The sequence below is a fragment of the Protomyctophum bolini genome, assembly GCF_963924005.1.
Source record: "Protomyctophum bolini genome assembly, chromosome: 17".
NCBI classification, from domain to species: Eukaryota; Metazoa; Chordata; class Actinopteri; order Myctophiformes; family Myctophidae; genus Protomyctophum; species Protomyctophum bolini.
Genome location: NC_137878.1, coordinates 35,132,818 through 35,194,075, shown reverse-complemented (window position 1 = coordinate 35,194,075; position 61,258 = coordinate 35,132,818). Strand labels below are relative to the sequence as shown.

Here is a 61,258-nt window from a genome sequence, read left to right as displayed (position 1 = left end):
ATCCCGAGTGTACCATTTGTACACTCACAGAAATAGGACACAATTAAATTAACACTGAAGAGTTAATATGTACCTACCTGGCAACAGTGCATGCAGGAGGGGACATTTTTTGGGGCCCCTAGTGGTCCCTCCTGTAAAATGCAACCTCAAGCACAGCAGGGGGGAACTTTGCACCATCATTCTAAAATCTGTGTGTGTGTGTGTGTGTGTGTGTGTGTGTGTGTGTGTGTGTGTGTGTGTGTGTGTGTGTGTGTGTGTGTGCATGTGTGTGTGTGTGTCGGTGTTGGGGGGGGGGGGGGGGGTGGCACGCTGCCAAATTGAAGTGTGTGAAATTAACTGTCTATCAAATTACAGTAACTGTCTATTCATCAATTTACTAGTAAGTTTAATTATACATGTGAAATAATTTCAGAAAGCAAAACTTATTTCTCCCACAAGCCCCCAGATGTTGGATGTGTTCACAAAGTGTGTCACACGTCTTACAGTTACGTAGAATTCAATATGGGGATTCTACGTAACTATAAGACGTGAATTATGTGCATTTCTAATGTACACATGCTAACTGTAGGCTACTGTACATACTGTACCCCAACTCAAGGTGTTTCTCTTTTCTAGCTCCAATAATTCCAGTAGGTGGCAGTCTTTCATCTGACCTCTCTCTCTCTCTCTCTCTCTCTCTCTCTCTCTCTCTCTCTCTCTCTCTCTCTGTGTGTGTGTGTGTGTGTGTGTGTGTGTGTGTGTGTGTGTGTGTGTGTGTGAGAGAGAGAGAGAGAGAGAGAGAGAGAGAGAGAGAGAGAGAGACATAGTTGGGTGTCTAGTTTCAGTGGAGTCCAATTAAGGGCTTTGCACTCAATGTGTGAACAGGGGTGGGATTTAACTGTGCATTAGATAATAATAGGATGGGTGCACAGTGCACAACCTCCCCAGTGCACTACCATGTCTCAATTCTCAGGGGAGCTAATAAGACATGCCTGGTATAATTACTGTCTCTGTTGATGACATTGCTTATCCGCTTTTACAAACTGACAGGATCAGACAGAAAGAGAGTTGCTATGATGACAGCAACGCTTTTTATTGTAACCCCTTGAACCCCAAGACCCCCTATTCTGGGGGGGAGCATTTGTCCAAAATAGCAGATAGGTGTTTTTGGAAACATCGAAACACAGAAGGGAACCAGGCTAATATCCATGCAGTGATATTAGTATAGCTACGCAAGGCTACGATATAGGCCTACATGCTCACATAGCAACACATCACATTCTGGCGTAGAGACCTGGTGTAGAACGAAACAATTAAGTGCAAAACCTGCAGGTCTGTTTCTGTCTGAATGACCATTTGGAGAAAATAGAAGATCTACAAGCTCACAAGCGTAGTGACATGTTGTGAACTTGTGATGCGTGTTTTCAGTGAAGAGGGGGGTCCAAGTATCGAACCCTGGGGGACCCGGGTCAAATTAGTAGGCTACATTTGGGTTAACCACTTTGTAATACTAGGCGAACATTGACCAAAAATTGTACGTCTACAATCTCTCAATTCATCGTGTTGTGATGCATTGTGCATCTGCTATTTTTGGCCAACAGATTGTAGAGGGGGAAAAATAGTGGGCCATGGGTAGAGCCCTGGGGGACCCCGCCGCCTGGTCAACTAAGTACATACAGGGTTTAAGTGGGTAAGTGGTTAATGCATTTTTCCAAAGGTACGGTATATAAACTAATTAGTGAGCCATGCAGGCTTCCAGTGATTAATCTCTCCCACATCTATGCCTTGGGCAAGGTATGGGCAGTGGTGGAAAGTAACAAAGTAGGCCTTGTATACAGTATACTCTGTACAATTGTGAGGTACTTTTACTTTCACTTGATTATTTAATTCAAAATACTCAATACTTGATACTTCTACTCCACTATAGGCTACATCTCAGAGGCAAATATTGTACTTTTTGAGGGACCAATGCATGGCTATTTGAAATGACGTCATATGGCAGCCAAGTCTATGGACTTTAAATGTTTGTTTAGCGCACTAAATAATGACGTGAGATGTCATGTGGCCAATATAAATACATCTTGTTTTGTTTTATACAATATTAACACACTGCATTCATGTCTCGTAAAGTCGTAATAGTGCAGTGAATCTGCAATTGTGTGGCAGCCACAGTTGGTGCCCCTCAGGCCCTCACTTCACAGTGTGATTGTTTTACTCCACTACAGTTAAGTACTAGATTTGAGTTACATCTTTTTTTATTTGAATTAAAAAAATATTATTGATTTTTGTTGTTGTTATTATGATTATTATTATGATTATTATTATTATTATTATTATTATTATTATTATCATCATTATTATTATTATTATTATTATCATTATTATTATTGTTTTATACACTGTATAAATGAACATTGTCATAAAACGATAATTGTAATATAAAGGCTAAACATGACCACAGAATCGCAAAATAAATGCAAGGTTTCCGTTTGATACAGACTGTGAGAAGCATGCAGTACTGTGTACTGTGTACTGGTCCTGGAGACCGTGGAGATGCTCGCTCCAAAAATTGATCCACGTGTTCCTCTGTGTTTACACTCCTACGTGCTGACGTCATACAGGACCCCACCCCAAACGGCGAGCATAGGGCATGTTTTTCCTTGAATATAACTTGTAAGGCATTTTTTCCTCCATGTTTGACATAACAGAAGATTAACAAAAAGAAAAACGTGTAGCGTTTCCGTGAATGTATCTTCAACATAGAAAAATATTTTTCTTATTCTTATTTATTAATATACGTTTTTAAATTGTACTTTGGAATGATGACGAGAATGATGGTGATGATGATGATGACGATGATGATGATGATGATGATGATACTGTTATTATATTATTATTATTATTATTATTATTATTATTTTTATTATTATTATTATTATTATTATTATTATTATTATTAGACTATTTCTTCAATTTCTTTTTTTCTTTTATGTCTTAGTTTCTTTCAAACGTGCCTACAAATAAAAGTAGGGCAAAAAAGTGTCCTATGCACATAGTCTGGCCATCAGTCAGCATGTGAGTAGAGAGAGCGTAGATCTGCAGCAGTACCAGTGCACACAAACTGCAAGCTTTGGACCTTTACAGAACCGCAGAACCGAGCCGGCCTCACAATGGACGATTCAGAACAAGGTAAACTATTTACACATACATGAAGCTTAGTATGAAACTTGACTGAAGATCTAGTTTTTCAACTTTGCCAACTTTATAAGACCAGCCTAATGAAACCATATGTTAACACTTGTGTGACACACTCGGCCAGACAAAACATCGTGACAAAAAATGAAATGCAAGTTATTTTCGCATCTTTATTTATTTATTGCATTGGGCTATGCATATCTTAGGAAAACGGGGAAGTTTAATTTATTTCACTGTAACTGTTTGATCACGAGTCAAACGAGGAAGTTGGTTAAAGTAACATCACCTATTAAAGGCCAAGGGAAATAAAGAAAAAAATACATGGAAAGATTACTCTGTATTGAATAATACCTGAATCGTTATTTTCTTAAATGTAACTGTTGTTACATGGATGTGAAGAACTTCACAGTCACACGTTTGTAGAGTGATTACACTGACAGTGACAGTTGAACTGTCAGATATGGAGAGAGTTGACTAGATCTACTGCTGATAGATGAAGATCTTAGTCTTACTGCTCAGTTTGCTGGACACGTATGTCCCAAGCTAAGAATGTCGGGTTACATGAAGGCCATTACAACTTTATTTTGGTTGACTTTTCAGACATATTTGGGCAACATCAAGTGTATTCCTATTTGTTATCCATGGCTATTGTGGGCTATTTGCCAAGTGCTTGGTGGTAGGAAATTAATCCCTAATTGCACCATTGCAACATGCAATACCAAAGTGCAAACCGAAAGTAGTAGCAAAATTGCCATGCCTACATCATAGTCCATGTGGTGGTGAAAATGGGTTTGGCCATGTGGTTTGGCCAGAGGCATAAAACACATGTCAGGTTCGGTGTGGGGGCCAAGCAACCTAAACTTGTAGGCCTATCCTCTTTGCGAGGAAAGGGAATGGGGGTGTGAGCTGTACGATGATGCATGACCCCGCAGGTAGCTGGGCCTCCTTCCTGTTAGCTGTGCTCTCCCCTACCTCGACTGTGTGTCGCACCTGCTGCAAAGCCATCTGTCTCGTAACACCCATCTGCCCATCGGCCCCCTCTCTCCTCAGCTTCTATGCTCGTTAACCTGCCTTCCCCTACAGCTGCTTTCAAGACTAGTTAGACCTGTGTGCCCTGCAAGTGAAAGGTCTGCACTTAACCTCTTAAGCTCTATATCTACGCATAGTTGTAGTTCGCCAGGGCTCCATACTAGGTCCACTAAGTATTTCCCTCTGCACCAAAAGTCTTTGCCTAAAATAGCCAATCTACAAGCCCACATTGTGAGCTTGTAGATCATCTAATTTCGCAGAATGTTTGTGAGTTCGTCCCAGATGCTATAGTGTCCTGCCTTTCTCTAGAGCTGCTTTCCAGGAGAGCGCTGTGGCATTTCAAGAATTTTACAAATGTGTTCATATTTATATTGTCATAAGTTGTTCGACCTTGTGCGCATAGAGCCAGTCCACCCCCCTGGGTCCGGAACTGCTGTTGTCTTGTGTTTGAATTCCCACATACTTGTAGCAAGGAGGACCTTGTGGGTCTTGCGGAACGAGGCAAAATAAAACACAGGCCGGTCTGTTCGCCTTGGGGGGGGGGGGGGGGTGCCAGGTAAACAAGTCCCTCAGCCCTGACCTCTTTTCACTGTAGCACGAAGTTCTGTACTTAGAACTACTTTGAGGAATTTCATGAGGGCTTGGTTTCCCCAAAACGTCTGCATCTTGTGTCGAAGCTTATAGTAGAAACGTTACTGCATGCTTCTCCCGCTCAACTTAGTGGCGAGTCATTCTCGGACACGAGTGTGTCTGAGAAGTTCGATAAAACCTCCACATTTGATTCCAACGGTTTATTTCAAGTTCTTGAGCTGTTGCCAAGGTTTTTCCTCAAAGTGTCATGGGATGTGTGTCCAACCTGTCTAGTGGTGTTTTTAATCTCTCTCTCTCTCTCTTTTTGTGTGACCGCAATGCAAGACTGAAGATCATTTCATTGACACTGCCACACACATTTCAGTACAGTAAGCTAGGCTAGACTACCTGTATATCCTATGACAGCACACCTAGCCGTTAATACAAGTTTTGAGAACCGATTAATCACATTAGAAATATCATCAGTTGTGCTGATTAGTGATTAGACTGAGTTTTGTCAGAGCATCAGCATTATTGGCTTAGGAATCGAACAAAAATATATGTGATAACTGTGCATAGCTGGGATGGGTCAGGTATACGCTCCTGTATTTTAACATCTGTTATTATGGTAATGTCTGAGGTGGTACTGTAACTTCGGTATAAAAAGGTTGAGAACCAATGCCCTATGGTATGCTTTGTTTGGTGGTATTACAGTGTCACATAAATCCTTTTTTTAATTATTATTTTAGCCTATTAGAAAAACTAGGGATGCCAATTTGAAAGTGGTTAAGTCTGGGTTTTATTCATATTTCAATATTTAAATCAAGCAATGATTCAATTAAAAGTTTTGGAGCTTGTGACTTTCATTAAGCTGTCAAATGTAGTATATAAATAAGCTATACTATAAGACACTTTACAAGAACAATTGGGCAATATGATTTCACACATAAAGGCATTATGTACTTGTACAGTACACTGAAGATAATGGCATACCCATACTGTATGCATGTACACACAGGGCAGGCAACAATAGAATACTTTCTTACCATAGTTACTGCTAGATCTGAAACCGAAGCACCCAAATATGATTGCTGTTTAGCCTCTTTTATAAGTCCCAGTATGTCAGTTTAATCAAGATAGTCTTATCAAGGTTCAGCTGATCTGTCCCTTCCTTCCCCCCCCCCTCTACTGTCTCGGGTGACGGACGCCATACAATAGAGGTGGAAAAGGGAGACGGGGGGGATAGCCTATTTTAGGGTTTAGAATCCAGTGTTTTCAGACTGCAAAGACGGGTGCTATAGTCAGCGGAATTATCAAAGGAATAAGGCCTTTAGTCTCCTCTCTTCTCTGTGTGCTTAGATGACCTTGTTGATAACAAAACACATCTTTCTTTGTGTTTAGTTTATCCCGCTGTGTGCTGTGGTTTCTAGCAGTTATTTGCTGTTGGCCCTACACAGGTCTGCTTTCACAGGAGGAGGGGGGGGGGGGGGGGGATGTCTTTCCCTCTGTAGTTATTGGTACAATGTGTGGAATGTTTGTGTGTGTGTGAAGATGATTCGGGTTTGTGTGATGTGACGTGAAGGACTTGGCTAGTCAAGTGTTTGTGGTGCATGGCCGCCGAGCAGACGTTTGTCTGTGTAGTACAGTGAAAGAGCGTTAAGCTACAGTTTGTACATTTTTATGTCACTCCCAACGGAGAGAGGCAATTGCCGCAATGTCTGAATCATAATAAAGATGGCATGTAGTGTCCAGTCCGGTGCACTGTCTGCTTCAAATAACTTTATTAAAATATTTCTCTCATCAATCAATCAATCAATGAATCAGATTTATTGTCCACAATATACACTGGGCATACAACTTGTGGATCCCTAGCCTTACTCATCTGCGAAGAGAAAAGCCTGGTCACAATATAAGGCAGAGATTGCATTGTGTCAGTCTGGAACATCTGTCAAATGTATAGAGGGTATGCACATGCATGATTTTCCCATCAGGACACGCCCCCCTCATCTAGACTGAGTGGCAAAACATTGAGCAGCATGGAGTGTTGGAGTTTGTTTCCGCCGTAGTCTGAAAACCCACCTCTTCAGACTCCATCATGGCCCGTAGCACTTACCCTAGCCCCCTTAGATAGAACTTTATGTAGACTTCGATAGCATTTTATACAGACTTATAGCATGTTACGTAGTCAGCACTAGAATTGCATAGTATATTTGTATAGTATGTATAGTTTCATTATATAGATATTCCACTGTTACGCTCTTAGCTTATGCATGTTTCATGATAACTACTTTTTATGTATGTGATGTATTGCCATGCTTTTTGTTTTTGCTTATTGTAAATCGCTCTGGATTAAGAGCGTCTGCCAAATGCCTAAATTCCGCCAAAATCCTGCTACTTCCGCCAAATTCTAGCAATGCACTCTGCAGCGTAGGTCTTGCCCAGCGACGCCAGCGTCCTGGATCCCAGGGACACTACTATATTTTCCAAATAGGGATCTCATATCAGTCTGTCTGTCTCCAGATGTCTAGCTGTCCTCCATCAGCTGTTTAATGTGGTTGATCAGCACTAAATGGGGGGTCATGGCCAAAGTTTCTTATTAGATTTGTTAGAGACACAAGCGGCTGTATTGTGCTGTGAGGGCACCGAGAGGGAATCAGTCCCAGACTGCTGTTTGCTGAAATGTCATCTTATATTACAAAAATGAGACAGGCGGAAGCGCTCGAAATGTGCGCAAGTTCAGGTTGCCAAGTCATAGACCGTGACGTATGCAACACTGCCGTTCTTGCCGTTTACGCCTGTGCTGTGCCTGGGCTCTGATGTCACTCACTTCACCTCTGCGTTTCCAACTGAGCTTTTGCAGCTTCCATTTCTCAAATTCAACCATTACTACCTCTGTCTGTCTCTACTGAAGTGTATTCCTCTTCAGAAGCATTAATATTGTACTGTAACCGCAACGCAGCATAACAACATAAATGAGCTAAGAACGTCCGTGTTTTTAACGGAACTGGATGGTTTGATTGAAATATGTATTAACAGAATTACAGTAGATTTCAAGCACAAACTCAATACAAAGACTGTTAACTGTGAGTGGACGACCCAATTAAGCATTACACTTGTTTACAAGAGGGTCCACCTTGTTCAATTCATCAAAACATTTAGAGACGTACAAATAGACACTTCTATATAGTCAAAGAACAGAACAGGAATTCATCATAAAGGAGGTAAAAAGGGAAAAGAAACATATACAGTGAGGGGAAAAAGGGGTGGGGAGATTCCTTCTTCAAATAAATGATGCGTCGCTTACAGAGTTAGTTCAGTCAGATATAATCGAGGGGTTTCATGCTGTGCTCAAGGGTGCATACATACAGTATACTCAAGGGGTTAATATGCTGCATTACTATGTGGGTCTATTCAGTGTGCAAGACCCACATGTCATTCGCTGATGTGGCAGTCAGCTGACCAATTGGGTGGGGTATTTAAGCTCTCTAGACTGCATGCTTCTTCCTGCCTTCCTTCTGCTTATGGTTCCTGGTTGTTGTTATGTGATGTTTGCTCCCACCACCACCAGCAGTTATTCTGTTCCCCATGGGAGGTTGTTATTGTATATCTATCTCCCTGCTCTTAATGTTTAATGATGGTGTTTAATTGTGCGAGCAAGGAGAAAAATGTAGCAGAGCCGAACGACAAGATAAAATATTATATGCACACTTGTATTCTCGTTCTATTTATTATAATTATAATTATTATTATATTATTATTATTTATCATAACTGACCGATGTGCAACTTTAGTTCACAAAGCCTAAAAGCCAAACAAATTTCTTTCATAATATTCTAATGTTCAACAGCAGAAACACAATTAAATCGTTAAATCGATATCGATATCGTTAAGTGCTCAGCGCAAACCTTTCAAAAGGGGCTCTTATCAACAAAGACTGATGGCAGCCAGCAAAACAGCTTCTTTCCACACACAATCAGATACATGAACAAACTGATAAGAAGAACCAGAGCAAAACAGGGCAAAGGAAAAAGCTACCCCCCCCCCCTCCCTCACACCTTCGTCCTGTTCTTGCGCTATTATGCTCGAATTACACCTGCTAAACTACATTTGTTGTGTATATTATATGGAACATAGCCTACTGTGAAGTTGTTCACACAAAGTTCACCTAACTTTGCTACTACAGGGAAAACATGCACATGTACATATGATGCTCTTTTTACTCTGTTTGCTCTTTTTTTCTACCTATCTATTTTTTGCTGTTTGACGTTAGCTGCATTGTCTGAAGTAAGCCAAACAAAATCAATTGTACCCGTACCTGTACACAAGTACAATGTTGACCTTGTCCTTGACCAAAGTAAATCTGATATTAGTCCACCATGGAACGTCGCCGCCATTGTCTTTGTCTCAGAGATTACACATTGTGGCTACAATTAATCTGACATTAAATTCATTTCAATTATGTTTTGTCAGGGTGTTGTAATTTGTCTGTCTGCCTGCCTGCAAAATAGCTAGCCTAACTTGTCATGGCACTTGGTTTTGGCACATGAGCATGTACAGTAGATTTTTGTTATTATTTGAACAGTTTGAAAAAAATCAAAATAGGGGTACCAGAGTTAAAAAAAAAAAAAAAAAAAAAGAATGGCCCTGCTTTTATACGATCAATTTCACATCAAATGTTACACAATCCTATTCAGTAGGGTGCGTCCTTTTTCTTTTTAAAGGAACAAATCAATCCGCTTCGGAGGCGACAGTACAAACAGTAGAGTTGACTCTGCGTCCACATCACCACTCTGACAGTCACACTACAGGTTGACCCACCCTACGGTGCAGGGACCATGGGGAATAGAAACAAATGATTGGAAATGTGAGGGTGAAGAAATGTGTTCTTCTCAGCTGAAAGCAGAAGTCGCCGTGTTGTTTGTGTGTGAACGAACACAACTACCAAATCATAGTAACCTGCTGTAACGTGGTAATTACTTCAGTCAACTCCATTGTCACATCACAGGTTTACAGGCGTAAAGGAGTGGATGTGATTTGTTTTCGTGCACGCTACATCGTTTTGTTTTCAGAAAACCTTAAATAGAAACATGTCAACATGTCACTGTATGTACGTATGTGTACATGAGGTTAGACACGAGATGCATATATTTAGGCAAAAATGCGGTAGCACTTAGGTAGGTGCACTAGTGTGCACAGATCTGTCTATATCTGTCGATCGACTCTGCACTATGCCATCAGGTTTCTAAGGTTTGGGAGGCTACAATGTGTGCAGTTTGTCATTGTTAATCATTGTTCAAATGAAGTGGGTTCAGTCATTAAAGGAGCTGGCTAAACAGGTTGTATTGTAGGCCTACATCACTTTTTGAGAATGAGGGGTGGCTAAGTAAGTAATATAATGAGTAACATAACTAATTATACTTTTTAACTAAATATGAACTATCGCAATGTTCTAAAATTAATATCAACATAATGTGCTGATGATGAAAATAAATAAACATTTGCATTATTAAAAAATAAAACAATGTGCTGATGATGTTAGGGCTCCAGACCAACTTTTCTTTTGTTTGGTGTGCCTAACTTGGCTGCTGTTTGGTAATGCCAAAAACGATTAAAAAAAAAAACAGGACCCAAATGCCTCCCTGCTTGGCACTCAACATCATGATTGCGAACCCACAGGGGTCCTGTGATGTGCTGAAAACGATATATTGGAAAACAAACGAAACATTGGAGACCAGGCACTGTGGATACAAAAAATTAAGTCTTCATTATTGAATGACTACGTTGTGCAGAAGCACATTGGAAACAAGTGTTTCATGGTGTGTTATCCTGGGTTTAAGTTACTGTATATTTTGATTATATATGCGTCTCGTCTGTTACAGTTACTGTTACCTTTTAGTTGGCTTGCTATCATCAACCACTTGAAGGATACTTTGTTTTGTATTGTTTTGCGTGGTTTCCGAGCGGTCTTGTTTTTATTTAGTTTACCCCAGTCGTTTATTCCTATACATTTCCATTACTTTGAAGGATCATCCAAAGCTAATATTGCTCTAGTCTTGAGGATTAGAGCTGCTGAGGCATGTGGTTGTCTGCACTCAGCCCAGACCCACAGTGACAGCCACCACTGTACCACACGTGGGCAGGAATTGGCGACGACTAGACGGAGAGAAAAATGAAAAACAAACAGCAAGGTTAACACAATCTCATGGTTTTCTCTAAATCAATGGTTCTTAAACTTTTTTAATATGAATCCATTAGGGCCACAGACCCATAAAGGGTCCATTTGGTTCCAATTATGCAGTCTCGGATTTACAGGCCTTTACGGTTCCTTTTGTTTTGACTATTTGTTTCATCTCAATTCCCTTTTGGAGCCAGTGTTTTGATTAACAACTGACATATGGAGGGACAAAGTGACACTACGTTCCGCTACATAATGCTGCACGCTATTTTGTCCAATCTGGTATGTAAATACAATCTAAAACAATTGGGGTGCTGCTCTTCTATTGAGACATTTAGATCCTAGCCTCTGGTTTGACATTGACTGAAGTTCTACTGCCTGAAAGTCAGTATTACATTTCTCCCCATAGCATACAGGCAGGCTCTATTGGCTCAAGTGACTAAAAGCCAATTGCACAGGATCCCCAGCTTCGAATACTTGGTGGGACAGGAAAGTTACAGACTGGGGTATAGCTTTTAAAGTAGCATGTTGTGTCCCTGTCCTACTGTCCACCTCGTGAGTCCAGTCCAGTGTCCCCACCTACAGAATACAGTAGAGTAAATACATAGAGAGTGTCTCCCAGCCTGACGAGCATCATGTGAGAGACATAACTGGCTTCAGTTCCTGTGAAGGTTGAGGCCTTAATTGAATTGTGATGATCCTGTAGCTGGTAGCAGCACAGGGCGAGGGCTCGGAGGAAAACATCATCTCCCACAACGTCCTATATAGGCTTCAGACTTTGCTAGATTGGGTAGATCAATTCTGCAGGGAAAATTCAATTTCCATCCAGCTGCATGGCTGATCAGATGAGGGGCTCAAGGGGTAAACGTAAACGGACCCCAGCGTGTGTGTCCGACTGTCCGTGTGTGTCCGTGTCCCATACAGAGGCAAATCCTAATACCTAAAGAAATATATTTTAAATATATTTAACAACTTACAACCTGGCATCAATATTTTGGCCATGTCATCAATAGGCGAAAACAATTTATTTCTTTAGTTGTTTATGCTTGCACAATTTGACAGTGACACCAACAATGGCAAAAACCAGTGGTTCTCAACCTGTTCAGAATGTCCCATTCCAAGTTTTCACAATGCGCATTGTGAGCTTGTAGATCGTCTTTTTCAAATGGCCAAATTGTATATACGGCTTAAGTAGTTGATGTACATTGTACAGTAATGTTAGTAACTAATGTTTTCAAGTAATTATAGTCGCTGTGCGACACATTGTGAGCTTGTAGATTGGCTGCTTTTGGATTTATTTTTTAATGTTCCCACCCAGAATAGGCATGCTGGGGTTCACATGGTTAATATTTCTGGGACGCCAATATACACACTGTGAACTCCTCAGTCTTAATTGAACTCTTCAGAGAGTGCGCAAACTGAACCAAATGGACAGAGTTACAGACCCGTATAAGTGTCCAGTTGGACCCCTGGCGGTCCCCTGACCAGAGGTTGAAAACCGGTGTCTTATCGCGACCTCAGAGATTTTTGCGGGCACAGGGTCATGGCGGCCTGCACACGGCTGACATCCACCGTCCGCATGATTCTGGTTTCGACCTCCTCATGTGACGCAGCACGCCACCAATAATCATTTAATTGATCCCATGCCGTGCTTCATTAAGCACTTTACAAAAAAATGACTATGCTCCCTGTGTGTGTGTGTGTGTGTGTGTGTGTGTGTGTGCATGCGTCCGTGCGTGTGTGAGTTTGCATTGTGGGGAGGGGTCCTGCTTCTGTTCCTACTGACGGATTACAGCTTAAATATAGGCGCAACTTACATTTTAAAATAGCCAATTATCTCTAGCCATTTTCTCCTTATTTTTTTAGGGGTTATGCCAGCTAACCCTCCCCACTTATTTCTGTGCCTTTTCACTGCCAATGTAAATCTCTCTCTCTCTCTCTCTCTCTCTCTCTCTCTCTCTCTCTCTCTCTCTTTTTGAGTGGTGCAACCATAGGGTGCAGCCACTCCAATGCCCAGCGTTGTCCGTCCCTGGCTGTGTCCCTGCGTCCCTATGTACAGTATACTGTTTGGGGTACGAACAGGGGGCACTGTTGCACCACTCACTTCAGAAAGGTCAGATTTTTTTTTTTACTTTATGGTGTACTATTCCAAATGCAAGAGAGAAAGGTCCATGTTTGTTACAGAACAATGTTTCGGTCCTTAATGGGATTTCACTTTCAAACATGTTTGGGGTCATTAGTTTTTTCTCTCACACAATCGGTTTATTGGTATTTTCCAGTTTACAAAAAGGACATGGAAAAGGTGAAAGTAATCAAGATATTATATAAGCAACAACATTAAGCTAAATACTGTAGACTGTATCTGGACAATACAAAAGTCCAAAGTCTATTGAGTCAGATATCATTTGTTGTTTAAAGGCGTCTCCGGACTGGTATACCTGTAAATGCTCCAGAAAGATACAGAAAGAATTGCATTGTTATATCACAATATATGTATGCGTTTAATAATGCATGAGTGTGGGTGTGTATATGGGCATGGGTAGCCCTGCCTGAAGCAAAGAAGCATAATAATTACATCCAAGTCCAGGCGGTCACATCGGGGGGGTTAGGGGGTGGGGTGCTTGTCCGGAACCTGCTTTCCGCGGCATGGTACAGTAGATATAGTTTCTATTAGACCCAGCTTCACATTCAGCTTGCATGCACGTACATACGCACACATGCGTGTGTCTGTGTGTGTGTGTGTGCTGTTACAGCGTGCCCTATACATGTCACATGACGGTGCGATACAATACATACATGTGCGTGTGAACGTCCCAGGGGGAACTCTATACATCGTAGCAGTGTGTGGCGTGCAACCTGACTCGTTTGGGTTAGACCATGACACACATGACATGACCCACACACACACACACACACACACACACACACACACACACACACACACACACACACACACTCATTGAATAGAGAGCTGTCACCACTGTAGTCTATTGTCTCTGGAGGAAGAATGGAGTATGTACCGTATATAGAGGAACTGCCACTGTAACATCCAAGTTAGCCGGGGCATTATGTTCCCACAATCACAATGCTCAAATAGTCTTCTTTCACAATGTGTGTGTGTGTGTGTGTGTGTGTACTGTATATATATGTGTACTGTATGTGTATGTGTATATATATCATTTCCTTTTCTTATCTCAATATTGATATTTCCAAACTATTGAACTATAGAAATGGACCACTTCCAACCTGGCATCCACATTTGGAGCATGTCAGTTATATGTACCGTAGGTTATATAACAGTTTTCAAACCAAAAAAGGCAAAAATAGCTTATTTTTTTTGTATACGTCACAGTTAAAAGGAGGTGTTAATTAATTAATTAATCTATAGCCTAAAACCATATATTTTAACATTGAACCAGAAAGATTTCTCTACAAATTATACTTTGAAAGGCTGTTGTGAATACAGAGCAAGGTTTATGATGTTGTGTACTAAACGTTAATGTGATTTCTGCCAGACACACAGTAGTAGCGATGTGAGCCTTACCACTTCTATTGATTTGCTAGGAATTAAATTCTCTTGATAATCTACTCATATGATGCAAATATAATAGTGCAAAAGTCTGTCTTACTCTAGATGAGCCAAATAGACATACATGTCATTTTCATTCAAGGTCACTCCTGTCCTGTAATTGAGTAACTCATGATTCCTGTTCTATTTTTACAGTCTGTATGCGTGCGTGCGTGCGTGCGTGTGTGTGTGTGTGTGTGTGTGTGTGTGTGTGCGTGTCTAGTCTACATCGTTGGTGGACGATAAAGACACACTTTAACTAATGTCTGCATGATGTGAGTGAGCAGCCTTTTGTAGTGTTCTTGAATATGCACGCACACACACACACACACGAGCATGCATTTGTATTACTCCATTTGTGAGGACATCAACCTTTTTAGGACGACATTGACAATACACGAAAAATAGCAGATCTACAAGCAGATTGCAGATCGGCTACGTTTTCTGTGCGTGACATCGTCACGGAAAGCTGTAACCCCAATCTAACCTTAGGTTAGAGGTTAGCTCTAACCTAACCTCTAAATCCCTAATCCTAACTACGGTATAACCCCAACCTTTCTTCTAATTGCAAGCCTAACTCTCTCTCTCTCTCTCTCTCTCTCTCTCACACTCTCGTATATATATATATATATATTGCTCTTGTGAGAACCTACAGTATTTCTCAAATTCTACTATACTTGTGGGGACGCTGACACTTGGCCGTTGTCCCTTGCAAGTACAGTAATGCTCGAGTGCGCAGACACACACACACACACACACACACACACACACACACACACACACACACACACACACACACACACACACACACACACACACACACAGAGAGTGGGTCGTGCAGCCCCCTGGCACTTTGCAGCTCCTCCACTCTTAACGGGCTAGCATCCCCAGCTGGCCCGGCCAGGCCCTCCCTGGATTACAGAGCAGTAATCTGGGGCAGGGCAGATTATACGCCTTTCATTCCAACAACCCTCCCTCCCTCTGTAACACGTGACCCCCTCCGCACAAATGGGACTCCATTTCTTTATTATTCGTTTTTTTTTCTTGAACACGAAAATAGGGAGAGAGAGAGAGAGAGAGAGAGAGAGACTCCCAGGAGGGATTGGAGCAGGGATATAGAGTGTCACTGGGCTGATCTGCAACCCAGTTGGCGTGTGAAGCCAAGCCCTGATTGTGGATACATAGACGTTGAGAGATGGACTGACCTTTGGGATTCCATGTTAGACGGAATGACTGAGAGCACGTGTGTGCGGCTGTGTGCGCGGGTGTGTGCGCGGGTGTGTGTGAGTGTGTGTGTGCGCAGGTGTGTGTGCGTCCGTGCTATAGCGGCGTCAGCACCCCGGCCCGGGACAGGTAACTCATTAACACCGCGGGAGGCGAACTGTGCGTGAAAGGTCTCGACCTCTCTCGGGTCACGTGAGGGAGAGAAACGCGAAGGGTGGCACATTGACGACACGCAGACGGGGACACATTACACACACACATACACACACACACACACACACACACACACACACACACACACACACACACACACACACATACAGACACATGCGAGCGCTCCTGCACTGTTCACACCCTCGCTGACCACAAATTTCAGTCACACTCCTGATATTGTGTGTCATACACACACGTGCGTACACACACACACACACACAGGGAAGTCTTGGGAGCGGTAAACAAGCGACCCAGACAGACAGTGTGTGTGTGTGTGTGTGTGTGTGTACGCACCAAGAGATCACATGCAGACAATCATCGCTGTGCGCAGCAGCGTTGGGCGGCGGTAGGACGGTGCGCAGGGCAGGCCAGGGAGGGAAGAGAGAGCGCGCTGCGGGACACGGCTTTGGGACCGGAGGAGGGAGCAGCCAGGCATGGACCCTCTGGAGGACTACCACTCTCCCTTCGACTTTGAGCAGGGAGTCAACACCAGCTACCTGTACCTCTCGCCCGCCTACGGCGAGACGCCACCGGGCTCCCCCGCCACCGCCGCCCGGGCGGCGGGTGGGGGACACCACCACCCACACCCCCACCACCCCCACCCCCAGCAGCAGCACGACAGAGCAGGGAGAGGTGAGGGGGTGTGTGGCGACGGGTCGTGTGTGTGTGTGTGGGTGAAATGAATGTTACGTCATCTCATATCAGCTGTGGGGATGGACTTTACAAGGTCTGTGTGTGTGTGTGTGTGTGTGTGTGTGTGTGTGTGTGTGTGTGTGTGTGTGTGTGTGTGTGTGTGTACAGTATGTAAAGTGAGTGATGTATGTGTGTCACAGTGTCAGGACTGGATTATAATGGCGCAGTTGTAAAACTTCTTAGGAATTGAACATTGTTTGTTCTTTATTCTTTCTACAAAAAATATGGTTCTGTTTCCATTTCAAGTTCATTTTTCATGTTTTGATGAGCAGTCCCCGAAGGCTGACCTGTGCATCTTTGTTTTCATGCTGCGCAGACAGAAAAACACTTTTTTTCCCCTTCGTTTCATGAAACGCTGATGCATACAGTAGATGTTTTTGTGTGGGTAATTTATCATTGTCTACTTTAAGAATTGGACCTTGGCATCTTTTAATCGTGTGACTGTTGTGTTGTCAGACAGACAACCACAAATGTTATTGTGGATTTACTATTTCAGCTCTTCAAGAAGCTGCTAGCCTGTTCACACGTGTATATCTTTAGTTATATAGTTTGTTTACAATCTGTCTAGAGCTGTCGAATAATGATGTCGGACTCTCCTGTAAGTTTCCCAACAACAATTTCCGTTGATTGGCTGAGACGTGCGTTGGGAGCGCTCATTCTTTTTTCATTCATGCGATAAACCTTTCCGCCCACTGCTGTGATTGGCAACTTGGACAGCACATTTGTTTACGTGATGTGTGAGAACCTGCATGGGGGCTTGAGGCACTCGCTCGCCGGGCGTGCACACCTGCCTTGTTCTTTCCAAAGTGATTTTAAAAAGTAATGCATTTGTTGTAAGATCTTGCCGTTGCATTGTGTGAACCAAAACGTTAGATGTTTTGTTGGGAATGGCATTCAGATAAATGGTCGTGATTACTTTGGCAGAGGTAGAATTAATACCAACCACAGTGTTTGGCGACAGTATCCCTGTGTTTGTGTGTATATGTATGCCCCAGTATTGTGCATGCGTGGTTGCCATTTTAGATCACGTGACATGCAGTGCAATGCATGTTGGGAAGAAGTGACGCTGTTGAACGTAAACGGTAAATTGGGGGAGACATGGTATAGCGTAATACTAAATACCGTAACAGGCTATGATCTGTCTTCGAACGGGTAAAGACTAATAATAATAAATAATAAGAATGGGTAAGGACTAGTTATAACAAAAACATGTTATATAACTATTATTTTGTACACTCTGAGAGTTGAAGTATATACCGTAATTCATTTTTTTCACGAAACTCTATATACCGGTAGTAATCATTGCTATAGACTAGTGTTTGTTCAGTAACGGGTCTCCCTGTCTCTCCAGCTCTTGTAAACAGGAAATAACTTAAGTGTTCAGGTCAGCAGGATACCAATTTTATTAAAACATGAGGAAGAACTGCTTAAATTGTTATAGTGTCTCAAAATTTGTATGCATTTTTTGTTTTGTTTCATCACTTCCAATTTCACTTTTTTTTTTATCCTGCATAAGTTCTCCTGATTTGATAAAATTGTATCCCGGCCCGGTACCCAACCTAGTGAAAATAGCAATCTACAATCTCCCAATGTGTTGTGTTAGTGCACTGCACAGTTCCCACAGGGGTCGCACAGGGGTCCGGGTGGTGGTCCTTGATGGAGTTCCAGGGGAGAGTGGAGGGAGAGTGTACAAATGGTTCCATTTGTACACTCTCAGAGTTAAATCAACATTGATTTTACAATATAAATTGAGGCTCCCAGCGATAGAAATAGCATTAAATGGGGGGTCCGTAGACTAATGCATGTCAAACTAGGGGTCCTTCAAATTAAACGGGTTGAGAATCTCTTCTCTGCTAGAGCCGTATAAATCGTAGAGTCAGTAGGATACCGGTAAGACGCCCTGAGTGTGAGAAGCGACCTCGCCTGAGGCACGGCAGCGTTATATGGAGCGTGTCTTGAGTGTACAGGGTTTGATGAGGTCAGATCAACATATGGAATGTCAGAACAGGTCAGCTCCATATATGAAGATCTAAGGGTTTGATGAGGTCAGGTCTGAATTAATTCTGTACTGCCATCTATGGAGTGTACAAGGTTTGATGAGGTCAGATCAACATATGGAATTAATTCTGAATTGGCCATATATGGAGCATGTCACGAGGAGTGATGAACGCGAGATGCAGGTTTTCATAGTAAACTGCGACCTGCAGTCGCAACAACAGCTGTAACAACACACACATGGGTGTGGGAGGAATTAACTGGCATAATGACTGAATTGGGGGGGGTGTTAAAAAGAAAGAGAATCATTGGTTTAGCCTGTCATTGCTAAAGGGGAGTTAATGATATGCGTTGTGTAATCATCATTAAGCTCTCTCCTGACATGGCTCATTACGTCCACATCCTTTTGTGTTCCTCACTGGATCATTATGGCCCCCACAGCCGTGCTCTATGTCACTTAATGCCACACAGTGTGACAGGGAATGGACGCAGCACAACAGACTGGTCATGTGAGGGGTCATAAATATACCTGAAGGCAAATACATGTATACTTGGAACTGAAAGCAATAAGCAATTTAATGGGACCACACTTTAAACCCACACCCCACCTGTTTTCTGCAGAAATATTTATCTATTTAGGTTATTGTTAAACTATACACAGTACACAGTGTTACTGTGTAATATACTATTATACTGCTGTTTCCATCCATCCATCTTCAACCGCATATCTGTAGTCTGGTCGGGGGAGCAACAGCTCCACCAGAGAGTCTGCCCCGGGGTCTCCTCCCAGTGGGACGTGCCCCGGGGTCTCCTCCCAGTGGGACGTGCCTCGTGGTCCTCCCTAGGGAGACGCCCGAGAGGCATCCTAACCAGATACCTGTCCCGAACCACCCACTGGCTACTGATATTTAGTATGTTGAATTTTACTTCACCACTGGTGGGTGGGTGGATGGATCTGTGTGCGTGTGAGCGAGAAACGGAGAGAGAGAGAGTGATGTAGACAGAAATGACAATGTCCCGTAGCGAGCATTAGTGAGGAATGAGCACTCATAATTACAGATGTTGAAAAATGTGAAATGTTCCTTTAAGTTGTCACAAGCCTCCCCCTCTCACAGACTCACCTATGGCTACAGTGTTCGCACGCACGCACACACGCATGCACACATGCACGCACACACGCATGCACACATGCACGCACACACACATGCACGCAGAGCTCACATTCTAGCCTACAGGAGGACATTTCCCAATGCTGACAGTACAGTGTCACCCTGCTGAACCTGTTCCTCTAGTGCTGAGTTGGACTTCCTGGTCATTGTGTGTGTGTATGTGCGTGCGCACGTGTGTGTGTGTGTGTGTGTGTGTGTGTGTGTGTGTGTGTGCGCGCACGGATGTCGTATCTGCCCTGTAACATTTGTTTTTACTTACTTATGCCTGACACCTTTACTATAGGCTGTGGTGTGGACAAGGTGCCTCCAGGACTCGGTCACTGGCGTTCCAAGCCTAAAAGCCAAACAAATTTGTATTATTATCCAAAATGCTGAAGCCACGTCAGATGTCAGTAAATAAAGATATTAATACTGGGGGTGAAATTTACACTCAGGAGTTTGTGTACAGGACATGATACTATAGTCTCTCTGACCGAGGTATCTGTTACTGCTATTGTGTGTGTGTGTGTGTGTGTGTGTGTGTGTGTGTGTGTGTGTGTGTGTGTGTGTGTGTGTGTGTGTGCAAGAGTAAGAGAGAGAGATAGAGATGAAAGAAAGGCAATATGTATGAGAATGATAGTTTTGCCAATGAAGCATGTTTGAATTTGAGAGAGAGACAGAGAGAAGGTTGTAGATAGAAATATTTCTAGTGATAGAGAAGATGGAACTGAGATACATTTTAAATTCTGGTCCAAGTGTGAGCGCTAGATTTACTACTTCCTGCACATTTGATTTCCACTTCCACAATTAACCGTAACAAAATCCTACCTCCGCTTCCCCTGTAGAACCTGTACAGAACCTGTACCTGTAGAACGATATTCACGCCACAGCAGCTCTTGTAGATCAGCTAATATTTATGGTGAAGAGATTTGGTGTAGGGCAGACCGGGTGTCTTTAAATCTTGGCCCCCTTAACTGAGAGCGAGATGAAGCAGGAAGAGCAACATTTTTGGCAAGTTTCTGACAGTGTGCGGGACCCTTCTTTGTTTTTCAAAGATAACCCTTTTAAAAATACGTCATTGGCAGTCAATAAGTTGACTATGGGTTGTCTCCAAGTGATGCTGCAGCTTTGACGGCTTCATGGATTCATTTGATAGCACTACCAGTTGTGCAAATTAAATTGTGGAATTGTTTTTGTTAGCTTTTGCTAATAACGGAATCTCACTTTCGCTCCAGTTGATCATCGTGTTTTGACATGCATATATTTTGCTCAGGAGACGTAGCCAATCAACACGTGCTGTTCCCTTACTTAGGCTTGTAATTACCGCTAAGCAAACCCCAAAACTGAATTGGATTTTATTAATGATAATATAACACGTTTGTTTTTTATTTAAAAGAAACACCCAAAAAAAAAACTTTTCATGAATTAAATTAATTCCAACATGTATTATTTATTATTTGTTCAATTAATCGAATGGTAATTGATAGAATAATCGCTATGCAGATAATGTATTTATTTTATTTTATTTGCATACATACTGTAATGTTTTTTCTCATTGTTATTTTGAGCACACACTGAATTCCTCTGTAGTCAAGTACTGTAGCATGTTGTTGATGGCAGGCCCGTGACAAAAAACCACTCCAACGGTGACAACCTCCCTCGCTGTAAAAATCCCCTCCCAGGGAGATGAGCTGAATGATTGAATGAATATTATAGTGTGGTCTCCAAATTTAAGTTGTGTGAAGATACACGACAATAGCATGATGTTTGTTTGGCCTTGTGCAATCAGTGTACCCTATGAGCAGTGGTTGTCAAACCTTTTCATGTCAAGGAGCCCCAAATTTATTAGCCCGCGGACCCCAATTTGACGTGCCCGAGTCACTGCGAGTCAGGCTCTGGCCTGACAGCGTGGCACGTGTTCGTGTCGCGTTCATGACGACCTTTGCAGCGTGTCTGACTCCCCTTCTCTCCCTCCCTTCACTTCAACTATCAATAAGGGCAGAAAAGCCAAAAAGTGACAATCGGTAGCCAATACGATCGGTACCATGGCACCATTTTGCCCTTTTCCCCCTGTACATGTCCGATAGTGGGCCTGTAGAGCTGCATGTTGTGCTGTGTATTGATGTTGAAGTCTGCTTTATTTCTATGCTTTCTATGTTATTTTGACCTTCTTGTCTTAAGATTCTGTACTGATGCGGTGGCATTAATTTCTCATAGATTTGTGTGGTTTCACAGTGCAGAATGACACCTCCACCACCACCAGCAGTGGTTCTTTTTAAACTTGACTAAATTATCAGTACTGCAATGTTATTAATCAAATTAAATACATGTACAAATCTTTTGAAAATACCAAATCTACAAGCTCAGGCGCGTTGTGAGCTTGTAGACTGGCTATTTCCGGGTGCAGTACTTAGTTTAGACAGTTTTTGGTTTAGACTAGTCATTGGTTAGACCAGTCATTAGTCCTACAACTACAACCTACTATCTCAAACCTTCACCCTAAACCTAACCTCCCACGGGGCAGCACGCCTAAACCTAACCTTAACCCATGTCTAACCAATGACTAGTCTAAACTAAGTATGCACCCCCTATTTTCAAGTATATAATTATGGGACTGAAGTGGTCAATGTCCGTTTTGAAAGAATAATCTAAATCTACAAAGTGACTTTGTAACTATAAAGAAAACAATCATTGTGGAATTAAAAAGTACATTTTCCTCTGAGATGCACTGGAGTAGAAGTACAAATATAGCTGCAAGCAGTGATAAGACGGGACCAAACAATAAGAAAAATCACACCCATGTGAACTGAGCGGTGCAGACTGCTCAATGACACCGCTGGCTGGCTGCAGTTATAGTTATGCTCAGTGTTAATGAATGGCCCTTTTAGGCTGCTCAACAGCGCCACTTTTAGGTCACAGAGTGGTATTGCAGCTGCTCGTACCTCAAACATACATAGGCCTACATACAATACAATATACAACAAAATAAGGGACCATAGGCCATTCGGTCTCGGAATGTTGATAAGTTGGAAATACCTCAAACCTATACTTCAGTACAGTACTTGAGTAAATATGTGTAGTTACTAAGCATGTAACGATATATCGTTTTCAAGTGTGATGTGTGATGTGTGTCATATTCCATCATATTCAAGTGCTTTTGGAGAGAAATGATAGTCACTTTCAGTAGTAGAGCACTGTAGAGGGGAGCTGTGTGTCTGTGACTGTGCCCAGGTGATGATAGTTGTTGATCCCCATCAAGGAAGGCAATTATGTTTCTGCACTGTCAAAAGTAATGATACTTCTTTTGCAATGTAGTTAAAATAAAAAATCTCAGGGGGGAAGATAAATTATATAAATTTTAAAAAATATATTCTTTTTAATATCGTGAAAAATCGTATCGTGAACCTCATATCGTGATGCGAATCGTATCGTGAGTTGAGTGAATCGTTACATGCCTACTGCCTAGTAGTTACTTTCCACCACTGACTACGGTCATGCTGACCATCGTTCTCACGTTTCTTTCAGCCCTAAAATCAATGAGAGTGTTTTACATCCAATGGAAAAACTAGATTCCGTTGCAGGTTAGCGGCGCAGGGTGTTGTAGCCGTGCGGGTGAACAGGTCAGACCGTTTGAGTGACAGCTCCTAATGACCCGAGATTCAGCGGACCCCCAGCGCTGTCAGAGCACCCACACACACACACACACACACACACACACACAGTCACACACACACACACACACACACACACACACACACACACACACACACACACACACACGTCTCCATCCACACTCTGCTTGTATTATTGATGTTCTGCTGCTGCTCATATTAGCTAGAGACTGCATCAAAGGGGTGTGTGTGTGTGTGTGTGTGTGTGTGTGTGTGTGTGTGTGTGTGTGTGTGTGTGGTTGTGTGCGACTGTGCGTGTGGGTGTGTGTGTGTGTGTGTGTGCGTGTGCGCGCATGTGCAATGTTTTTTGTGAGTGTGAGAGACAAATACAATCAAGTTTTAGTGTTGCTGTACAGTACGCTGTGGTGGAAGGTAACTAAGTAGATTTACTTTAATACTGTTCTTCTTGAGTACTATTTTGATGCATTTGTGCTATGAGTATTTCCAATACTTTTTACTTCGACTGCACTACATCTCGGATCCACATATTAATACTTTTACCCTACTACATTTATTTGAAAACTTTAGTTACTTTGTAGATTTAGATTAGTTTTACATAGTCAGCCCTGCCTACATACATTTCGGCCATTTTGAAAATAGCCAATAGCCATTTGAACTGGTGGACACCCCCCCCCCCCCCCCCCCCCGATTAGCACTTGGAATGTAGGAGTTGAGGAATTCAATATTAAAATGTGCTATCAAAATCAACACTGCATCGGTGGCTGTGGTTTCCTGGTGGAGGAGGAGGTCATGATGGAGGGAGTGTAGTGTGTAGTGTGTAGTGTGTAGTGTGTAGGGAGTGTAGTCGTGTCCTGAAAAGGTTGAGCAGCACTTGCAATTTCCCTATGCAATCAATTCATAGACGTGACATGAAGAATAACAAAAACTAATCTATATCATCAATGGCTAAAAAAAACCAAAATCAATATCATTACTGTAAAAAAATGTTGCTACAGTATATTGTGTATGTTTCAAAGGGCATCACTTGTGTTGTTGTTTACTATAGTGTTCTAGTTGTGTTACACCATGTATAGAGCAGTGGGTATGTGTACCAAAACGCTCTTAGAGTTACAGAACCGTAAGGGTCCATTAGGGTCACTGAACCAGAACCGTAAGGGTCCATTAGGGTCACTGGACCCCATTTGAGAAATGAGAACCACTGACTGACCTACTGTAGGGAAACCAATCAAATAATCCATTGGCTGTGTGACAGAATCACAGAAACGTTCCTTTTTTGGATAGTTTTTTTTGCAGGAACAAACTAAAGTAATCCTAGCACGCCGCTCACCCATAACGTTCACACAGCTGTAAGATCTCTCTCTCTCTCTCTCTCTCAGTGTCTCAGAAGCGTCCAGACAGCATTCCGGAGGTGGGGGAGGATGCGGTGACGGCGGTCAGCGGCCCCCCGTCGCCCCCCGCCCTGACAGACGAGGAGCGGGAGGAACTGCAAGCGGACCTCGTCAAGGTTAGCAGCACAGGATGATGAGGATGATGATGAGGATGATGATGATATAAACGTTTTCCTCAATTGAGATTATTGAACGATTATGAAAAGAACCACTGATTTCAATCAACGTACAGTACACAATGTGTACTCACACTGAACTCACAGAGACCGAATGATCATCAGGTATTTGCACGACTGCGATCTGGGCACACTCATTTATTTTCTACGTGTAACATCTGCATTGTGTGTGTGTGTGTGCGCGCGCTGTAAGGTGGAGGATGAGATTCAGACTCTATCCCAGGTGCTTGCACACAAGGAGAAGCACATGGCAGACATTAAGAGGAAACTGGGCATCACTCCACTCAACGAACTCAAACAGAACATCACCAAAAGCTGGCAGGAGGTCACTACATCCACAGCGTACGTACAGTAAGACCCAAAGTTATGTCGCATGTCTTGGTGTCCCTTGTTGAACATTGCCAATGTGTACAAGCTCACGAGGTTCGATATAAATAGTAAAAAATAGGGCATACAATCGGGCTTAACATTACATGTTCATGCTGTAGTGGTGGAAGAATGACTCTTTACTTAGCTGTTATACTTAAGCAATACCACAATATGAATAATTACGTTACAACAAGCCTACTCATGCATGCATTTGAAACTTTTAAAAGTACAAATGTATTGGCAACAAATTGTACTTTTCGTAGAGTAGAGTTTGTACCCAAACAAAGTATTTAAATTTTTTAAAGTTTCAGTTCTAGTTTCATCCAGCTCCACTACATGGCCATGCATGCAGACAAACCACTGACCTTCTGATTACCAGATGGCTTCTCTCTACCCACTCAGCCACGGTGGCCCCTGAGGCTGAGTGGGTGGTGCTCAGTTGCTATGTGACAACAGAGCTTGACAGTGGAATTGCGTTGCTAGGGAACAGCTTGGGCCAGGTACTGATACAGCTGCAACATGAAATACACTGGGACCCATTTGGAATAGCTCTGCTGTCGGGAAGAAACCACCTCCAACTCCAAAATGTTCATATTTCAGGAAATTAAATATATATACGTTTGAGCCAAAGTTTAAGCCTTCGTCAGGTATACTCTCACTCAGTATACCTGACGAAGGCCTGTGAGGCCGAAACGTTGCATTTTTTTGTCCGCTAGTCTGTTGTCAATAAATTATTTTGGGAGATTTTAAAACGGTGTGCCAGATCTCCTCTCTCCTCTCTCAGTTATTTTTTGGATCCTGCACCGTTGCAATTTGTGGATGTGCGTGCACCTCTTAACCATTGCATATTTGGGGGTACTTGGCATGAAAAGCGTCCGCTAACCTAGAGATTCTTAAACCTCTAGGTTAGCGGATGCCATAACTTCACGTGAATTTTGTAAGATTGGCATCTCTGTCGATGTGGTGCGTTGTTCAAAGTTCCTGTAGAAAGCATAAACTATTTAACATAACGGAACCTAGTGCTGTTAGAGAATCTCTTTGCATATTATGTTTTATTTGGTGCTTTCTGTAGAAAACCCCTTCATGTCTTTGTTAAAAGATAACGGCATTCCCTGCCATTGACGTCTTTTAAGTATTTTCTCCCAAGGCCCCTGGAGGGCCCTGTTCGCTAACGTACAGGTTATCCTTGGTTTCGGGGGTTCCCGGGAGCCCTAAGAAACTGAAATGTTTTCAGTAATGAAGCCCTATTTTATACTTTGTGAAACGATGGTGTCGTGCAGTGAAAAATTGAAAATCTACAAGTTCAAGAGCTTGTAGATCTGCTACTGTATTTCCCCTTATAATGACATGAAATAATACAGACTCTGTTGGAATTGTTCCCATAGTTGAACTCTAAATAGAAGACTTTCAGCCTGCAGTTATAAATGTACCGTGTTGTGTGTTCAAAGCAAACAGATGACTCTGACATTAAAGTTATATCATACTGTATCTCTCTCTCTCCGTCCGTCTGTCTGTCTGTCTGTCTGTCTGTCCCCTCTCGTCTCTGTGTCCCTCTCTGTCCTCCTCCCAGCTATAAGAAGACATCAGAGACGTTGTCCCAAGCGGGTCAGAAGGCCACGGCAGCACTGTCCAGCATGGGCTCTGCTATCAGCCGCAAGCTGGAAGACGTCAGGTGAGACACACATCCTGGACAGTGGACACACACACACACACACACACACACACACACACACACACACACACACACACACACACACACACACACACACACACCACAAATATGGATACAGCAATTGATTATCTTTAGAGATTATTCTATTGATGACCTTTTCGATTAGTGTTTTTTGGCTGAAAAATTGCAGAGATAGCTGATCTACAAGCTCAGAATGTACCGCAACAATCAAATGCGTTCAGTATTTAGGAAATTTTATTATTTTAATAAATTCAATCATTTTTGATTACTTGAATCAATTAGTTTGATTATCTGTTACAATACAACCGTAGTCACAAACCCACAAGTGTAAACATTCAAAACAAACAATTTGGGGTGTCTGCGTAGTACGTTTTCTCCTCCCTCTGGTGGACTGAGTGATATACTGTGTACATACTGTACAAACAGACCCGCCTCATCACAATCTTTCCATTAATAATTGTGTAATTGTTAATTATAGCTATTTAAAATACTAATTTGAACAACATTCCATCGGATAACTGTGCTTGACATTGACGGCATGATAGCCAAAGATTGACAGTCACCCAATAGTGTGTCTTGCATGTATCCGTTTGTTTGTCTGTCACATCCAACTTTGAAGCGTTTTAATCTAAACATCTAACCCAGTGGTTCTCAAAGTGGGTTGAGGGTACACCCAGGGTTCCTTGAGTGGGTTCCACGAGGCCCCCAGCAAAATGACAACCTCACTCATTTTCTACCTATCTTCTTATAATTGGTCCTCAGTCACTAATGCTCTTTATAATAATGGTATCATTTTTGTCTGTTCGGTGGGCTGTGGACATTTCAGAAACCCGGCCTAGCAGTGACATCATCAATGGGGAATCCAAGCTAATAGAAACCACAGGTTTTCTGTTCCTGGAAAGTTATAGCATACTAATAGAAATCGAAATACAAAATGAGAAAATAATAATAATAATAAATGTAAAAGAAAACAATGCCACTTGTAGCCGGGTTTCTGAAATGTCCACAGCCCTCCTATGAGAGGGAGAAAATAGTACCATTTTATCATGATGGTCAGACTAATTATATGAAGATAGGTTGAAAATGGGTCGTCCTTTAATATAGCATCAAATTCAGTTTAACCATTTTAACTCTGTATACGACGGCGATTTGCAAATAGCCGATCCACTTGCAGATCTGCTATTTTCCCAAAACAAATCAAATGGACCCTTAGGCTACGGGTCCATTTTCCTTGTACACCCTCCAAAGTTACATTATTGTTAAACATCTGCATTACTTAATCTACAAAATTAGAGGATGTAGAATTGTTATTTTGATCAACATTTGCCTGTTCTCTCTCCTATGGTACCATATCGATACAGCATGGAATTGTGGACAATATCTCATCCAACAACACAATATTCTTTCGCTTTGGGTCTGAGAGGCTAAATCTCATCACATGGTTGCAGTCTGTAGCTCAAATGCCGAATAAATAATGGACCTTGATATGAAAAGGGTTGAAATTACCACTGATCTAACAGTACTAATATTGAGCACTGTGTGTTTACAGGTTGCAGTCGAATGACATTAATGTCTCAGGGTAAGGCTGCGTCGAGTCATTCTATAGTTAGTGATGTCTCAGGGTAAGGCTGCGTCGAGTCATTCTATAGTTAGTGATGTCTCAGGGTAAGGCTGCATCGAGTCATTCTATAGTTAGTGATGTCTCAGGGTAAGGCTGCGTCGAGTCATGCTAGTTAGTGCTTCAGCTGAAAGTCACACAGAGTGATCACTGATCACTCTGTGATTACTTGTTTTTTTTTCCTACACAGTACAATTCTGAGAGTTGATTTTAATTAAATCTGATGATATTGATAGTGAGATTGTATTGTTAAATAAAAAGGTCTATATTCTGATATAGTAATCGTTGCTATAGAGAGTGTTTGTTCATTAACGGGAGTCTCCAAGTCTCTCCAGCTCTTTGGTAAATAGTAAACTCATTTTCAGCTCGGGATACCAATTTTATCCAATTAGGAAAGAGAACCCTTTTTCCTCCATCACTTCCAATTGCCCTAGTTCTTCTCTCTCCTGATAGGATAAAATTGGCATCCAGACCTGAAAATAAATGTTCTGTTTACTAAAATGCTGGAGAGACAGGGAGACCCCTAGCTGTTACTGAACAAATATTCTATAGCAATGATTTCTATCAGAATAAAGAGCTATTTAACACATATATCACTTAGGCCTACCCACGTTTGAACCACTTACGCCCTATTGTACACTTTCTGTCGCACAATTGCGTCACTGGCACCAGCTTGTAGACCAGCTTCTTTTCTGCTGTAATGACATGCCCAGAAAGAGGGACACTAGGTGTGAAAGTGGTGATCCATTCTCACACTGTCAGAGTTAAGTGACCTCTGTGCATTTCACTGTGTACATCTCCCTTAAACCTCTACTTGTACTTAACCTCCGCCATAAACCCTGCAACCCCTTCTCATTTCTGTGGCCCCAATGCTGGGCATTATAGTGTTAGCCTGTGTCTCTGCATTAGCGTTGGCCTGTGTCTCTGCATTAGCGTTAGCCTGCGTCTCTTTATGCATTCTAGTTCTGCTTGCTTCCTCCACCATCAACTCTGTAGCGTAATCTCTCTTAATTCAGCCGCATCCACTCTCTGGCATAATGCACCCAGCCTCTATCCATCCCCATTCTAAACCCACCCCCTTAATCCACAAGCTGGGGGGGGGGGATGGAGGGAGGGATGTAAAAGTGACCCTTTGCAGCCCTAAGGTCACAGGTGCGAGACCCCGTGACCGGCCAGGTTAGCTCTGGTTGGTGGTGGTGAGTGGAGAGAGACCCCCACCCCCTCTACCTCAACAACATCCAAGCAAAGTGCCCTTGAGTGGAGCACCTCGCCTTTAGATGTACTGGTGGAGCGTGTGTGTGTGTGTGTGTGTGTGTGTGTGTGTGTGTGTGTGTGTGTGTGTGTGTGTGTGTGTGTGTGTGTGTGTGTGTGTGTGTGTGTGTGTGTGTGTGTGTGTGTGTGTTTGTGGTGCGCTATACTTGAGGGCCAAATTGCCCTATTGTAGTATTTGAGAAAAAAACATTGTGAGAACAATGTTCCTGATCCTAATGGATGATAAATGTTGGGGGTTAGGATTAGACATTTAGATTATTATTATTATTACAATTATTATCAAAGACATTTTGATCTACCGTACAAGCTCACAGTACAAGCTGCAGTGTGACACGTTGAGACTCAGATCATGTAGATTGGCAAATGGCAAATTATTGTGAAAATGCCATTCATGTGTGTGTGTGAGTGACCTTCCTTATCTTTCACTACTCCCACCCGGGGCCTCTGGCAGTGCTGATGTAAATGATTTACCAGCCCCAGCGCTGTGATACCAGCTGTAACCACTGGGACGCTCTGTTCTCACTGACACGGACCTGACTTACAACCGCTGTTGTTTCCTTCTATAATACAACATCTCTTCGCCCATAAATAGCCGATCTACAAGCTCACAGCGCGTCACAACGTCACACGCTCTGAGCTTGTAGATCGGCTTGCTCCCTCCCTCTTTCCTGTCCGTCTTCACTTGGAACTATCAATGCAGATAAGCCAAAAACAAATCTTTAAATAAATAGACCTGGAACAGTTGTGGTTTAAAAAAACCTAAAAGACAAATGCTTCCTAGTTCCTACTAGGTGGAAGGAAGTTGCTGGTTCCAGTTGAAATCGCAACCAATAGCCAAAGCAACTAGCAAATAACCTTTTCAGATAAAAGCAGTGGAGTGAAAAGCAATGTTTGCATCTGAGACGTGGTGAACAATTGAGATACTCAAGTATTTGTACTCAAGTACAGTACATGAGTAAATGTACTTAGTTACTTTTCATCACCGTTGACACCCCACTACCACACACACACACACACACACACACACACACACCCTCCCCCTAGAAGATGCTAATCTCTCTCTCTTCTCTCTCTCTCTCTCTCTCTCTCTGGATCAACGGGCTCCAAACGAGATTATTAGGGGCCCCAAAGCCGCAGCGTGCTGAGAAATGCAATCTCACGTATTAGCCTGGACCTGTAGCCGCTCCAGGTGTATAGCATATATTAACGTGTGTATGCAGGGGTGGGGGTTGTGTGGGGGACATGTGCCCACAAATGTCCCCACAAGCATAGTAGAATTTGAGAAATGGACATTGTGAGGAACATTTTCCTGGTCCTCGTAAAAAATAAATGGTTGTTTTGTTCACTGGCTTTGAATTGGGAAAAGATTCCGGTTGGGGTTAGGATTAGGCATTTAGAGGTTTAGGGGTTGCAGTTGGATTTACTGTATGCCTGATTTAGACTTACTGTAGTTGCGTCGCACCCCTGAAATAGCAGCTCAACGTGTAGGGCTGTGACGCATCGTCAGCTTGTTGATTTGCTGTTTTCACGGCCACGACACAGGCATGCAACGACGTATAACAGGCTTTAGGGTTAGTTAGGGCTAATACAATGTTGAGGTCCTCACAGGGATAGCTGTGCGTGTGTGCGTGCGTGTGTGTGTGTGTGTGTGTGTGTGTGTGTGTGTGTGTGTGTGTGTGTGTGTGTGTGTGTGTGTGTGTGTGTGTGTGTGTGTGTGTGTGTGTGTGTGTGTGTGTGTGTGTGTGTGTGTGTGTGTGTGTGTGTGTGTGTGTGTGTGTGTGTGTGTGTGTGTGTGTGTGTGCGTGTAGCTTTATCTTCACGTTTTGATGACAAAGATACCCACACACACCTCTAAGGAGGATTAGCTCATCATATAGAGCCACATTCATACATTGATCTGGATGAAAATGTGGATTTAAGGAATGGGAAGCGTAAAACGGAATAATCCAGGGTTTCTCCAGACGTGCTCGCTATACTGTCTTTATAACCTGTTATGTGTGCTCTCTCTGTTTCTCTTCCTCGCTGTTTTGCCGTGTCAACAATAACACCCTGGCAGCCTGTGCTATTCTGCAGTGGTTCTCAAAGTGGGGTTTTCCGGGGACTCCTCCAGGGGTCGTGGGTGGGGGGGTTCCAGGGGATCCCAAGCAACATGAGTTAATATACTGTGTAGAGCCATGTAGATCTGCTATTTTCAAATAATCTGAAAAAACATTTGGAATATATGTTTTAGACATTTAACAGTAAAACAACATTCCATCGGATAACTGATAAGTGCGTGACATTTTTTAAACAAGTTATAATGGGTTGTCTTTGATGAAAACATTTGAGAACCACTACTATATGCTGTACTAACTCCTACCTCTTTCTCTCCGTTTTCCTTAATGCTGTCGGATAGCGTACGTACAATACAGCATTCGGCTAGCATGCCGGTCATGAGGTAAGGAACGTCTGTAGTCACTACCGCCTGACCAATGGCAACGTATGGTGCCCAATGCTGATTACCTACACTACAGTATGTTCCGTACCGGCTATTTCTTTTAACCCATTCTGACCTGAGATCAGATTCACACGAGGTTTCCACTGGACACACACTGGTCTGATTAACCCATTCTGACCTGAGATCAGATTAAAAAAATGTCAGTCGTTCTTCGATTTTTCAAAAATAGCAGACCTACAAGCTCGTAGCGCGCCACTCGGTGGCGCGCTATGAGCTTGTAGATCTGCTATTTTTCAATAGCTAAAGCATAACATGATGCCAACACCAAAATGGGTGCCCGGTCAGAATGGGTTAAGTGTTAAACATGGAGACAAAATGAGCTGCATAATTGCTACCGGTGTTGAAGTCAAATAATGTCCCAATATATTGACCATTGAACATACGTACTGTACTGTATATATATACGACCGGTCGGGCTCTAGTGGTGAGTGTATCATGGTGCATTTCAGGCTATAACATGGAAGAGGGTTGGGCCCATATACGGCTTTCAGCGCCTGAAGGTGGTTTTTGTTTTGTAGCACAGGAGTATTGTAAAGAAATGTTAGGTTTTGTAGCTGGGGCCTGGGGTATAGTCCCTCTGTACTGGTTGGCTATGAAGCCACCACAGTTAACCCATTCTGACCTGAGATCAGATCCATACGAGGTTTCCACGGGACACACACTGGTCTGATGAACCCATTCTGACCTGAGATCAGATTCTAAAAATGTCAGTCGTTCTTCGAATTTTTCAAAAATAGCAGACCTACAAGCTCGTATCGCGCCACTCGGTGGCGCGATATGAGCTTGTAGATCTGCTATTTTTCAATAGGTAAAGCATAACATGATGCTAACACCAAAATGGGTGCCCGGTCAGAATGGGTTAAACATTACCTACCAAATGGCCTATACACGCATGACTTGACTTCAAAGCATTTTGTTAGAGAATGCCCCACAATTTAGTGTCCTAGCATTTTCCTAGAATCAAAACACGCGCCTTTGTCAAGGCCATGAAACCCCTAGGCTGATATTGTAGTTTGTTTTCTAGTTCAGGTTGAAAACTATACAGCAGATTAAATACACACAGCAGCTAATGAGGTTAATGACAGGTGTGTCACATTTTCATTAAATATGCAAGCAACAAAGCATAGACAGCAGTCAACAGCATTGTCCGTCACTCCTAAATCCTAAACACACATTTATTAATTTGATTCGCTGCAGCTGTGTTGTTTACATCAGGGGTTCCAGGGGGTCCCCAGTAAAATTTGCTAAAATAGCATCAAAATAAGTTTAACAACTTTAACTCTATATTCATCAGACATTTTGAAGATGTTCAATCTACAAGCTCATAACGTGTCATGATGTGACATGTTGTGAGCTATTGTCTGCTATTTTCAACGAATCTTGAAGAAAAGAATACAATTTCTGAATATTTTGAAACATGTCAAAAACACAAATCTTGTATGGGGATCCCTGGCACAACATCTTTTCAGATGGGGTCTGGTTCAGTTCTTTTTGGTTCTTAGTCCATGAGCCAGAGCTCCAGAATTAGAACTTATTTTTTTTGCATATTTTCCTATATGCCGTATTTGTATCGTGCTGTATGTTATTACCTGAACTGGAAAACAAAATGCAAAATCAGCCTGGTGTTTCACCAGGCACACAAATGTGCAATAGTAATTATCTGGATAGTTATTAAAGGAGAGTTATCAATTGGACACTAGTACCACTAACTAAAAGAGAATACTTATACAACACGACTTGTTTACAACACGTCATTTCTAAGAAAACAAAATGGACACATGCAGCCATGTGGAAACAGTGAACAGAACGGGGTCACAGTGGAAAGCTGCTGTATTGTTGAGATGACTCTGTGACACGTATCCAGTGGCACACTTTCCACTGAACCTACCAACCATCTCTCCTTTTACAATGAGAGCCCGAAGTCAAAGTGTTAATTTAAGGTATTTTACTTTAAAATACTTCCTGGGGTCATTGTATCGTCTACTCTGGCTTCACATGTGTGCACCGCAGACCGACACGACAGGATATTCCTTCTCTCCGTTTCCCTTAATAGTGCTCTCTCTCTCTCTCTCTCTCTCTCTCTCTCTCTCTCTCTCTCTCTCTCTCTCTCTCTCTCTCTCTCTCTCTCTCTCTCTCTCTCTCTCTGTGCTCATTGGTCGGTCAGGCCGTCACTCACCAGCGTTCCCTCATCTTCCTCTCTCCACAGAAACACACCGCCTTTCAAGTCGTTTGAGGAGAGAGTGGGGACGTTAAAGGTAAATAAGCTTACAGAATAAGGCATGTATGTATCAAGGCATACACAGTGCTGCCTTGATCCCGCCTCTAGCTGCCGCTGATTGGCCAGGCCGTTTGGTGGCCGGAGCATCAAGTCTGCCTGAGAGTTCCCAGATGGGAGCAGGAGGGGGGGAACCCAGTGTACTCTCTGCTGCCCCATCTGGCGGAGTCAGGTTAATTCATATCACCACAGATCAGAAAATAATTATTTTCCAATTCAATGTCGACAAATATCAGTTCGTCAAACAACTCAGTCTACATTTGAGTATCTAGTTTTATATGGTGGGTTCTAAAACAGTTGTGGCTGGCTCTGGTGGGCGCAGCCACACCCCTCTCCGCTACGCGTCGGGTCTCACCACGCCTCTCAACCATTATAAAAGACCCAGTAACCTGACACCCCTTGTGGCTTATTGCTTTAATATAGGCCGCTAGTATCACAAGATCTTTGGCATAACTGTTAAATTTTAAACAAACAGCTAGGTCTGCTTATACGTTTTTGCACACATTTATCTGTCACTTTCATACTCACAGCTATTATCACTCCCTCAGAGCGCCAGTGTGTTAGCTTGTGTCTGTTACTAGCAGACATTAGGAACCACATAGTCATCTCAGGTGTATCAGCATCATCGGTTTTTGTTTTGTTAAGGCACAGTACATCATAGTTTTAGCATTTTTCAATAAAGTCAGGAATCTCCGACTTACTTCGTATTCGACAGACATTCAAGGTAAGAATCCATAGCCTCAGGGGAGCCGTCCTCCTCCCGAGTCCTCTCCCCAGGGTCAGATGCAGCCTGTTTTGTCTGTGCTCCATATCTGTCCTACACGTCAATACCGACGTCTTTATAATCCACATCATTGTATCTGATCATGAACAGATTATCAGGGTTGTTAAGTTAATTGAAGAACAGCGATTAAATGGTAACATCCCCAGTGCATGTATTGTAGTGATGTGTTGGAGTACACCGGTGATTCTTAAATTTGGGGTCTGGGGACCCCCAGGGATCCTAGAGAGGGTACCGTTGGATCCCCAGCAAAATGACTTTACGTAACATGGCATCAAAATCAGTTCAACACTTTAACCCTCAAGCCCAACCACACCAATGCAACTCATTGCAACTCAATGAGTTGCACTTTAAAATCTGTCTTGTCCCGACCCACACTTTGGTGTGGTTTGGGCTTTATACAAAGGCTATTTGAAAATAACGTACTGTGACACTGCATTCACCCTGAATGACATGAATTGGTGTGTCGTGATGAAATGCACACTAACCTGACACCATCCCCAAGTCCACACAGGCACGCACATACGTACACATGTTTACGCACACAATAAGGCTGGGCACATCAGAAAACACATCAAAACCGACACCTCTAACAGATTTAATGTGAGGTAAATCAAATAATCGATTAGCAAATCGACACGCACAAACACACACGCACGCTCGTGCACACACACACACACACACACACACACAGTTCTTCAGAACTTGTAGGTTAGATTATATAACATGTTTTTTCTCTCTTTTGTCATCTTAACATTTATTCATTAAATTATCGATTTGTCTTCATTGTTTTCTTCAAGAAAAGTTTAAAGTCATTGTGTATATAAATACTTACACAACTAAGGCAAGGTTGGGATCCTTTGGGATTTAAACGATTCCAGTTCCTTAACGATTCCCTTTAACGATTTATAGTACAGTGCAACTCCGTGTGGGGGTCCCCCAGAGTCCCCGGAACTTCCAGACCCGCAGGAACGCGCCTGGTTTCCGGCGAGCCACCCCGCATCCGAAACGGTCGAGAAATTACAGAGTTACCGTACCGTAGTTACTGTACTGTACTGTACTGTACTGTACTGTACTGTACTGATACACCTGTGTGTTAGGCTGCACAACAGTGACACTTGGTTTTGAAAACCAACCAAATGCTATTTTCGTGCTCGGACACAGCCAGCCAGGCAACCAGGCACACACACAAAGCTACTTAATGAAGTGGTTGCACCACTTAAAAATATAGAGATAATTTTGCATAAGCACAAATTCAATCGGCAGACCTGAAGTCCACATCCCACTTTTGACAGCACACCATGCACAAACGGAAGTTGTGACCGCGTGATAAAACTGGTTTTCATAACCGGTTCCAAATGTGATTGAACCAATTCCGGTTCCTCAATGTTGGATCCGGTTCCTCTGGTTCCCGATCCCGACCCTACAGTTGTACAGTTGGTACATCACATGCGGCGTAAAATGGCTGCTCACTGCTCTTAGTTGTTATAGGATGGCAGAGGACGGATTTCATGTACGTGCATATACTGTATACAGTGGCAGAAAAAAACACCCCAAAGAGTGGGGACTATTCAATGGACTATTCTTTATTTATATTTGTCTACAAACAATTCTCTCTCTCTCAGACCAAGATCGCCCCCTCCCACGGCGATCAGTTCAACAGTGACCCTGAGTCCGAGGCGGCATTGGTGACCCAGCAGCCTGAAGGCACGCCCCACCAGGAAGCGCCCATGCACTGAAATCTGACCCCCCCCCGATCGACCTCTGACCTCTCACCCCGTCGCCTCTAAACTCCTTAACTCCCATGTGCCAATCCCTCCTCCCTCTCTCCCTCCATTTGACAAACAACTGACCCCTCCTGCCCCTCCCGTGACCTTTGACCTTTCCTTTATGATCCAATTGTCTCCTTCCTTTTGTGTGACACGTGCGCTCACTTGTTAGCAGAGCAGAGCGTGTGGGGATTAGAGGCGCTCTCTCTCGTGTTGCTTGTAGCACACTGGGTTCTCAATGTAGGATTTGGGGACCCCCCCAGGGGGTCCTTGAGGGGGTCCGCAGATAGTTGGGAACCATATGGACCCTTACACGTCTGTAATTCTGAGGCCCCCTTTTCACCGGGGTTCGGTTATTTTTTCCACGTCTAATATTGAACCAGTTCTGAGTGTTTCCACTGAAAATGAATGGGTTCAGAACACCTAAAAGTTGGTTCGGAACTGGAACCACAATGGTCGCTGGTTCCGTAAAAGCACCAAAGTTCCAAGAATGTAGAACGGAACCAGTTCTAGAACCAAAGTTATTTAGGTTGAAGAGGCCTGAGAGTGTAAAATGGAACTAAATGGACCCTTACGGGTCTGTAACTGAGAGTGTACAAATGGCACCAAATGGACCCTTACGGGTCTGTAACTCTGAGAGTGTACAAATGGCACCAAATGGACCCTTACGGGTCTGTAACTGAGTGTGTACAAATGGCACCAAATGGACCCTTACGGGTCTGTAACTGAGAGTGTACAAATGGCACCAAATGGACCCTTACGGGTCTGTAACTCTGAGAGTGTACAAATGGCACCAAATGGACCCTTACGGGTCTGTAACTGAGAGTGTACAAATGGCACCAAATGGACCCTTACAGGTCTGTAACTGAGTGTGTACAAATGGCACCAAATGGACCCTTACGGGTCTGTAACTGAGAGTGTACAAATGGCACCAAATGGACCCTTACAGGTGTTTACAGACTGCTGCTTTTTTGGCGAATTTAGGTCTTATTTTTTTCCCGCTCTTAACATCGTCCCTCACCTCAATCTGAGCTTCAATTTCAAGGAAAACGCTGCTTATAATGGAAGTGGACGGGGGAGAAATATTTGTATCGCCCACCATAGTGGAAGCAAGCGTTGCCTAGCGACGGGGGAACAACTATAAGGTAAATATCAGCGATACATTTCTGAATCAATAGTAATCAAAATATATCGTCTTCTCATCCCTGGCATAGCTGGGTTTAATAATACCTAAGCACGAGAAATCTTGTACCTGGCATCAAATGTGTTTTAACAGACCTGTAAAGGTCCCATTTGGGCCCCGGGTGGTCCCCGGACCCGGCGTTAAGAACCCGTGCTGTCACACATGTCGTTACAACGGGGTCTCCTGCCACAAGATGGATGGGACGTCCCGCCCCTTCCCTCTTTACCCCCATGACCCAACCCCCACCCCACAAAACCCACACAAAACCTTAGTAAAACGTTGCCAAAAACAATGGTTCCTTAATTGGATTATGTCTGTTGTTGTTGTTGTTGATGGCTACATCTGGTGGACCACAAAATCCTGAGTGTTATTTTTATGAGCAAATTGACACTTTGGTATTGATTGGATGGATTGATTGATTGATTGATTTATTGGTCATGAAATAATCATATGCCATAATAGCATACATCTGACCCACCATAATCAAAAGAATAGCAAAACAAAACAAAACAATAAAAGCTTACAGCTTGTTTCCATTGCCGTCCTAAGTACAGTATGAGATGTGTCATGTAGTGTGCTCGTGTGTCCAAAGGCTCATAAGGAGGAGTTTGGGTTGTGTAGTTACTAGTTACAGTGCCTTGCCATGATGTACACAGTACTGTAACTGCAAATATCTGTACTGGTTTTTGATTGAAGTATTTATTAACAGTTTACAGTACATTTCAAGTACAACTCAATACAAAAACTTAACTGTGAGTGGACGACACTCGCATACATTATTTTGTTTACAATAGGGCCCACCAGTTATAATTCATCAAAACATTTAGAGACGTACGAATATACACTTCTATAGCCAAAAACAGGACATCATCATAGGAGGTACTGGATCCCCAGATCCGGATATTCAAATAGTAAATTCAAAAAATATTGTGCCTTGCAATGTTTTTGTAAAATGGATGTTGCTGTAAGGCCCTATTTTATTTCTTTGTTGTCATGCAGTAAAAAATAGCAGATCTACACGCTTCCAATGCATTGTGAATGATGCTGGTAGATCTCCTAATTTCACTATTTTCGAAAGGTTGTTTGAACATTTCGGGAAATCAAATGTCCGTCCATAATGACATGCCCAAAATACTGAGGCCAGATTGAAAGTGTTACCAGAGAGAGAGAGAGTTGAATTAACACTCAGGATTTTGCCCGGTGTTGTCGCCACTTGCACAAAAATGGAGAAAACTTTACAGTCTTTTTTTTATATATATAAATGAAAAGCCTTGATGGCTTTATAGACTTATTCCCTTAACATTACCGGGTGTGTGAATTATTATACAGTGATAAGTATTTAATCCTCCCTTCCTGTTTTGGGGTTAAAAAAAACAAGGGAGTTTAGGGTTCAATTCAGTTTTCTATGATCAAACAGTTTCCTGTTTAGTTTTTCTGTTGTTCCTGTATATGATCATATTATAGGATGTCACAAGAACGCATGGTAGTCCATCACTGTAGTGACTGCATTAAGGTATATCTCATCAGTTTCACCTCGTATATTCATGTTTTACAAGCACAATACTGTCTTTGAACCGCTGTACTATGGGTTCTGTTCTGTGTTGTACACATACATGACTGTTGTTGCAACGTTATGTTGCATGCTGTCGCAGTGGCATTTTGCAACTGCAACCCAGAACCAAATGGACCTTCAGAGTTGGATTACGAGTTAAGGACCTTACAGATTTATAAATAAAGTGTATAATTATTATTATTATTATTATTATGTAGATTAAGATCCCATAAATAAGAATCGTATCATTGGTGATCATCAGTGGTGATTTTAGGTGTGGAGGAGGAAGCAGAGTGGCTAACTCAGCTCTGATCTGATCCGTGTGCTTGATCAAAGCTGAAATTGTTATTTCACCCCAAATTATAAATTATAAACATGGATTAAACTCACGATGACTGATTTAAGTCATTTGGATTCCACAGAAGCCATGCATGTTCTCTATGAAAGCATGTTGTGCAGTGACAATGGGCTATCTACAAGCTCTTGCTTGTAGTATATTGCCTGGCTATTGCCCTATTATTTTAACATCACATGATTTGAAGTGGCAATATGTTAGCAATATGTTCAGAAGAAGTATCTTCCATAAAATTGTAATAGTCAGGATATGGCATGAAAGCAATTAAACAAAGGTTGAAGACTCAAATGTCAACGTTGTGATGTCTTCACCTGGTTGTCAGTATATGTAGGACCCTGCTATATGTTACATAAACATCATTTTACATATTGTGTTAATTGTTTAGCAAACTGCGCTAGTGTGCGGGGCTCCTTTCACACGTTTCACAAATCATTAGGGCAATAGGACTCGGCCATATACACATTTTGGACATTTGTCTGTCCGTGACATTGTATTTTGCTTTAATCCATGTAATGGACAAAGACAGTGCTCTCTGCTGTAAGGCAGTTTTTGGGCGGGAATCCAGTCTGGGATTCTTAGAACTCTTAACTAAAGTAAACACTAAGGCTGCAGACAGTCATAAACGTGTGTGTGACGTGGTCGTGGTCAATATTTGAACACTTCCCCTATTGTTTCTGCCGGGGGAGTTCGACACCTCTCCTCCCTCCTCCAACACGACGTACAAGAAACACATACTATACAAGGCAGGAACCCGTTGACCCGGCTGTTGTTCTGGATTGTGAACGATGAAGGATAGTTAGGATGTAGATTATTTTAGTCACATGTATTATTCTTATTCTACACTCCCTGAGTTTACCTGTAACATGCAATGTTTTCCTTCTCGTGACAACTATAAAAGATTAAATATACATTTTGTTTTTGTATTTTTTTCTATTACACACACACACACACACACACACACACACACACACACACACACACACACACACATAGAGATGTGTGTGCACATGTGTTATGTATGTATGTGGCATTTGATAGGCTACTGTGCCCTTTGGAACAGACTAGGAGCTAGGAGATAAAAAATGGTTTTCATTTAAAGGAGTGCTGGCTGTCCCACTGGGAACAAGGCTCAGGGGAATAAGCAGCCATAGCTTCATCATTCATGTGTGGTACAAGTGTTCCCCTGCTGGCTCATCATTCACATAGCAGGACCCCTTGGAGCAGCTGAAATCTGAGCTCATCCCAGCCCGTTATGCATTCCTTTTACAAAGCCACCCGCTAAACTTCACCCCTCTTTCCTACATGTAATAATACCTCTAAACAAATTAGTCTGGGTTATTTTACCAAATATATGAACCCCGAAGGCAAATCCTGCTACCCTAATAGACAGGGGGTACATGAGCACATGGCCGTTCATTCGTGCTCTATCTCCGACCAAACCACACTTCCACCACACATCTCTCTATGCAAAATAAAACCTGCACACTCCCACAAAACATATAGACTACATTGCATTCGCCAAAAATGTCTTATTTACTGTTTAAATATTACAATTTCCGCAATTTTTCCGCAACACTCCGCAATTCCTCCGCAATACTCCACCAATTTTTTCTTTTTTTAAACACTCCGCAATTTGCTAATTTTTCTCATCCTCCGCAACACCGCAATTTTTTCGGTAAATACAACACATTGAGCAGGGCACTGCAGGGAGTTGAACCCCGTTCCGGTAAACCAGAAGTACCAGTACCAGTGCCTTAGCTTTTGTGTATTCAACTATTTGGGTAACATGTGAGCTTTATCCTCTAATTCATGGGCCTGGATTTTTTTCCAAAATTTCAAAAAACATGGGCTATAACCCATGGTTTTTTAATTATTTTAATTATTTTTCAAATCCTCAAAAATGATGAAAAACGGGGTGCTATAGTATGCCGTACGATATGGGCTATAGCCCACGGTCCAAAATGATGAGAAACGAGGCTAACTTTTTTTTTCAAAATTTCAAAAAACATGGGCTATAACCCATCGTTTTTGTCATTTCGTCATTTTTTTAAAATCTTCAAAAATGATGAAAAACTGCGCGCTATAGTATGCCGTACGATATGGGCTATAGCCCACGGTCCAAAATGATAAGAAACGAGGCTAACTTTTTTTTTCAAAATTTCAAAAAACATGGGCTATAACCCATCGTTTTTGTCATTTCGTAATTTTTTTCAAATCTTCAAAAATGATGAAAAACGGCGCGCTATAGTATGCCGTACGATATGGGCTATAGCCCATGGTCCAAAATGATGAGAAACGAGGCTAACTTTGTTTTTCAAAATTTCAAAAAACATGGGCTATAACCCATCGTTTTTGTCATTTTTTCATTTTTTTCAAATCTTCAAAAATGATGAAAAACTGCGCGCTATAGTATGCCGTACGATATGGGCTATAGCCCACGGTCCAAAATGATGAGAAACGAGACTAACTTTTTTTTCCAAAATTTCAAAAAACATGGGCTATAACCCATCGTTTTTGTCATTTCGTAATTTTTTTCAAATCTTCAAAAATGATGAAAAACGGCGCGCTATAGTATGCCGTACGATATGGGCTATAGCCCACGGTCCAAAATGATGAGAAACGAGGCTAACTTTTTTTTTCAAAATTTCAAAAAACATGGGCTATAACCCATCGTTTTTGTCATTTCGTCATTTTTTTCAAATCTTCAAAAATGATGAAAAACGGCGCGCTATAGTATGCCGTACGATATGGGCTATAGCCCATGGTCCAAAATGATGAGAAACGAGGCTAACTTTTTTTTTCAAAATTTCAAAAAACATGGGCTATAACCCATCGTTTTTGTCATTTTTTCATTTTTTTCAAATCTTCAAAAATGATGAAAAACTGCGCGCTATAGTATGCCGTACGATATGGGCTATAGCCCACGGTCCAAAATGATGAGAAACGAGGCTAACTTTTTTTTTCAACATTTCAAAAAACATGGGCTATAACCCATCGTTTTTGTCATTTCGTCATTTTTTCAAATCTTCAAAAATGATGAAAAACGGCGCGCTATAGTATGCCGTACGATATGGGCTATAGCCCACGGTCCAAAATGATGAGAAACGAGGCTAACCTTTTTTTTCAAAATTTCAAAAAACATGGGCTATAACCCATCGTTTTTGTCATTTCGTCATTTTTTTCAAATCTTCAAAAATGATGAAAAACGGCGCGCTATAGTATGCCGTACGATATGGGCTATAGCCCATGGTCCAAAATGATGAGAAACGAGGCTAACTTTTTTTTTCAAAATTTCAAAAAACATGGGCTATAACCCATCGTTTTTGTCATTTTTTCATTTTTTTCAAATCTTCAAAAATGATGAAAAACTGCGCGCTATAGTATGCCGTACGATATGGGCTATAGCCCACGGTCCAAAATGATGAGAAACGAGGCTAACCTTTTTTTTCAAAATTTCAAAAAACATGGGCTATAACCCATCGTTTTTGTCATTTCGTCATTTTTTTCAAATCTTCAAAAATGATGAAAAACGGCGCGCTATAGTATGCCGTACGATATGGGCTATAGCCCATGGTCCAAAATGATGAGAAACGAGGCTAACTTTTTTTTTTCAAAATTTCAAAAAACATGGGCTATAACCCATCGTTTTTGTCATTTTTTCATTTTTTTCAAATCTTCAAAAATGATGAAAAACTGCGCGCTATAGTATGCCGTACGATATGGGCTATAGCCCACGGTCCAAAATGATGAGAAACGAGGCTAACTTTTTTTTTCAACATTTCAAAAAACATGGGCTATAACCCATCGTTTTTGTCATTTCGTCATTTTTTCAAATCTTCAAAAATGATGAAAAACGGCGCGCTATAGTATGCCGTACGATATGGGCTATAGCCCACGGTCCAAAATGATGAGAAACGAGGCTAACTTTTTTTTTCAAAATTTCAAAAAACATGGGCTATAACCCATCGTTTTTGTCATTTCGTCATTTTTTTCAAATCTTCAAAAATGATGAAAAACGGCGCGCTATAGTATGCCGTACGATATGGGCTATAGCCCATGGTCCAAAATGATGAGAAACGAGGCTAACTTTTTTTTTCAAAATTTCAAAAAACATGGGCTATAACCCATCGTTTTTGTCATTTTTTCATTTTTTTCAAATCTTCAAAAATGATGAAAAACTGCGCGCTATAGTATGCCGTACGATATGGGCTATAGCCCACGGTCCAAAATGATGAGAAACGAGGCTAACCTTTTTTTTCAAAATTTCAAAAAACATGGGCTATAACCCATCGTTTTTGTCATTTCGTCATTTTTTTCAAATCTTCAAAAATGATGAAAAACGGCGCGCTATAGTATGCCGTACGATATGGGCTATAGCCCACGGTCCAAAATGATGAGAAACTAGGCTAACTTTTTTTTTCAAAATTTCAAAAAACATGGGCTATAACCCATCGTTTTTGTCATTTCGTCATTTTTTTCAAATCTTCAAAAATGATGAAAAACGGCGCGCAATAGTATGCCGTACGATATGGGCTATAGCCCATGGTCCAAAATGATGAGAAACGAGGCTAACTTTTTTTTTCAAAATTTCAAAAAACATGGGCTATAACCCATCGTTTTTGTCATTTTTTCATTTTTTTCAAATCTTCAAAAATGATGAAAAACTGCGCGCTATAGTATGCCGTACGATATGGGCTATAGCCCACGGTCCAAAATGATGAGAAACGAGGCTAACCTTTTTTTTCAAAATTTCAAAAAACATGGGCTATAACCCATCGTTTTTGTCATTTCGTCATTTTTTTCAAATCTTCAAAAATGATGAAAAACTGCGCGCTATAGTATGCCGTACGATATGGGCTATAGCCCACGGTCCAAAATGATGAGAAACGAGGCTAACTTTTTTTTTCAAAATTTCAAAAAACATGGGCTATAACCCATCGTTTTTGTCATTTCGTAATTTTTTTCAAATCTTCAAAAATGATGAAAAACGGCGCGCTATAGTATGCCGTACGATATGGGCTATAGCCCACGGTCCAAAATGATGAGAAACGAGGCTAACTTTTTTTTTCAAAATTTCAAAAAACATGGGCTATAACCAGGGGGGCAGTCAGACGGATATTTTGTGAAGCCACTAAGGAAATGAAAGTTCATATAATGGCCTGTTGTGGCGCTCTCACTGGGCTCAGAAAAACCCATAGCCCCATAGAAGTCCATGTATTTTGGCCCAACTTCACCTAGACTGTATTACCTTAATAAACATGGTCATGAATACTTTTTTCTTCCAGTCACTAGTTTAAAGTCTCATTTCTAATGTCATAATATTCTTTTTGGAAAATTATGGTCCCATTTATTAAAAAAATGACCATAAAGTCGCGCATGTTCTGAGGGGCGTGGCTACCGTTACAGTCTATGAACGGGATCCCCCTCCCACTCGAGTCAAAATAAAAACCAACGAAGAAGAAGGGGGGAAGTCCCGCCTCGTTGTCTGGGCCAGCCAATGGCCAGCTGGGCCAAAACGGATCTAGAAAGATGGCGACTTACAATACAAGGACTGACAGGCTTCATTTTAAGTTCATGTTAGACCCGCGGAACGCTTTGTCCATATTTTTTACAGTCTATGGCTATAACCCATCGTTTTTGTCATTTCGTCATTTTTTCAAATCTTCAAAAATGATGAAAAACGGCGCGCTATAGTATGCCGTACGATATGGGCTATAGCCCACGGTCCAAAATGATGAGAAACGAGGCTAACTTTTTTTTTCAAAATTTCAAAAAACATGGGCTATAACCCATCGTTTTTGTCATTTCGTCATTTTTTCAAATCTTCAAAAATGATGAAAAACGGCGCGCTATAGTATGCCGTACGATATGGGCTATAGCCCACGGTCCAAAATGATGAGAAACGAGGCTAACTTTTTTTTTCAAAATTTCAAAAAACATGGGCTATAACCCATCGTTTTTGTCATTTCGTCATTTTTTTCAAATCTTCAAAAATGATGAAAAACGGCGCGCTATAGTATGCCGTACGATATGGGCTATAGCCCATGGTCCAAAATGATGAGAAACGAGGCTAACTTTTTTTTTCAAAATTTCAAAAAACATGGGCTATAACCCATCGTTTTTGTCATTTTTTCATTTTTTTCAAATCTTCAAAAATGATGAAAAACTGCGCGCTATAGTATGCCGTACGATATGGGCTATAGCCCACGGTCCAAAATGATGAGAAACGAGGCTAACTTTTTTTTTCAACATTTCAAAAAACATGGGCTATAACCCATCGTTTTTGTCATTTCGTCATTTTTTCAAATCTTCAAAAATGATGAAAAACGGCGCGCTATAGTATGCCGTACGATATGGGCTATAGCCCACGGTCCAAAATGATGAGAAACGAGGCTAACTTTTTTTTTCAAAATTTCAAAAAACATGGGCTATAACCCATCGTTTTTGTCATTTCGTCATTTTTTTCAAATCTTCAAAAATGATGAAAAACGGCGCGCTATAGTATGCCGTACGATATGGGCTATAGCCCATGGTCCAAAATGATGAGAAACGAGGCTAACTTTTTTTTTCAAAATTTCAAAAAACATGGGCTATAACCCATCGTTATTGTCATTTTTTCATTTTTTTCAAATCTTCAAAAATGATGAAAAACTGCGCGCTATAGTATGCCGTACGATATGGGCTATAGCCCACGGTCCAAAATGATGAGAAACGAGGCTAACTTTTTTTTTCAACATTTCAAAAAACATGGGCTATAACCCATCGTTTTTGTCATTTCGTCATTTTTTCAAATCTTCAAAAATGATGAAAAACGGCGCGCTATAGTATGCCGTACGATATGGGCTATAGCCCACGGTCCAAAATGATGAGAAACGAGGCTAACTTTTTTTTTCAAAATTTCAAAAAACATGGGCTATAACCCATCGTTTTTGTCATTTTTTCATTTTTTTCAAATCTTCAAAAATGATGAAAAACTGCGCGCTATAGTATGCCGTACGATATGGGCTATAGCCCACGGTCCAAAATGATGAGAAACGAGGCTAACCTTTTTTTTCAAAATTTCAAAAAACATGGGCTATAACCCATCGTTTTTGTCATTTCGTCATTTTTTTCAAATCTTCAAAAATGATGAAAAACGGCGCGCTATAGTATGCCGTACGATATGGGCTATAGCCCATGGTCCAAAATGATGAGAAACGAGGCTAACTTTTTTTTTTCAAAATTTCAAAAAACATGGGCTATAACCCATCGTTTTTGTCATTTTTTCATTTTTTTCAAATCTTCAAAAATGATGAAAAACTGCGCGCTATAGTATGCCGTACGATATGGGCTATAGCCCACGGTCCAAAATGATGAGAAACGAGGCTAACTTTTTTTTTCAACATTTCAAAAAACATGGGCTATAACCCATCGTTTTTGTCATTTCGTCATTTTTTCAAATCTTCAAAAATGATGAAAAACGGCGCGCTATAGTATGCCGTACGATATGGGCTATAGCCCACGGTCCAAAATGATGAGAAACGAGGCTAACTTTTTTTTTCAAAATTTCAAAAAACATGGGCTATAACCCATCGTTTTTGTCATTTCGTCATTTTTTTCAAATCTTCAAAAATGATGAAAAACGGCGCGCTATAGTATGCCGTACGATATGGGCTATAGCCCATGGTCCAAAATGATGAGAAACGAGGCTAACTTTTTTTTTCAAAATTTCAAAAAACATGGGCTATAACCCATCGTTTTTGTCATTTTTTCATTTTTTTCAAATCTTCAAAAATGATGAAAAACTGCGCGCTATAGTATGCCGTACGATATGGGCTATAGCCCACGGTCCAAAATGATGAGAAACGAGGCTAACCTTTTTTTTCAAAATTTCAAAAAACATGGGCTATAACCCATCGTTTTTGTCTTTTCGTCATTTTTTTCAAATCTTCAAAAATGATGAAAAACGGCGCGCTATAGTATGCCGTACGATATGGGCTATAGCCCACGGTCCAAAATGATGAGAAACTAGGCTAACTTTTTTTTTCAAAATTTCAAAAAACATGGGCTATAACCCATCGTTTTTGTCATTTCGTCATTTTTTTCAAATCTTCAAAAATGATGAAAAACGGCGCGCAATAGTATGCCGTACGATATGGGCTATAGCCCATGGTCCAAAATGATGAGAAACGAGGCTAACTTTTTTTTTCAAAATTTCAAAAAACATGGGCTATAACCCATCGTTTTTGTCATTTCGTCATTTTTTTCAAATCTTCAAAAATGATGAAAAACGGCGCGCTATAGTATGCCGTACGATATGGGCTATAGCCCACGGTCCAAAATGATGAGAAACGAGGCTAACTTTTTTTTTCAAAATTTCAAAAAACATGGGCTATAACCCATCGTTTTTGTCATTTCGTAATTTTTTTCAAATCTTCAAAAATGATGAAAAACGGCGCGCTATAGTATGCCGTACGATATGGGCTATAGCCCACGGTCCAAAATGATGAGAAACGAGGCTAACTTTTTTTTTCAAAATTTCAAAAAACATGGGCTATAACCCATCGTTTTTGTCATTTCGTCATTTTTTCAAATCTTCAAAAATGATGAAAAACGGCGCGCTATAGTATGCCGTACGATATGGGCTATAGCCCACGGTCCAAAATGATGAGAAACGAGGCTAACTTTTTTTTTCAAAATTTCAAAAAACATGGGCTATAACCCATCGTTTTTGTCATTTTTTAATTTTTTTCAAATCTTCAAAAATGATGAAAAAATGCGCGCTATAGTATGCCGTACGATATGGGCTATAGCCCAAGGTCCAAAATGATGAGAAACGAGGCTAACTTTTTTTTTCAAAATTTCAAAAAACATGGGCTATAACCCATCGTTTTTGTCATTTCGTAATTTTTTTCAAATCTTCAAAAATGATGAAAAACGGCGCGCTATAGTATGCCGTACGATATGGGCTATAGCCCACGGTCCAAAATGATGAGAAACGAGGCTAACTTTTTTTTTCAAAATTTCAAAAAACATGGGCTATAACCCATCGTTTTTGTCATTTCGTCATTTTTTTCAAATCTTCAAAAATGATGAAAAACGGCGCGCTATAGTATGCCGTACGATATGGGCTATAGCCCACGGTCCAAAATGATGAGAAACGAGGCTAACTTTTTTTTTCAACATTTCAAAAAACATGGGCTATAACCCATCGTTTTTGTCATTTCGTCATTTTTTTCAAATCTTCAAAAATGATGAAAAACGGCGCGCTATAGTATGCCGTACGATATGGGCTATAGCCCACGGTCCAAAATGATGAGAAACGAGGCTAACTTTTTTTTTCAACATTTCAAAAAACATGGGCTATAACCCATCGTTTTTGTCATTTCGTCATTTTTTTCAAATCTTCAAAAATGATGAAAAACGGCGCGCTATAGTATGCCGTACGATATGGGCTATAGCCCACGGTCCAAAATGATGAGAAACGAGGCTAACTTTTTTTTTCAACATTTCAAAAAACATGGGCTATAACCCATCGTTTTTGTCATTTCGTCATTTTTTTCAAATCTTCAAAAATGATGAAAAACGGGGCGCTATAGTATGCCGTACGATATGGGCTATAGCCCACGGTCCAAAATGATGAGAAACGAGGCTAACTTTTTTTTTCAACATTTCAAAAAACATGGGCTATAACCCATCGTTTTTGTCATTTCGTCATTTTTTTCAAATCTTCAAAAATGATGAAAAACGGCGCGCTATAGTATGCCGTACGATATGGGCTATAGCCCACGGTCCAAAATGATGAGAAACGAGGCTAACTTCTTTTTTTCAAAATTTCAAAAAACATGGGCTATAACCCATCGTTTTTGTCATTTCGTAATTTTTTTCAAATCTTAAAAAATGATGAAAAACGGCGCGCTATAGTATGCCGTACGATATGGGCTATAGCCCACGGTCCAAAATGATGAGAAACGAGGCTAACTTTTTTTTTCAAAATTTCAAAAAACATGGGCTATAACCCATCGTTTTTGTCATTTCGTAAATTTTTTCAAATCTTAAAAAATGATGAAAAACTGCGCGCTATAGTATGCCGTACGATATGGGCTATAGCCCACGGTCCAAAATGATGAGAAACGAGGCTAACTTTTTTTTCAAAATTTCAAAAAACATGGGCTATAACCCATCGTTTTTGTCATTTCGTAATTTTTTTCAAATCTTCAAAAATGATGAAAAACGGCGCGCTATAGTATGCCGTACGATATGGGCTATAGCCCACGGTCCAAAATGATGAGAAACGAGGCTAACTTTTTTTTTCAACATTTCAAAAAACATGGGCTATAACCCATCGTTTTTGTCATTTCGTCATTTTTTTCAAATCTTCAAAAATGATGAAAAACGGGGCGCTATAGTATGCCGTACGATATGGGCTATAGCCCACGGTCCAAAATGATGAGAAACGAGGCTAACTTTTTTTTTCAACATTTCAAAAAACATGGGCTATAACCCATCGTTTTTGTCATTTCGTCATTTTTTTCAAATCTTCAAAAATGATGAAAAACGGCGCGCTATAGTATGCCGTACGATATGGGCTATAGCCCACGGTCCAAAATGATGAGAAACGAGGCTAACTTCTTTTTTTCAAAATTTCAAAAAACATGGGCTATAACCCATCGTTTTTGTCATTTCGTAATTTTTTTCAAATCTTAAAAAATGATGAAAAACGGCGCGCTATAGTATGCCGTACGATATGGGCTATAGCCCACGGTCCAAAATGATGAGAAACGAGGCTAACTTTTTTTTTCAAAATTTCAAAAAACATGGGCTATAACCCATCGTTTTTGTCATTTCGTAAATTTTTTCAAATCTTAAAAAATGATGAAAAACTGCGCGCTATAGTATGCCGTACGATATGGGCTATAGCCCACGGTCCAAAATGATGAGAAACGAGGCTAACTTTTTTTTCAAAATTTCAAAAAACATGGGCTATAACCCATCGTTTTTGTCATTTCGTAATTTTTTTCAAATCTTCAAAAATGATGAAAAACGGCGCGCTATAGTATGCCGTACGATATGGGCTATAGCCCATGGTCCAAAATGATGAGAAACGAGGCTAACTTTTTTTTTTCAAAATTTCAAAAAACATGGGCTATAACCCATCGTTTTTGTCATTTTTTCATTTTTTTCAAATCTTCAAAAATGATGAAAAACTGCGCGCTATAGTATGCCGTACGATATGGGCTATAGCCCACGGTCCAAAATGATGAGAAACGAGGCTAACTTTTTTTTTCAAAATTTCAAAAAACATGGGCTATAACCCATCGTTTTTGTCATTTCGTCATTTTTTTCAAATCTTCAAAAATGATGAAAAACGGCGCGCTATAGTATGCCGTACGATATGGGCTATAGCCCACGGTCCAAAATGATGAGAAACGAGGCTAACTTTTTTTTTCAAAATTTCAAAAAACATGGGCTATAACCAAGGGGCCAGCTATGCACTCCAATGTTGAAGCGCTGGTCCCTAGTGGTAAGAGGAAGGACTGCAGGCGGACCCGTGGATTCTTGACGAGGAAACCCCGTGCAGCCGAGCGCCCAATGTAAAGCCCAGGTGCACTCTGGGTGCACTTCCGCATTTGGACACCAAATTTTGGTGTCCAAATGCGGAAGTACACCCAGAGTGCACCTCGGTGAAATGCTGAATCAGCGAAAAGACGGTACTTCCGGCAGCCTTCCGGGTGCTTCAAAACGCCACTGAGCAACTTCCACTGACATGAATAGCAGAGGGGGCGGAGCTTCGCGTTAGTTTAGTCTCTATCCTTTTAATACTCTATGGCTATAACCCATCGTTTTTGTCATTTCGTCATTTTTTTCAAATCTTCAAAAATGATGAAAAACGGCGCGCTATAGTATGCCGTACGATATGGGCTATAGCCCATGGTCCAAAATGATGAGAAACGAGGCTAACTTTTTTTTTCAAAATTTCAAAAAACATGGGCTATAACCCATCGTTTTTGTCATTTTTAATTTTTTTTCAAATCTTCAAAAATGATGAAAAACGGCGCGCTATAGTATGCCGTACGATATGGGCTATAGCCCACGGTCCAAAATGATGAGAAACGAGGCTAACTTTTTTTTTCAAAATTTCAAAAAACATGGGCTATAACCCATCGTTTTTGTCATTTTTTCATTTTTTTCAAATCTTCAAAAATGATGAAAAACTGCGCGCTATAGTATGCCGTACGATATGGGCTATAGCCCACGGTCCAAAATGATGAGAAACGAGGCTAACTTTTTTTTTCAAAATTTCAAAAAACATGGGCTATAACCCATCGTTTTTGTCATTTCGTCATTTTTTTCAAATCTTCAAAAATGATGAAAAACGGCGCGCTATAGTATGCCGTACGATATGGGCTATAGCCCACGGTCCAAAATGATGAGAAACGAGGCTAACTTTTTTTTTCAAAATTTCAAAAAACATGGGCTATAACCCATCGTTTTTGTCATTTCGTCATTTTTTTCAAATCTTCAAAAATGATGAAAAACGGCGCGCTATAGTATGCCGTACGATATGGGCTATAGCCCATGGTCCAAAATGATGAGAAACGAGGCTAACTTTTTTTTTCAAAATTTCAAAAAACATGGGCTATAACCCATCGTTTTTGTCATTTTTAATTTTTTTTCAAATCTTCAAAAATGATGAAAAACGGCGCGCTATAGTATGCCGTACGATATGGGCTATAGCCCACGGTCCAAAATGATGAGAAACGAGGCTAACTTTTTTTTTCAAAATTTCAAAAAACATGGGCTATAACCCATCGTTTTTGTCATTTTTTCATTTTTTTCAAATCTTCAAAAATGATGAAAAACTGCGCGCTATAGTATGCCGTACGATATGGGCTATAGCCCACGGTCCAAAATGATGAGAAACGAGGCTAACTTTTTTTTTCAAAATTTCAAAAAACATGGGCTATAACCCATCGTTTTTGTCATTTCGTCATTTTTTTCAAATCTTCAAAAATGATGAAAAACGGCGCGCTATAGTATGCCGTACGATATGGGCTATAGCCCACGGTCCAAAATGATGAGAAACGAGGCTAACTTTTTTTTTCAAAATTTCAAAAAACATGGGCTATAACCCATCGTTTTTGTCATTTCGTCATTTTTTTCAAATCTTCAAAAATGATGAAAAACGGCGCGCTATAGTATGCCGTACGATATGGGCTATAGCCCATGGTCCAAAATGATGAGAAACGAGGCTAACTTTTTTTTTCAAAATTTCAAAAAACATGGGCTATAACCCATCGTTTTTGTCATTTTTTCATTTTTTTCAAATCTTCAAAAATGATGAAAAACTGCGCGCTATAGTATGCCGTACGATATGGGCTATAGCCCACGGTCCAAAATGATGAGAAACGAGGCTAACCTTTTTTTTCAAAATTTCAAAAAACATGGGCTATAACCCATCGTTTTTGTCATTTCGTCATTTTTTTCAAATCTTCAAAAATGATGAAAAACTGCGCGCTATAGTATGCCGTACGATATGGGCTATAGCCCATGGTCCAAAATGATGAGAAACGAGGCTAACTTTTTTTTTCAAAATTTCAAAAAACATGGGCTATAACCCATCGTTTTTGTCATTTTTTCATTTTTTTCAAATCTTCAAAAATGATGAAAAACTGCGCGCTATAGTATGCCGTACGATATGGGCTATAGCCCACGGTCCAAAATGATGAGAAACGAGGCTAACCTTTTTTTTCAAAATTTCAAAAAACATGGGCTATAACCCATCGTTTTTGTCATTTCGTCATTTTTTTCAAATCTTCAAAAATGATGAAAAACTGCGCGCTATAGTATGCCGTACGATATGGGCTATAGCCCACGGTCCAAAATGATGAGAAACGAGGCTAACTTTTTTTTTCAACATTTCAAAAAACATGGGCTATAACCCATCGTTTTTGTCATTTCGTCATTTTTTCAAATCTTCAAAAATGATGAAAAACGGCGCGCTATAGTATGCCGTACGATATGGGCTATAGCCCACGGTCCAAAATGATGAGAAACGAGGCTAACTTTTTTTTTCAAAATTTCAAAAAACATGGGCTATAACCCATCGTTTTTGTCATTTCGTCATTTTTTTCAAATCTTCAAAAATGATGAAAAACGGCGCGCTATAGTATGCCGTACGATATGGGCTATAGCCCATGGTCCAAAATGATGAGAAACGAGGCTAACTTTTTTTTTCAAAATTTCAAAAAACATGGGCTATAACCCATCGTTTTTGTCATTTTTTCATTTTTTTCAAATCTTCAAAAATGATGAAAAACTGCGCGCTATAGTATGCCGTACGATATGGGCTATAGCCCACGGTCCAAAATGATGAGAAACGAGGCTAACCTTTTTTTTCAAAATTTCAAAAAACATGGGCTATAACCCATCGTTTTTGTCATTTCGTCATTTTTTTCAAATCTTCAAAAATGATGAAAAACGGCGCGCTATAGTATGCCGTACGATATGGGCTATAGCCCACGGTCCAAAATGATGAGAAACGAGGCTAACTTTTTTTTTCAAAATTTCAAAAAACATGGGCTATAACCCATCGTTTTTGTCATTTCGTCATTTTTTTCAAATCTTCAAAAATGATGAAAAACGGCGCGCAATAGTATGCCGTACGATATGGGCTATAGCCCATGGTCCAAAATGATGAGAAACGAGGCTAACTTTTTTTTTCAAAATTTCAAAAAACATGGGCTATAACCCATCGTTTTTGTCATTTTTTAATTTTTTTCAAATCTTCAAAAATGATGAAAAACTGCGCGCTATAGTATGCCGTACGATATGGGCTATAGCCCACGGTCCAAAATGATGAGAAACGAGGCTAACTTTTTTTTTCAAAATTTCAAAAAACATGGGCTATAACCCATCGTTTTTGTCATTTCGTCATTTTTTTCAAATCTTCAAAAATGATGAAAAACGGCGCGCTATAGTATGCCGTACGATATGGGCTATAGCCCATGGTCCAAAATGATGAGAAACGAGGCTAACTTTTTTTTTCAAAATTTCAAAAAACATGGGCTATAACCCATCGTTTTTGTCATTTTTTCATTTTTTTCAAATCTTCAAAAATGATGAAAAACTGCGCGCTATAGTATGCCGTACGATATGGGCTATAGCCCACGGTCCAAAATGATGAGAAACGAGGCTAACCTTTTTTTTCAAAATTTCAAAAAACATGGGCTATAACCCATCGTTTTTGTCATTTCGTCATTTTTTTCAAATCTTCAAAAATGATGAAAAACGGCGCGCTATAGTATGCCGTACGATATGGGCTATAGCCCACGGTCCAAAATGATGAGAAACGAGGCTAACTTTTTTTTTCAAAATTTCAAAAAACATGGGCTATAACCCATCGTTTTTGTCATTTCGTCATTTTTTTCAAATCTTCAAAAATGATGAAAAACGGCGCGCAATAGTATGCCGTACGATATGGGCTATAGCCCATGGTCCAAAATGATGAGAAACGAGGCTAACTTTTTTTTTCAAAATTTCAAAAAACATGGGCTATAACCCATCGTTTTTGTCATTTTTTAATTTTTTTCAAATCTTCAAAAATGATGAAAAACTGCGCGCTATAGTATGCCGTACGATATGGGCTATAGCCCACGGTCCAAAATGATGAGAAACGAGGCTAACTTTTTTTTTCAAAATTTCAAAAAACATGGGCTATAACCCATCGTTTTTGTCATTTCGTCATTTTTTTCAAATCTTCAAAAATGATGAAAAACGGCGCGCTATAGTATGCCGTACGATATGGGCTATAGCCCATGGTCCAAAATGATGAGAAACGAGGCTAACTTTTTTTTTCAAAATTTCAAAAAACATGGGCTATAACCCATCGTTTTTGTCATTTTTAAAAAAAATTCAAATCTTCAAAAATGATGAAAAACGGCGCGCTATAGTATGCCGTACGATATGGGCTATAGCCCACGGTCCAAAATGATGAGAAACGAGGCTAACTTTTTTTTTTCAAAATTTCAAAAAACATGGGCTATAACCCATCGTTTTTGTCATTTCGTCATTTTTTTCAAATCTTCAAAAATGATGAAAAACGGCGCGCTATAGTATGCCGTACGATATGGGCTATAGCCCATGGTCCAAAATGATGAGAAACGAGGCTAACTTTTTTTTTCAAAATTTCAAAAAACATGGGCTATAACCTTAGAGTATATATGAATAGAGACGGCACCCAAGTTCTCCTCCCGTCCACTTGCATTGAGTTGCTCAGAAGCGCATGAGGCGAATCCACTCCTCCTTCCGGTTTAGGAGCCCTGTGCATTCTGGATTTTTGCCCTCAAACACATGAACGCGCGACGACCGACACATGAACTAGCATCGTGCGTGTGTGCGTGTGCGTGCTACTCGTGGTGAACGCGCATCGCTATGTTGGCAGCAGACTCGCCTTTTTACAGTCTATGCCAGGCATAGATGGTATAGGATCGTCTGCCCCCCCAGTGTTTTCGGAAAGGAAATATAAAACCATAGCTGTTTTTATCATATTAGCATTTTGAATAGATTAAGAACATGGATGTATCTGATTCTTTAAATTCGTTATTTTTATACACCTCTATGAACTGTTTACACACCATATAATAATATTAATGCAATAAACTGAAGTTCATTCCAACTTGTGTTATTGTGTGGTGCAGTGCTGCAGTTGAATATTTGCTTTTAAAGGGACTTTATACTTTTGCTAATTCACATTTAGAAGAAAGTGAAAATATAGGCTACATACATTTTACAAATACACTTTACCAATGACAATGTAGAACAATTTTAGCTCTGAAGAACACTTTAAGCCTGCATGGCAAATGCAAGGTCACAGCACCACTCTAAACTATTAAATAATAATGCTACAGATCTCTAATAAAATGCCAAAATACAATAAATGATGGGTTATTTTTCATAGCACTTGTAGCACTATGAATGCAAATATAATAAATATTAAATATGTATCAGACAACCAACAAATGTAATACAAACTATATATTTATATAACAAAATAATATTTAAAGTGTGACAATATTGTCACAATTGTAAAATTGTAATTGAAAAAGAATGTCAATATAGTTTAAAAAAGAGCATTTTGACACTTGTCATGCCAATTTGCGCACCACTATGAGCAATGACTTTTTAGACATATTACTAACAAAAATACCAAATCGTACATGATCTACTGCTTGACCAGACAGATATTGTTTTTGGTTCTTTAGACAATATGAACATATTCCAATATCTGATATGCAGAATAAATGCTGCGTAGGCTATTCTATGCCATTCAGGTTCATATATGTGCATAGGAAATATGTCTCAAAACTGGATGTACAGTATTCCAGTCCCACTGTTGTTTATCCAGTGTGAATAATAGATTATTTTAAAAATCATTGCAATTTGATCTGTGACTTTTGCAGAACCCAATGTTTTAATTCAGAGGTTGGTTTAAAATGAAAGCATTTTGATTATCTCGGTAAGCACATCAATACGAATCTGGGTTATTATTGTGGTTATCTTAGCACTTCATCATGGATTCCTTGGGTGAAATTCCCAGTTTCACATGTGACATAGAGAAATTCTTCCTTGATCTCCACCTTTTCTTAACTGCACTTTGTCCAAACAGAATAAATGTAATTTACACACTTAACCATAATTTGATTTTAATTGGAAAATTGATCATTTTCAGTGTTATGGAATAATTTAACCATTGATTTTAGACTGTAAAGAGACGGCACTGCACAGAGCTCCACGGCCACCAGTCAATCATTCAACCTCTGCCCAGGGATGGAGGCTTGAAGACGGGGTAGATGGAGAGACATACGCCTGGCAGAAAATGACTTTCGCCTACTTGTAGGTTATCAAACCATGTATTTATATCGGTAAATAATCATGTTGATGCTAAATCAACATTAACATTTCATGTACAGCTGCTATTTAAAAAAAAAAAAAACAGCAGAAGCCTATGGTAAGTGAATGGGAAGTCCCTGGTAGTCAAAATGACATAAGCGATCTTTATAATCTTAATACTTGGTCACAAACCAACTATTTTACAAGAACAATATTGATGTAACTAGAGATTAGACAAATTATCTATATTTTATATACACAGAATAATAAGTAATGAGCAAAAGTCCTGATGCGACATTTCCTGGTTTTAATGCGGTCAGTCTCTCAGCGCTCCGCTCTGGGGCAGAGCTCAGAGAGCTGGCTGAAACTTGCTGGAGTGGGCGGAGCCTAGTGCGCGTTCATGTGTTTGAGGGCAAAACCTTACCAAACTGCAATACCTTCTTCGGCCACTATGTCCATTGCGCTTCAGGATTTCCTCTGGGTGTCTTCTCTATTGTATAATAACTCTATGGCTATAACCCATCGTTTTTGTCATTTTTTCATTTTTTTCAAATCTTCAAAAATGATGAAAAACTGCGCGCTATAGTATGCCGTACGATATGGGCTATAGCCCACGGTCCAAAATGATGAGAAACGAGGCTAACTTTTTTTTCAAAATTTCAAAAAACATGGGCTATAACCCATCGTTTTTGTCATTTTTTCATTTTTTTCAAATCTTCAAAAATGATGAAAAACTGCGCGCTATAGTATGCCGTACGATATGGGCTATAGCCCACGGTCCAAAATGATGAGAAACGAGGCTAACTTTTTTTTTCAACATTTCAAAAAACATGGGCTATAACCCATCGTTTTTGTCATTTCGTCATTTTTTCAAATCTTCAAAAATGATGAAAAACGGCGCGCTATAGTATGCCGTACGATATGGGCTATAGCCCACGGTCCAAAATGATGAGAAACGAGGCTAACTTTTTTTTTCAAAATTTCAAAAAACATGGGCTATAACCCATCGTTTTTGTCATTTCGTCATTTTTTTCAAATCTTCAAAAATGATGAAAAACGGCGCGCTATAGTATGCCGTACGATATGGGCTATAGCCCATGGTCCAAAATGATAAGAAACGAGGCTAACTTTTTTTTTCAAAATTTCAAAAAACATGGGCTATAACCCATCGTTTTTGTCATTTTTTCATTTTTTTCAAATCTTCAAAAATGATGAAAAACTGCGCGCTATAGTATGCCGTACGATATGGGCTATAGCCCACGGTCCAAAATGATGAGAAACGAGGCTAACCTTTTTTTTCAAAATTTCAAAAAACATGGGCTATAACCCATCGTTTTTGTCATTTCGTCATTTTTTTCAAATCTTCAAAAATGATGAAAAACGGCGCGCTATAGTATGCCGTACGATATGGGCTATAGCCCACGGTCCAAAATGATGAGAAACGAGGCTAACTTTTTTTTTCAAAATTTCAAAAAACATGGGCTATAACCCATCGTTTTTGTCATTTCGTCATTTTTTTCAAATCTTCAAAAATGATGAAAAACGGCGCGCAATAGTATGCCGTACGATATGGGCTATAGCCCATGGTCCAAAATGATGAGAAACGAGGCTAACTTTTTTTTTCAAAATTTCAAAAAACATGGGCTATAACCCATCGTTTTTGTCATTTTTTAATTTTTTTCAAATCTTCAAAAATGATGAAAAACTGCGCGCTATAGTATGCCGTACGATATGGGCTATAGCCCACGGTCCAAAATGATGAGAAACGAGGCTAACTTTTTTTTTCAAAATTTCAAAAAACATGGGCTATAACCCATCGTTTTTGTCATTTCGTAATTTTTTTCAAATCTTCAAAAATGATGAAAAACGGCGCGCTATAGTATGCCGTACGATATGGGCTATAGCCCACGGTCCAAAATGATGAGAAACGAGGCTAACTTTTTTTTTCAAAATTTCAAAAAACATGGGCTATAACCCATCGTTTTTGTCATTTCGTCATTTTTTTCAAATCTTCAAAAATGATGAAAAACGGCGCGCAATAGTATGCCGTACGATATGGGCTATAGCCCATGGTCCAAAATGATGAGAAACGAGGCTAACTTTTTTTTTCAAAATTTCAAAAAACATGGGCTATAACCCATCGTTTTTGTCATTTTTTATTTTTTTTCAAATCTTCAAAAATGATGAAAAACTGCGCGCTATAGTATGCCGTACGATATGGGCTATAGCCCACGGTCCAAAATGATGAGAAACGAGGCTAACTTTTTTTTTCAAAATTTCAAAAAACATGGGCTATAACCCATCGTTTTTGTCATTTCGTAATTTTTTTCAAATCTTCAAAAATGATGAAAAACGGCGCTATAGTATGCCGTACGATATGGGCTATAGCCCACGGTCCAAAATGATGAGAAACGAGGCTAACTTTTTTTTTCAAAATTTCAAAAAACATGGGCTATAACCCATCGTTTTTGTCATTTCGTCATTTTTTCAAATCTTCAAAAATGATGAAAAACGGCGCGCTATAGTATGCCGTACGATATGGGCTATAGCCCACGGTCCAAAATGATGAGAAACGAGGCTAACTTTTTTTTTCAAAATTTCAAAAAACATGGGCTATAACCCATCGTTTTTGTCATTTCGTCATTTTTTTCAAATCTTCAAAAATGATGAAAAACGGCGCGCTATAGTATGCCGTACGATATGGGCTATAGCCCATGGTCCAAAATGATGAGAAACGAGGCTAACTTTTTTTTTCAAAATTTCAAAAAACATGGGCTATAACCCATCGTTTTTGTCATTTTTTCATTTTTTTCAAATCTTCAAAAATGATGAAAAACTGCGCGCTATAGTATGCCGTACGATATGGGCTATAGCCCACGGTCCAAAATGATGAGAAACGAGGCTAACTTTTTTTTTCAAAATTTCAAAAAACATGGGCTATAACCCATCGTTTTTGTCATTTCGTCATTTTTTCAAATCTTCAAAAATGATGAAAAACGGCGCGCTATAGTATGCCGTACGATATGGGCTATAGCCCA

General features: G+C 40.6%; 1 protein-coding gene across 1 annotated transcript; it reads left to right on the top strand.

The window, feature by feature from the left end:
* Positions 1-16,387: 16,387 nt before the first annotated feature.
* Positions 16,388-41,240, top strand: tpd52 (tumor protein D52; the record flags this gene model as incomplete). The annotated part of the gene is made up of 6 exons (XM_080788142.1): positions 16,388-16,517; positions 24,798-24,925; positions 25,179-25,327; positions 26,925-27,026; positions 34,641-34,689; positions 37,116-41,240. The coding sequence occupies 6 exons, from the start codon at positions 16,388-16,390 to the stop codon at positions 37,227-37,229; spliced, it is 672 nt and encodes a 223-aa protein (XP_080644268.1). The 3' UTR covers positions 37,230-41,240.
* Between the last annotated feature and the right edge of the window lie 20,018 nt (positions 41,241-61,258).